The sequence below is a fragment of the Rhinolophus sinicus genome, linkage group LG03 (assembly GCF_036562045.2).
Source record: "Rhinolophus sinicus isolate RSC01 linkage group LG03, ASM3656204v1, whole genome shotgun sequence".
NCBI classification, from domain to species: Eukaryota; Metazoa; Chordata; class Mammalia; order Chiroptera; family Rhinolophidae; genus Rhinolophus; species Rhinolophus sinicus.
In genome coordinates this window covers 64454085-64526173 of record NC_133753.1, presented here as the reverse complement: position 1 = coordinate 64526173, position 72089 = coordinate 64454085, and the positions used below count along the sequence as shown (strand labels likewise).

Here is a 72089-nt window from a genome sequence, read left to right as displayed (position 1 = left end):
GACCGGGATACAAAACTCTGGGTCCGCCTGCCCCCGCACACCTACCGCAACAGCCTGCCCAGCAGCTCGCAAACGCACCGCTCAGCTCTGTCTCTATGAGCCCGGAAGAAATAGGGGGCGGAGCCTCCGAGTGACCGATCCTGGAAGTCCTCCAACCACCGCCCGACTTGGAGATGTTCTGTGCGTGGATAGGTCGACTGGAGCTCAGCTGGGTGAGGAAGTGAGGAACTGAGCGCAAGGAAGCGGTGGGCGGGCCTGTTGTTGCCGGGAAACGCATGTCTCCTGGGCCCCTACTTTTCGCTGGAGCCAGGTTGGTTCCACTTGTGTCTGTGAGTTCCAACGCGCGGACAACACCCACCATTCCCTCCTCAGATGGGAAGCCCGGTTTTCAAGGCCTTTGACTTTTCTTGGTTCCCTGAGCAAGTTCACCTCCTCAGCAGTTCTCTGGGCCGGTGTTTGTCTCCGAAAATTTCAGTCCTCGCTACCCTAGTTAGAGCACTTTTGCTAATGGGGAAGGAGGTGACTTCTTTCCCTACTGGCAGGAGACCTTTGTCCCATTCACCAAGTTATGAAGCTTTCCCTCATTCATTTAGTGAATAGACGCCAAGCTCCTGCTGTGTTCTGGGCATTGTGTTAAGCGGGAATTCAAGACAGACAGACTTGATATGAGTCCCAAGAGATCTTTACAGCTCAGTGCAGAGGGGTGCGCCATGGGGCAGACAAGTTTACAAATAACAGCAAATAGATGTAGAGGAGATGACAGAAGTGTGGCCAGAGTACATAAAGGAGAGTGGATACGGGAGGTGTGTGTCAGAAACGCTTTTTAAAGAAGATGACTTTTGATATCCTTTTAGGGGTTATCAGTTTACTGCAATGCAACCCTTCTTCACCCCTACAACCCCAATTTCCAGGTCCAATTACTCTCTCCTAAAGAAACGTGTACCGAAAGACATCAGCCAACCATCTGAAGAAGTAACTTGGCTGATGATGTGTCTCTAGATGTGTCCAAAGCCAATCAACGCGGCTATGGTAGTAACAACTACCACCATGGGAAAGGGAACTAGGAGGAACTCTGTTGCTCACATTTATAACCATTCTGAGAGAGAATACACAAACAGAAGGAAGTGGAAAGCATGGAGGTTAGAAAACAGGAGCAAATAATAGGCAAGATTTTAGCAGTGCTTATTCACAGGGAATAAATGGGGAGTGGGAGTGTAGGGGTGTGGAATCTCCCAATGAGAGATCCTCAGAGGCCTCCAGCTACCAGCCCACCAACAACAGGAATCTGACAGCATCTGATTCATAGAAACGGGCACTGTCACTGTCGCAGGTTTATAGGTGCTTCATCATTCTACTCCGTGGCCTTTCAACTCTCTATGCCCTTTTCTCTTGCTCACCCAACAAACTCTTGATTTCAAATTTGGCCTGTTAAATATCTTGATACCAGGATGAGGGTGCCTTTAACAATAGGCACCAGTAATCACTGGTATAAAAAGGAATACATTTTATAACTTAAAGTTACAATTGTAAATTAACAAATTGGCACCCTTAGTGATTCACCCGTGTCCTCTGAGTTTAATTAGTATGTGCACTGAAAAAACCAAACCAGATCCTGGACTTGCACAGCTGAAACCATAAACAGTGATGATCTCTTTTCCAATGACTGCTCATGCTGGGGAGCCACATGAGGGCAGTCAGCTTCCCTTTATTTTGCACTCTGCTTTAACAGCAGTGCTATTAGCACAAATATGTTTTTTATTTATGTCTTAGAGCAGACTATCCTTCATTGAGATCAGGAACCATGTCTTTCTTACCTGCGTATCTCCAGAGCCAAGCAATGTCCGGCAAATGTTCAAAATTTGTTGGGTGTGTGAATGTTTGAATTAGAACCCTCATGGTCAAGGACCTCACTGGCCTGGTGCTAGACCTTGTGATTCCCTCTTCACTCCCATCATAATGTTGCAACATTGTGATCCTTTTGGAATGGAGATCAAATCATGTCACACACACACACACACATACACACACACACACCAAAAACTTGTTGATTTCCCATTACTCTTAAAATACTTAAAGCCTTAACATAGTAAGTTAGTTGGAGTTCTTAGTTCAAGTTCTAGCCATTTTAAGCAGTAAGAGGAATTGATTGAAGTTGCTCTGTCCAATAGAACTTTCTATGATAATAGAAATATTCTGTATCTGAGCTGTCCAATAAGGTAGCCACTAGCTGTATGTGTCAATTGAGCCCTTAAAATGCAACTTGTGCAACTAAAGAAATGAAATTTAAATTTTATATCATTTGAATTAATTTAAATTTAAATAGCTACCTGTGGCTAGTAGCTACTCTATTGTACAGCACAGGATTAAAGGATATTAAGTAGCTCAAAGAATTTTGAGATGGCCTGTGATTTAGGCTGGGATCTATAGAGCCAGGAACAGTGTCTAATACTCACTGAGGAACTGCTCAGGGAACAACCCACTACCACTGATGCCGTGCTGAGGTCCAGCTGCCTGTCACTTGCAAAAGTTAAAAATTGAGACATGGTTGGTGGAAAGAAAAGCAGGTTTATTCAGAATGCCTGTTTATTCAGAATGAATTCTGGGAGGATGGTGAACTCCTGTCCAAAGGCCACCTCCCCATTCCTAGACTGGTCAGAAGGCTTTAGAGGTACACAAGAAGAACAAAGGAAAGTGGGAATCGGTCAGGCAGGTCCTAGGGCTGACATTCTTCCCGGGGTCTGGTCTGTTTTAAGATAATGTTATCTCTGGATTCTGGACCACCAAGGGCTGGGGTTTTTTATGTATGCCAGTGTCTGGGCGCCTGAGGATTAAGAAATTGCTCTTTTCAAGTTAGGATTTTGTTAATTAAATGGATTAATGAGGTATGTGTAATCTTGAGAAAGGGAATAAAACAGAGTTCTTCAGTTAATCAGGAAGGGCAGAAACAAAGAGGAAATAGCTGAATATCAGGGTGGATCAAACTGCAAACTAAGTCTAACTACAAGTGGCTAGAGAGAGCGATGCGGTGAGTCAAACTGCAAACTAGCTAAGTCTAATTACGTTATTTATTTACTGAATTTCACCCTTACACCACTGCACAGACACTGCAGCTGGCATTACTGACTGGGCACTGGACACAAATCAGATGCCTCCAATGCTATCTCATCAGATATGAATGCCCACTTCCTCTGTGTGTGCCTCTGAACCAAAGCTTCTGCCTGATGGACGCAGTCCAGGTGAAAGCTGATGTCCAAGCTGTAAGGGAAGCTGGGAAGGCCAGTTTCTGGCTTCTACCTCTTGAAGGCAGTACTTATTATATGGGAAATTCCCCACACAAAAGAAGAGTGTTGAGAAGATGCTGAATGTCCAAAGAGTATGACAAATGTCTACTCTGTGTGGTCTTGTGGTCTATACCAGTGCTTCTCAAACTAATATGCAGACAAACCATTTGAGGATCTTGTTAAAATGCAGGTTTTCATTGAGTAGATCCAGAGGGAAAGAGAATCAAGATTCTGTAGTTCCAACAAGTTGCCTGGTGTGGCCAACATTGCTAATCCACAGCAAGGCTTCATACAATCCCACAAGGACTCCCTCTCTCTAGACCTCTCTGATATCTCTCTCTGTGTCTGTGCTTCGGACACATTCTGAACAACATTCTTTTTTTTTTTAATGACTTTATTGAAGTATAATTCACATACCACACAGTTCACTCTTTTGACATGTGCTGGTTCTTATAGGCCCTGACTTCTCTTGATTTGGCTCGTTTTCTTAGTTGGTTTCAGTAATTTGCATTTAAGAACTGATAAATAAATCTTCTGATCTACTTGCAGTTTAATCTTAGGACAGGCGTAAATGGGAGGCAGTTGGGAGTTCTCTAATCATTCTCACTCTGTTAGGAACAAAGGCAGGTGTGAAAACATTGCTTCTGGGCTGTACTTTTAAATGCATATATAACAGCTTTATTGAGATATGTCACGCATTATAATATTCACTCTTTTAAAGTATACAACACAGTAGTTAAATATTCTTAGCATATTCAGAGGTTAGCGGTCTGTTCTGTCGTAAATAAAGTCTGTTTTAAATTTAGAGTCTGTTTTGTTTTAAATAAAGGTCCTTTCAAGATTTTCTCCAGACCCACGGAACTTGAGCATATCTACATGAAATCAACGCTTTTGGTGAGTCTTCTCACCTTTCAACTCTCCATTCAACTCAATCCCTCTCTCCTCAGTCCCCGCCCCGGCACTGGGTCTCATTGTGATTGGCTGGTGCCGAGTGACGCCATCACATCGCGACCCAGGAGCGGTGGCTGCGTGGTTATGTGTCGCGGCGGCCGCGGGTGGCTCGCGGTTCTCGTGCCGGGGTACTTCAACCTCGCGTGCCTCCGCTTTGCCAGGACTTGGAGTGGCCGTAGGGGCCCGATGGCGGAAACGCTCTCGACCGGGGCCGAGGCAGCGAGCGGGCTGAGGGCTCCGGCTCAGCAAAACGGAGACGCGGGCGGCGACGTGAGGGATGAGTGGCCCCCAGGGTGCCCAGAGCCGGCGGGCCCAGGAGTGGAGCTGGCCCCTGGGGACGGGAAGCAGACCACAGGGAACCAGGAGCCGGCCCCGGCTGCAGCGCTCGGCCCAGGCAAGCGGAAGAAGCGGCGGGGCACCACCGGGGAGCGCGTAGTGCCGCCCCCGAAGAAGCGGCGAGCAGGGGTGAGCTTCGGCGACGAACACTTTGCAGAGACCAGCTACTACTTCGAAGGAGGGCTGCGCAAAGTGCGACCCTATTACTTTGACTTCCGGACCTATTGCAAAGGCCGCTGGGTGGGCCGTAGCTTGATGCACGTCTTCAGCACCGAGTTCCGAGCCCATCCCCTGGCCTACTACGAGGCTGCGGTTCGGGCTGGGCGCCTACGCCTCAACGAGGAGCCAGTACAGGACCTCAGCATTGTGCTCAAGGTGGAGTCCTGATGGAGCCGACCTAAAGTGGCGAGGAAACGGGGAAGGGGTTTTTAGAGCTAGTAGGACATAGGTACTGGAGTAAAATCGGGGTAATTCAGAAGCTTTCTCACTTTCACTTGGAACACTCTTAGCTCCCTCCCCCACTCCATTTCTGCAAGTAGCTCCGGTGCTTCAAAACTCAGCCCATTTATCCCTTCCATCACTGCGACTTGCTTGTTTCCAAGGGACAGCAGTTGGCATTCTTATGGCTCCTCTTATGCACTGTCTTGTGGCACTGGCACTGATCACCTCCTACCTTGCGTTGTGATTCTCTGTACAAATAGTGTAATAGAGGTTATCATTTGTGTCTCCGTAGTATGTCCTAGGCACAAAGTTAAGCATTTTAAGTATTTTAACATTTAATTCTAACGACAGCCTTGTGGGATAGCTATTGCCACATCATTTTACCTGTGAGGAAACTGAATTAAGGTACACTTCACAGAATTAAGGCCAAAGTGTCACCTCCAAAGCTGATGTTCTTATAACTACTACTAAAATTATTTATCATAGAGCCTGATATAATAGAATTGTGAACTGTCAGCGATAAAGACCAGAGTTGTCTAGCCCAGTGCTTTGACCCTTCTTTAAAACTTCTTCACAGCTAAAAGGTACCAGATACCCCTGTGAGTAACACTGGCTCACCAGGTTGTGATGGGAGCCCAAGTGATTTCAGCATTTGGGGAATGGATGGTTTGAATCCCCTCTCCCATCTCAATTTTGAAAAGCATAGGTTTGGTCTAACCCTCACATTTTTACAGGTAAGGAAACAGGCCCAGAGAAGTTAAGTGACTTGCAGTGAACCTGTGGGAGGAAATCCAGGTCTACAGCCCAGATCACTGGACTTACAGCTTGGTATTGTTTGTTTAAGGTCATGAAAAAGTGATGATGATTTATTGAGGGTTTTTTTGTCCCCACCATTTAAAAAAAATTTACCTTTGAAGTATAACATTATTGTAGGAAAATACAAATAAACAAAATCCAAAAACACCTGTAATCCCTTCACCCAGAGATATCACCATTAACATTGTTGTGTATATCCTAGGTAGTTGTTTTTCAGTGCCTGCTATCTACCTCGGTATCTATTCTTACAAAGTGAGAATACACTATGCATACTGCTTTTTCTGTGTAAGGATGTACTGTGACTATTCTTCCATGTCAATAAATAACGGGAAGCTGTGTGTGAAGTTGACTGATTACAGATTGCTGGCCCCTGGGCTGACCAGTTGCCTATGTCATTGGCAGGACAATGACTTCTTGCGGAACACAGTGCACAGGCATGAGCCACCAGTCACAGCAGAGCCTGTCCGCCTGCTGGCTGAGAATGAAGAGGTGGTGGTTGTGGACAAACCTTCTTCCATTCCTGTCCACCCCTGTGGCCGCTTCCGGCACAATACAGTCATCTTCATCCTGGGCAAGGAGCACCAACTCAAGGAGCTTCACCCATTGCATAGGCTTGACCGCCTTACCTCCGGGGTCCTCATGTTTGCCAAGACAGCAGCTGTCTCGGAGAGAATTCATGAGCAGGTTCGGGACCGGCAGGTGAGCCTCGCGTTTGTATCATGCAGTTTACTTTCTGGGCTCACAAATGCTGTGTGTCAAAAGGGCATCAATTGAGTTCTGTCTGAAGTGGGTCTTCATGTTTATCTGGCCAAGCTTCCTACCTTCAGGGAGGGCAACACCTAAAGTGCCAAAGACAGATTATCTCACAAATTTCAAGAGATTTTTAGAGATGGCAGACACTGCCAGCCTCTTGGTGGTTTGCTCTTTTGAAGTTTGAAAGTGCCGATAGGCAGAACGAGGTTTTTAAGCTTGTGGGGAGAGCCTACTTGATGGAACGATTGGATGAAATTGGAAGAGGCTTGGGTAGAAGAGTTAAATGGTAGTGATTGTGGTCTTGAGACTTGTCATTCTGGATCTGATTGTGATACAATTCTGGTACTGAGTGCTTACTGTATACCAGGCTAAGTACCAAGTACGTTAGAGCCTCACTTACTGAATTTGTATAACAGCCCTGTGAGGTAAGTGCTTTCCTAATCACATGTCCTAGACAAGGTAATAGGATTTAAAGAGACTAAGTAATGTAGCCAGAATCATGCCACTGGAAAACGGTAGAGCTGGGGTTTGAATCCTCTTCTGTGTGGTACTGGGGCCTTCCTCAGGGCCTGGGCTTCCTGAGGTTGGGCTTTGTGCTGATTTCTCCCTCTTCCCTCCTGTGTAGCTGGAGAAGGAGTACGTGTGCCGGGTGGAGGGGGAGTTCCCCGCCGAGGACGTAACCTGCAAGGAACCCATCCTGGTAGTGTCTTACAAGGTAGGGGTGTGTCGTGTGGACGCTCGGGGCAAGCCCTGTGAGACAGTGTTCCAGAGACTGAGCTACAACGGCCACTCCAGTGTCGTGCGCTGCCGGCCACTCACAGGCCGCACACACCAGATCCGAGTCCACCTCCAGTTCCTGGGCCACCCCATCCTCAATGATCCCATCTACAACTCAGTAGCCTGGGGTCCCTCGCGAGGCCGGGGCGGCCACATTCCCAAGACAGATGAGGAACTGCTGCGGGACCTTGTGGCAGAGCACCAAGCCAAACAGAGCCTCGATGTGCTAAATCTGTGTGAAGATGACCTGTCCTCAGGACTCACGGCCTCCGCAGCGCCCTCCTCAGAGCTGGGCAAGGACCGCCTAGAAGACTTGGTTGCATCTGCCCCCAAAATGGATGGAGTAGCTGAGGCAGCCCCTCAGGATCTGGACACAGTGACACTGGCACCAGGGAATGTAGCGGAAACAGATGTTGAGAATCAAGAGATAGACCCCCTCTGTCCAGAGTGCCGGCTGGTGCGACAGGACCCCTCGCCCCAGGACCTTGTGATGTTTCTGCATGCCCTGCGCTATAAAGGGCCAGGCTTTGAGTACTTTTCACCCATGCCGACCTGGGCACAGGATGACTGGCAAGATGATTGACAGCTGTGGCCTGTGGAGGGATGGCTTCTTGGGTGGGGAAGAAGCCATTGGGGTAGGACCGACCTCATGGGCTGGTACTCAGGGTTTCTATAAGGAGTGAGGTTGGGCTCTTAAAGGACCGGTCACACTTGCTACCTCCTTCCTTCCTCTCCCTCCAGCTAGAGTCCGGGGACTTATTGGTTTGTAAATGTATTCCTTTTTTTTTAGGAATACATGTCTGGTTTTCCTACTGCTGCTTTTTTTGTGTTTTTCTTTACTATTGAGGTAAATTCACAACATGACAATTAACCATATTAATGTATACAGTTTAGCGGCATTTAGCATATTCAGTGTTGTGCAACCATTACCTCTTCTTTAGTTCCAAAACATTTGCATCACCCAAAAGGAAACCCGTAGCCATTAAACAGTCACTCCTCATTTCCCCTTCTTCTCAGCCCATGGTAACGATTATTCTACTTTCTGTCTTGATGGATTTGCCTATTCTAGACATTTCATATGGAATCATAAATGGAATCATACAATAAGTGACATTTTGTGTCTGTCTTCTTTTGCTTAGCATAAGGTTTTCAAGGTTCATCCAATTTACAGCATGCATCAGTACTCATTCCCTTTTTGTGGCTGAATAATATTCCATGGTATGGGTATACTACATTTGTATAGCCCTCAAATATCTTCTATTTTGTAGCTTGTCTATACATTTTATTGATAGTGTCCTGTCATTCACAAAAGTTATAATTTTTTTTTTCCCCTTCTGCTTCCTTCCTACTGTGGTTCAAGCCGCTGTTTCTCAGTCTTGTTGTGTAGGACACAGCTCCCTGGCCCTGCTGGTATTATGAGCCTTGCGCTCCCCGCCCCCATCAGCCGCTCACAGGAACACAAAGCAGCCCACAGGAGCACAATGCAGCCAAGCAGCCCAGCGGTGTCAGCTAACACCAAGCTCTGGCTGCAGAGCAGGCCAGCTCCAGGGAGAGCTGTTGTTCACAATCTTAGATGTAGAGGGCGCAGCTCACTGGCCCATGTGGGTATCGAACTGGTGACCTCTGTGTTAGGAGCACGGCGCTCCAACCACCTGGGCCACCAGGCTGGCCCTAATATTTTTTTTATTGTGGTAAGAACATGTAGCATGAGATCTACCCCTTAACAACTTTTTATGTGTACAATACAGTATTGTTAACCATACACACAATGTTGTGCAGCAGATCTCTAGAATTTAATCATGCATAACTGAAACTATACCCGTTGAATAGCAATTCCCCATTTCCCCCCGCTCCCAAAACCCTATATCACTATTCTAACTCTCTGCTATGTATTTGACTGTGTTAGATACCTGAAAAGAAAACCTTGTTTTCCTTTACTCACTACTTACAGAATACAGTTCAAATATGTGGGGGTTTCCCCACACCAAGCCAGTCTCAGACCAGCTAAGTGTCCTACAGTTTAACTCAATTCCAACACTATCTACCTGGAGATAGCATCAGATTCCACAAATAAAGGGCTCAGGCCCACAAGACTGTGCCCACCTCGGATGCCAGTCTCAAGTCCAGGTTGTCACCTGTGCTTCTGACCAACCATAAATCAGGGGTTCCTATAACTCTGTCCTCAGGTTCAATCCTTTACTAGATTGGCTCACAGAACTCAGGAAAATAGTTCACTTGCTAGATTACTGGTTTATTACAAAGGATATTAAAGGATATGAATGAACACCAGCTGAAGAGATATGTAGGATAAGGTCTAGAAGCACAGGTGCTCTGACCTCATAGAACTCGATGTGTGGATGCCTTCTTGTTCACCCACCTGGCAGCTCTCCGAACCTAGTCATTTGCATGTCTTTGGAGAAACATCTACTCAAATCCTTTGCCCATTTTCCAGTTGGGTTATTTGGATTTTTTGCTATATTTTTGAATACTATTTTCCTTGTATTTTGGAATATTAACCCCTTATCAGACATATGATATGCAGATATTTTCTTCCATAGGTTGCCTTTCACTTTGTTAATTGTTTCCTTTGCTGTGCAGAAGCTTTTTAGTTTGATGTAGTCCCACTTGTCTATTTTTGCTTCTGTTGCCTGTGCTTTTGACAAGTTTTAATTTTGATGCAGCCCAATTTATTTATTTTTTCTTTTGTTGGTTGTGCTTTTCGTATTATATCTGAGAATCCATTGGCAGACCAAGGTCATGAAGATTTACCCCTATATTTTCTTTTAAGAGTTTTATAATTTTAGCTCGTACATTTAGGTCTTTGATCCATCTTGAGTTGATTTGTGTATATGGTGTGAGAGAGGGATCCAACTTCTTTCTTTTATATGTGGATGTCCACTTTTTCTAGCACTATTTGTTGAAGAGACTATTCTTTCCCCATTGAATGACCTTGGCTCTCTTGTAGAAAATCATTTAACCATAGATGTATAGGTTTATTTCTGGACTTTTGATTCTTTTCCTCTGATCTCTAGGTCTATCCTCTACCAACACCACAGTGTTTTGATTCCATTCCTGCAAAAGAGGCTGATGGAATTTTTTTAATTTAATTTTATATTGTGTTAAAAAACAAAATTTACCATTCTAGCCATTTTTAAGTGTACAGTTCAGTAATGTTAAGTATATTCATATTGTGAAACAGATCTTGAGAATTTTTTCCTCTTGCATGACTGAAACTCTATACCCGTTAAACTACAAGTCCCCTTTCTACCCCCTCCCCCCAGGCCCTAACAACCATCATTGTACTTTCTGTTTCTATGACTTTTATTACTTTAGATACCTCATATAAATGGGATCATATACTTTTGTCTTTTTGTAATAGGCTTATTTCACTTAGCATTATGTCTTCAAGGTTCATCCATGTTGTAACTTGTGACAAAATTCCTTCCTTTTTAAGGCTGAATAATATTCCTTTGTGTGTATATACCACATTTTTATCCATCATCCATTTATGGACACAGGTTGTTTCCACATCTTGGCTATTGTGAATAGTACTACTGTGAACACGGTGTGCAAATACCTCTTTAAGTTCCTACTTTCAATTTTTTTAGTTATATCTCCATAAATGGGATTGCTGGATCATATGATAGTTCTAGTTGTCAATTTTTGAGGACCCTCCATACTGGTTTCCATAGCAGCTGCACCATTTTACAATCCTATCAACATTACACAGGGTTCTAATTTCTCCACATCTTCGTCAACACTTGTTATTTTCTGATGTTTTGATAGTAGCCATCCTAATGGGTGTGAGGTGATACCTCACTGTAGGTTTGATTCGCATTTCCTTGGTGATTCGTGACATTGAGCATCTTTTCATCTGGCTGTTTACATATCACTTAGAGAAATGTCTATTCAAGCCTTTATGCGTTTTTAAATTGGGTTATTTGACTTTTTTGTTGTTGAGTTATAGGCATTGTTAACATGTCCTGGATGTTAACCCTTATCGGAGATATGATTTGTAAATATTTCCTCCCATTCCATACGTTGTCTTTTTGTTCTGTCGATTATATCCTTTGATGCACAAAAGATTTGAAGTTTAATGTCCCATTTGTCCATTTTTGTTTTTGTTGCCTGTGAAGTTGATAGGATTTTGGTCGAGATTGCATTGAACTGTAGATTGCTTTCAGACAGTGATACCAACCTTTTTTTTTTTTTTTTTTTTTTTAGTGGTATTATCATCTTAACAGTATTAAGTCTTCCAATCCATGAAAATAGGATGTCCTTTCCATTTTTTTTAGGTCTTTTTAAATTTCATCCAGTAATGTTTGGTCATTTCCAGTGTACAAGTCTTATACTTGCTTGGTTAAATTTAAGCCTAACTATTTTATTCTTTTTGATGCTATTTTAAATGGAATTGTTTTCTTAATTTCATGTTTGGGTTGCTCATTGCTAGTATATAGAATTACTACTGATTTTTGTGTTGACTGTGTTCAACTTTGCTGAATTTATTAGCTTAATAGTCTTTTTTTGTGTGGATTCTTAAAGTGTGTGTGTTTTTTTCATATCATCGCAAATGGAGATAATTTTATTTCTTCCCCTCTAAACCCTCTGTGTACTCTTCCTTTCATTTGAAGCTTGTCCATGTTTTGAAAACTGCAACATTTTTATCAGTCATTAACTACATCAGAACAGTAAGCATTGTCTAGTAAAGTTGAACATGGACATAACCAATGATTCCATTTCTAGCTATATAACTAGAGAAACACTTGTACACGTACCCCGGAAGACAAGTATAAGAACATTCACAGCAGCAGTCTTATAATAGCAAAAAACTGGAGATGACCAAAATATCCATCCATAAGAGAATGGATACCTAACTTTATTTTCAAATAATTGTATACTAAGTAGCAGTGAAAATGAATGAATTACATGGATAAAACAATGTTGCATGAAAGAAATGGATGAATAAATATGATTCCATTTATATAAAATTCAAAAACAAAACCAAATATTTTTAGGGATATATACATGCATATTTGGTAAGAAAAGCAAGAATATGATTAACACAAAATTCAGTAAAGTAATTATCTCTGGTAGGAGAATGCCAGCAGGGAGGGGCACACAGGAAGCTTCAAAGGTGCTAGAAATGTTGTGTTCTTAAGCTGGGTCATGTGTATATGGCATTGGTTTTATTATTTTAAACTGTACATATACAATGTATTACATATGTATATATTGTATCATTGTACGTATAATATCTTTCAAGACTAAAAATTTTTAATAAAAACTGTTTAAACTTTTTTTTTAACCTTTGGTTATCTCTGAAATAGTGACTCCTCTTAGTTACCCACTGCACACAACCCCTAAGGTCTGTTTGACCTCCATGCAACTGGGTTGGGTACCACACCCAAGTGCCTCCATCATGGGTCATTTTGATCAGGGATGGAAAGAGAACACCATATGTATGGTACTTTGGAGACTATAATGATAAGCAATATATAATAATTCACAAAAGTGACCAACCACTTCAATATGTCTTAGCAGATTAAAATACTGCTTCTTTATCATAAAAGAACTGAGGGATTTAAAAGTAGCTTATGGCTTTGGTAGTGTAGATCTGACATGCTCTCAGACACAGAGCCCTGTGCCTTGCGTTTTCTAACACATTACCATGGCATCTACACAGTGATTCTTGAAAATACTTCAGTAATTCAAGTAAATAGTAAATGATGCCATTTTTCAGGTTATTTTTTCTTGTAAACTTTCCAATATTCTAAATGTGGTAGTTAGGTTAAGGGTTTTTAAAGAATAGCTGTATATCTCACCCTAAATGTGAAATCATCCAGAATCAGAACTGTGGCAAATATATAAGGACTAGGAATTTTATAAGACAAGAAATGCCAAAGATTGCCAGCAAACCACCAGAAGCTAGGAAAGCGGTGTGGAACAGATTCACCTCACAGCCCTCAAAGGAACCAACCCCAGTGACACTTGATCTCAGACTTCTAGTTACCAGAACTGTGGGACCATTTCTGTTGTTTAAGCCAAAAAAAAAGTTTTTTTTTTAGTCCTACATCGTGGGCTAAAACAAACACTGCCCCTGTTACTTGCTAGGTTATATACAAAAAAAAGATTACTGACAGTCATTGAAAGGAAAATTCATTGAAAGTGATAATTTCGGTGAGTACACAAAAACCACTGTCAAGGAGCTATTTCAATTTTTCATAAGTGAATATATATATATGAATATGTGAATATATATGTATTTCAGATGCCAAATTGTCATGCAAAATTTTAAAAATCAGAATTTTAAATCCATAGCTGTATTTACAATCAACAGAAAATTGATCGTTGAAATGACTCAAACTTTTTTAATCATCTGTTTTTGTCATTCGGTATGCTGTCATAGTTCATAACAAATGCAGCCTTCATTTGTCCATCAGTAACACCTAAGCATTTACTGAAGGAATTTGATCAAGAGTTGATAAATACAAATCAAAATATTCAGATAACAATATTTAAGAAAGAATCTTTGAGAAAGCCAGAGGGAGAAAAATCCTCAACGTCAATGACCCTTTATTTAGCCCAAAGAGAAATATGAAAAATGTATGACCCCATAGTAACACAATCAAAAAAGGAATTATTGCTTCTGTTTCTAACTCCTGGAACCATTAGTTATGTCCTCAGGTCTTGCATTCATTCATTAACTTCACCCTATTGGGGTTGGGTTCAACCCCATTTTACTTCATTCTGGGGATTCCAAATGAAAAAATTATTTTGAAATTTGAAATGTGGGGCATTGCTCCTACTCAATATGATGAGAAGGAATGGTGTTGCTGGTTGTTGCTTGCTAACCGTCCATAGCTATCTCAGCGGAAGATACAAAGCATGGGGATATCACAAATATTATTCCCCATTTCCCCTAGCCTGTTGGTGTTTATTCACTTTGTCTTTCCTAAGTAAGTTTACTATAAACTAGATTTTCGTTTTTGCTCTACTGATCTTCAATATGAAAAACTCATTTCATTTTCAGCTCAGTACACTCCCAAAAACTGTCATATTGGGTTGGTGCAAAAGTAATTGTGGTTTTTGCAATTATTTTTAACCTGTTAAACCACAATTACTGTTGCATCAACCTAATAGGCTGTTTTCAGCTATTACAGCTCAGCTAATACAGCTCAGGGAATGATTTGAGCCAAGAAAAGTGTTTCTTGTTGGCCTTGCACACTCAGAGAAGAATGCCTGGGTTCATTCTTGAACATCCCCAGGCCTTGTCATGACTGTCTTCCCAGAGATGGTTCTTCAGTGGGAACACACTACCGAATGGTGAGACACAGAAGTCACTTCTGTTGTTGCCTGCCTCTCAAAATCAATGTTTGCAAATCTTGCAGCCTGGGTTCTGGGTTTTTCTTGCAAGAGTTAAGAAACAAACTGTAGGCAAACCAACAAGTGTTCATTGATTTCAATTCTTCATTCAGAGCTATTTTATGTAAGAGCTGCTGTCACATAAGCACCGCTGCAAACCATCACCAACTAAGTACTGGACAGTTCTTCCCTGAGCACCTCATCTCCAGACAAAATGGGTCTTCCCGAAGCTGAACTTGGAGAATGAAAAACTATTCCCTGGCACTTAAGCTGTAAGCGAGCTGGAATAGCTTGATACCACATTTGACTGTGCAATGGTTCTTTCTCGCATGGCCTTCTAGAATTTGTAGGGTCCTGCAGTAGTTCAGGGTAGGACTTATGAAGAGGAACCCTGGTATTGGTGGAGAATGGTTTCCTTGAGCTGTGGTTTGTTGACAGATTTCACGGAGTAATGGGGATCTTTCCAAACGTAGCAGCCATTCAGGCAGAACTATGTTGTCCTTGCACTTGCAGCTGCTCCAGTAGATGGCATCTCTAACTCTTTTACTGCCTTAATTACTAAATTTCTCTTTTTTCCTTATTTTCTTATTAGCTTCAGGTGTACAAAACAATGTAATAGGTATTTATACCCCTCACAAAGTGATAACCCCCTCCCCAATCTACTACCCCTCTGACATTGTATACAGCTGTTACGTTTCCACTGTCTCCATTCCTTATGCTGTACTCCGCTTCTTGTAAATATATATATATATATATATATATATATATAAAATTGTAGTTGACATTCATTATTATTCAGCTTCAGGTGTACACTGTACAGAGGCAACTACACCATCCATGAATTGGTCTAATAAGTTAGATAACTAATCCAAGTATTTCCCTCCTCCCCACCCCCGGGTTTTTAAATAATCTGGCATTTCATTGATCTTTCTCTTAGAAAAAGGTTAAAACAATTCTCACACAAATCGATCAAGAGATCATAGATGTGCAAAAAATAGACTGTCTTAGCAAGTCTTACTGCAATTTCATATGAAAGAAACCACAAATGAACTAAGCATGCAAACAGGTACAGAACTGAGGAATTAAAAAGTGAGCCTCCACTCAAAATCTCCTATTTTTTCTCTAGACACTTCTAGTGCTTTGTGTATTTTCAGAACTTCTATTGCTGAAGATTTTCCTTTGAGAAGAGAATCCACTCAATTTTATTTGTAGACTGGACACATTGATAGACCTTATTAATTTTCCATAGGAAGTCATCACTGCAAGAAGCAGGCAAAACTCAGAAAAAGGATGCAGCCTTACTAGTCTTTAGAGAGGTTGCAGCACTCATGGGCAATTTAAATACTGTCTGGCAAGTGCTGGGGGACACCCAGGGAGCTACAGGAGCATCTAGGAGGGCTGCAAAGCTCCTAAAGCGAGAGAGAACACAGGGACTAGTTGAAAGAAATCTAAGGAGCTGCAGGTTGCAGGGCTGGGGGCGGGCCTGTTGATGGGGATGACGTATGAGCTGAGAGCTGAAGGAGGAGCAGGAGCCAGCCAGGCAGGGGTAGATGGGAAAGAGGTTTGGGGGAATGGGTGCCTGTTCCAGGGAGAGGCGTAGGGACAGCATCTGCAAAGGTCTTGGGGGAGAGAGCAAGACCTAGTCCAAGGAAAGCTTATGATCAGTGTCTTGAGGGTGCTTTATAAAAGTCCCTCAGGGGCTCTTAACTTTTTTGTGACATAGACCCCTTTGGCAGGCGGGTAAAGCCTATGGGTCCCTTCTCAGAATATTGTTTTAAAATGCATAAAATTAAATTTGTTGGACCACAAAGGCAACCAATTATGTTAGAATACAGTTATCAAAATATTTTTAAATGTTTGATATAATAATGCATGTACTTCTTTATGGATGCATAACATTACAAGATGTAATGGGCAGGTCTACCAATAACTACCATTATTTTGAACTAGTGATGAGCATAAAGCAATAACAGTAATGAGATACAAAATATCCATGATTTCTATTGGTGACAAAATCACAGATAAGGTTAATATTACGGTACTTTGTTGTTTACCTTTATTGAAGGAAGCACTTTCAATTCGAGATTAATGAAAATAAAGATGCAATTTTTTTCCCCAAATAACCAATTGAATTTTATCCATGGTCTTTTGGGAGTGTGTGGAATTCAGACAGAAACCCTCCCCAGCAGCAGGATGGTGAATGGATTAGAAAGCAGGGCTGAAAACAGATGCTAGGGTGACCCTCAGCCCAAGAAGTATCAATATTCCCAAAATCAATGTTCTTGGATTTAAGAGGAAGGAGCCAGGGGAGCTGGCTGAGCAGATGCTACTGCCTTCCACTCTCAGTGTCCCAAACCTTGCTGAAGCACCTGCCACGTGCCAGGTTTCAGGGTACCATGCGGTGCAGAGAGAATGTGTAAACCATTTATTTCCGCAAGGGACTGATGAGCCCTTTGTACTAATCTCCAGCACGGTATAAGATGGTGGTTAAGAGCCACCAGCGTTCCATAGACTTGGGTTACACTGCCCTTTTTGCAATTATATAAGCTGTCTAACCTTGGGCAAGTTTATCTTCCAGTGTCCTCATCTGTAAAATGGAGTAATAAAAATATCTATCGTGATCACAGGGTTATGGTGAGTGATGTAATTCATTGTGGTGCCTGTAGCTAAATACTGGATAAATAAAGGTTGTTAAATGTGAGTCGAATGCATTTGCCTGATGACCTTTCAAGATTGGAATTTCTGTTTTCTGCTTCTATGCCTCCCTCTCCGCTTAAATCCGAGAAAGGACTTCTCTGGGAAGGTAGCCACATTTCAGGTTTTTAGTCTCTGGCTTCTGGATAACGTACAACCAAGGTTCCACATGTTGTCAACATCTTTTTAGTTTCCCACTGTATTTTATTCTTGAGCACCTGCAGCCTGCTGGGGACTGGAAGAAAATCCGGAACACTGTCTCGCGGTAGCTTCTAAAGTGAAACCTGATATTTTATAGCAAGGACAATTATTAAAAACTCTGGGGTAAAATTCCACAATAATTGAAGCCCCTCAATCAGGAGCTAGGTTAATTAATGTGGAGCAGATCAGCATTGAAATATATGGGAATAGTAATAATACTAGAATTTTATGTATTGTTCACTTTATATAAAAAGAAATTAAATCTGTTGATGCCCAGAAAACGCTCCTTTCTTTATCTGTCAGGTCAGAATACTCCAAAAGCCGCCCGCCTTTTAAATATCTCAGATGAGATTGATGGTGCTAGAATAAATTGACTAGTAAATCATACTTAAGCTATTTCCACTTTGCAAATAAATTTACACATAATCGAAGCAAAAGTCACCTTCGACGAGGATGGGATTCGAACCCACGCGTGCAGAGCACAATGGATTAGCAGTCCATCGCCTTAACCACTCGGCCACCTCGTCCCAAAAGCCTACCCCTTCCTGGTAGCTATAGGGAGTAATACTAGGGGGATGTGACGCAATATTATGGACGCCGCCATTTTGTACGGAAGCAAAGAGCCGATCGTTTTTATAGCAAGTAATCAAGAGAAGATGGCCGCTCCCATATTATGAGGGAGATGCAATGGGGGAAACAAAGAAAATTCTGTAGAAAATGAGAAACCTTGAAGAAACTGAAATTGGCCTACACGCTGGAAAGGAAGTTTGATTACAGGAGCCTTAGCAATAGGGGTGGTCTGGCTTCTTAGGGGCGGGGCCGACGCAGAGAGTGACTTTGCGCGTGCGCATCATCTAGGCGGTTAGATTTGAATACTGCGCGGAGGCAGTCTGGGAGCTGTGAGGTGACGTCGAGAGCGGCGGCGAGCTTCCTCTCTGCGGAGCGCGGACCCCAAACAAGTCTGAGGAGAGTTTATCAAGCAGAAGGGCGCGGAGGGTAAAGACAATGACCCTTTCGTTCTGGGCTCCTGGGCGGGGGGAGGCTTTAGGTGTTGTCTGAGCACTCTAAACGTCCAGCGATGGAAAGGTGGGGGATGCTCCCTCAGTCAGGCAGCCCCCGAAAGCGCTGGGCCCAGGGTAGAAGCTTCTCCCTGGGTGCGTGGGGCTCTCTTTCCTCACCTGGGCCAGCACACTATGCTCCTTCCCTCACCGTAGCACGTTCCATCCACACCTGGGCCCCTCGGGCGGGCTCGACTCGCTGAGCCGTAGCTCTCGGCGTCCGGGGCCGCGGCGCCCCGCCCTCCTTCTGTCCTGGCTCCCGGACTCTTCTCGCATCCTTGCCGCTTTTTCCTAGGGAACTCTCGGCTGTTTGTATTTCTGACTCAATCTTTTCTTAGCTGTAAATGAAGTGACAGCACCAATAAGTGAGTTTAAACTCTCGGCTTGTCGTGGTTTATTTGCAGTGTCTTGCAGTGCTGTTACTGCAGATGTAATAACGTGAGTAAAGAAGGCAGTATGAGAACGCCACAAATAAGTTTTTAAAAATCTTCCTTTGCCCGTCATTAGCTCAGAGTTAAAACCCCTTTTCTTGCTGTTTATCTCAATGCTGGAGTTTAAGAAAACAAAGTTTTTTAATTGCCGATTGGAATTTTAAAGGTACATTTATAGAGATGTGACAGAAGACTAAAGCAGAACTTACTCTAGATATTAAGATTGACGTTTTCACTTCAACTGAATTGGATCAATCGAATTGCTCAGCTATTTATTGCGTTCCTTCTTGCGCTAGGGCTGGGAGCGGATGATGCAGAGTCCCTACTCTAAAAGAGCTTGCAGTCTAGAAAGGGAAATAATTAATATACGCAACTATAATACGAGACAATGTGCAGGATTATAGGACATTCTAAAGTGGTATGGGAACACGCAGAAGGGAGAGCTTATTTGGTACCTTTAACAATGGAGACCAAAGGAGGCTTCGTGGAGAAAGTGGCGTTTGAGGCGTTGAAGGCAAGAATGATTTACGGAGATAAGCTTAATGTATCCGAAGATTTTGCTAATTAAAGGTTAAGTTCAGAAGGAGAACTGACTCTGGGTGGTGAACACACAATGGGATTTATAGATGATGTAATACAGAATTGTACACCTGACATCTATGTAATTTTACTAACAATTGTCACCCCAATAAATTTTTTTTAAAAAAAGGTTAAGTTCAAAGCAGTATTCTTCCTGACTAAGTGGATGACTGGAAATGTTTACAAGATGATAAATGGATGAAAACTGAGTAAAAATGTTTGGAGTGTTAGTATTAATGATGTTTGATGCTAAATAAGAGACTGGAGAAGATTCTCTAACTATTGATAGGATGGCTATCCAATAAAACTTTCAGTGATAGTGGTTATGTTTTATACATGCACTGTCCAACTCGGCGCCCATTAGTCACATGTGACTGTTGAGCCCCTGAAATGTGGCTATTGTGGCTGAAAAACTGAATTTTAAATTTTGTCTTATTTTAATTAATTTACATTTAAATAGCTACTGTATTGTACAGCACAGGTCTACAGCCTGCAGGAGTGAACAAAGACCCAAAAAGTAAATATTTCAGGCTTTTCAGCCAAATGGTCACTGGCATGGTCTCTGTCACATTCTTTTTTATTTGTTTTTTGTTTTGTTTTCTACAACCCATTCAAAATGTAAGAAACAACCACTATTAAGGGCCCATTTGGCCCAGTAGCCATAGCTTGCAGACCTCTGGGTTATTTAGACTAATAAGTAGTTCCCAAAACTTTCTTGGCTCATGGTGCCCTTAGGTCAAAAGAAATACCTAACAGTTCCATTTATGAAGTAGTTAGGTCCAAACCACTTAAAAAGTTGTTACATAAATTTATGTCCTGACCACATAGTAGCCATTTGAAAAAAGATACTATGCATAAATTGAAGGAAAAGATAATATCTTTATTAACAATCACAATTATTTACTAATTGGATATGCGTGCCTGTTGAACACTGCACAACTTCTCAAATCTTGGAATCAGATTGGACTCTGCCGCCCTCATTTCCTGTACCACACTGATTAAAGTAACAGCTTTATATCATCTGCCAAAGATCCAGCTTTGCAATAGTATGTTATTAACACTAATGTGATGTGAATGGGTACTATTTTGAGCTAGTAGTTCACACAGTACCTGAGAGATATTGAAAATTGCTGTTTCTCTCAACATTTAAAATATCCCAGGACACCTCTGGGAGTATGCTGTAGCACCCCTGGGTTCCAGGTGCAGTTTTGGAACCAATCAATAATCAACTAGTGTGGCAGAGATCAAGAGTTCAACCACAACAGCATTTTATAAATGAGGCTTAACATTGGGGATCTGGAGTCTCCTATTTCTGTTGAAGGTGGAACTTACGTTATGTAATAAATAGAATATTTTTAAAAAGGAGACTTTAATAATTTTTAAACCTCATCAATTAAGTGTCAACTCGTCTGTAGGTTAGACAGGAATGATTCTCAATGACTTTCTAACAGTGAAGGTGTATAGGTGGTCCTAATTTGATAATATTTAATATCTTTATCTGTGAATTTTGAATATGTCACTGAATTTGAAAATATTCCCATATGTGGAAATGATCATAAAGGTAACTTTAAAGAATTTCTTAATTACTGATTCAGCAAATGTTTTTGAGCTTTACAAAGCGTTGTGCTAGGTTCTCAGAATATAACAGTGAACATAAGAAACACCAGCCCTGTTCTCGTAGAGTTTACTGTTGGGGCAAGGGTAGTTTGGGACATAACAGGAATAATTAATTTACATAACAGACTTAAATTACAGTGCAGAAATGTTACAAAAGAGACATACACAGTGCTACAAAGACTGCTTTTCTTGCCTTTCTTGCCAAGAGAGAATATCAAATATAAATGCAGTGACTCAGGAAAGCATTGTGTGTGCAGGAATAGAAATGCTAGTGTGGCTAGCGTAGTGAATGAAGAAGACAGTGGTATGAGATGAAGTCTGAAGTCTGAGAGGCAAACAGGGACCAAAGCTTGTCGAGCTTTGTAGGTCCTGGTGAAGAGTTTACACTGAAACGGGACTGTCTTAAATGTGATTTATGTTTCAGAAAATAAGTGCCTAGTATGTTGAGGAAGGACTATAGAGGAGATAAGTGAAAGCAGGGAGGCCAGTGAGGCAGGTATTGCAGTATTCTACGTGAGAGAGAAGGGTAGCTTGACCTATGGTGTAGCACTGAAGATAGAAGTGAATGGATTTGGGATATATAGTGGAAATAGAACTACTAAGAGTTGATGATGGATTGGATAGAAGTGGAAATAGCTATCATACTTGTTTGATCTCAGGGAAAGTTTTCAAAGTTTCACGATTAAGTTGATGTTTGCTATTGTTTTTTAAATCCATACTATTTGTTAGATTAAGGAATTTACTTTCTATTTGTAGTTTGCTAAGTTTGTCTTTTTTTTAAAAACGTGAAAGGATGTTAAAGTTCATCACATTTTTTAAAAAAAACCTGTTGAGATGATCATATGATTTTTCCCTTTTAATCCGTTAGTATGATAAATTGTAAAATTAGTTTTCTAATAAACCAATTTTGCATTTCTGGAATAAAAGCAACATAACTATGATATATATCCTTTTTACAAATTGCTGGCTCCTTTTGCTATTTATTTAGGATTTTTATATTTATAGTAGTAAAATTGTCGTGTAATCTTTTATTGTACAGTATTTAGCTGGGTGGAAGGGCTGGATGTTTGTGTATGTGAGATGGAGGTGGTTACAAGGAAAGAGCTTTCTTTAAATACAAAATAATTAGTTTAAAGTAGTGTAAGTGGTTGCTTTTGTGAAGGAGGAAATTGACGCTGTTTTAAAAAACCAGTCTTGTAACATCAACTTCTTATACTGTATGCAAAAGCTAAAATTTTAAAATATGATTTTAAGTAGATATGGGTGTTACCTGTGAACAGGAGGTAAGTGAAACCAGAAGAATGGAAAAGCAGACTGAGAAAATGATGGAGGACAAAAGGAAGAGGGTTAGAGATCAAATCCTAGAAGATGCCTGTCATCCTGTCTATATTGGTAGCTAGTTGAATAAATTGATACTAAAAAATAAGCAGACTTTTATTTCACTTTGAATTTCAGGTTCATTATAAAGAATCATTCCTTAATTTACCTTTTGTTATGTATGATGAAAGCATGTAAAATAAGATATCTGGGTGTGTGTTTTTTGTTTGTTTTTTGTTTTTCAGTTATTGGTAAAAATCACATTGATTCTAACAGTTTAAGAATACGGTACTAATTTAGTGTTGTGGTAGACATGCTGATATTGTTGAGTCAAATCTCTAAATGTTCTTTTTTTGAAATCTTTTTTTATTGAAATGGGATTTTTTTCTTACCCAGGGTTAAGGGTCTAAAGTTAAGGCATAAAGTAAAACTCAGTACAGTTATGGGTAGGTAGGAATTAAGACCAGTCAAAGAAACATTAGGTTATGCCTCTTTCACATTTTTTCCAAGACAAACACTCATTGAGTGGAATTGTAAGTGTAATTAGCTGCACTGTTTAAAATGTTATTTTTGTATCTTAAAATATTTGAGTACTTATAGTTGAATTTTCATTAGATAAATATACATGTTATGCAAATCCACTGTATTTTGATACTTAATTGACTTCATTTTGGGATTGAATTATTATTATGTAATCCATAAACTCTTCTTATAAACTAGGGCAAACTTTTATTTTAACCCCTAAAGTTCGTATCATCCCATTCAGTTAGTCACTGATTTTATTTTAAATATGAGGATTTTCCAGGTGTTTTGATTATAACAGTGCGTAGCTAAACTCAAAATTTTTCATGTCTTATAGCCCCATAGGGTACCTTTTCCTTCCTTTTTTTCTCTTGTCTTCCCCCAGAAAGTAATACTGAAATCACAACTCTGCTCTTAATCTCTTCAGATTGTAGTTTCTCTTCCTTTTTTCTCACCTTTTCTAATACTGTGTTTGTTACAGAAAAGGTTTTCTTCAAAAATGGATGGGATGTCTTCAGAGATTACTGAAGAAAAGTAAGTTCATGCAATGCAGCTAAAAATGTTAAACTCTTTATCAGAGAAGGATAATTTTTCAACTAAGATCTATTGATAACTTCTGAAATGTTTCCATTCTCTTCTAGAGAAAAGAAGTAAAATGTTACAAAGTCTTAGCCCTTCTTGCCACAGCTTAATATAAACTCATCTAGAGTCAAAACTGTGAGAAACTTTAGAGACCACCTCCCATCTCTGCAATTTAAGGATGAGAAAATTGAGGCCCAAAGAAATGAAATGATTTGTCTAATGTTGGTATCACAAACTGGTGGCCCGTTTACAGTCAGAGACATAATTTCTTTTCCTAGACAATGTTTTTTAATGTTTAGTTAGTTGCTAAATTTCAAAATCTCAAGATTTCATATAAAACTTAGATTTGCAGCTTCTCTTGAAAAATCAGCTGTGGCAACATTGGGTTATATTCTTGCTTGACAACAACTAGCCTGAGTAATGGCTATGACCTTTAGGCCAGGCAGGAACTCTTCATTATAGTCTCTACCTCACCTATTTTTTTTTTTTTTACTTACTAAATTATGTGTTTATACTCCATAGGTATTTGGAATTTTCAAAACCTTGTCTAAAAATCACACAGTAGTAAAACCAGAGCTAGAATCTCTTGATTTATAGCCCATTTATTAATTGTACCTCTGTAAATATGCTAAATTATGTTGTACTGATTGTGTTTCGAGAGGTAGTCTTGTGTATAATATGTATTTTAAAACACTGACTTCCTAAATATTTAATTTAAAGTGTTATAATATAAATCTTGCTAAGTGAAAGTGATGCCGAGTGTTAAGTGAAAGTGATGACCAATTTAAAAGCATGTAAGGGATGCTATGATGGCTTTTGAAAATTCAGTCTTTTAACAATGTGTATATAAAATTTGTTTTCCTCTTTCAGGGACAATATAGAGAGACCTGTTAGAAGACGACATTCCTCAGTAAGAAACACTTGTTTATGTTAATTGTTAACCTTTTTTGAATGATGACTCTATACCACAGTAATTTTTACTGTGGCATCACCATTCCACCCCCTATTGCTCTCTAGATAAAGACTCAAATATTTAAACTGGTTACACAATTCTATAAATATACTAAAATTTGTATTTTATTAATTTCATGAACTGTATGCTATATAAATTGTACTTCTATAAAGCTATTTAAAAATATATTTAAACTGGTGTAAACACTGTAGCAAGACACAAAAATCCAACTTAAACTTATTTAACCACAGAATTTATTGGGTTACAAACTTGAAAAATCCAAAGATAGGAATCACTTTAGGCATGACTTAGTGACCAGGGGTTCTAGTAATATCATCCGTACAAGGATTTCCTTTCACTTTTTCTGCTCTTGACTGCTTCCTCTGAGTAATCTCCATTATTAGACAGGCTCTCTGTGCTTACTACAGTATATCTAGCCCTCTCAACTTTCAGGTTCAAATCTACAGGAAAAATAGTGTCTTATTTCTTCAAGATAAAAAAACCAAACAACTCTAATATTGTGATAGTGTGGTATGGTGTCAGAGGGTTGCTAGACTTATGGTGATCACTTCTTTAGGTGTATAAATGTTGAATAACTATGGTGTACCCCTGAAACTAATATAATATTTTATGTTAGCTATATTTTTAAGTAAAAATCTTAAAAACAAAAAACAAAAAAAAATCCTCAGGATTAAATCATCTTGGCTTGATTATCTTGATATGGGTCAAGTCCTCATTCCTGAACCAATCACTATTGCTGAGAGAATATCATGTGCAGATTTTTCTAGACCAGGGCTACATGTTTTACCCTAGGTTGGGATGCAGCTTCATCCAGACCACATGGGATGAGAGTTGGCAAAATAATAGGAAAGGTGGGCATGGAGGGAAGGGAATAGATACCAAATATTTAAACAAGCCACAAAATATAGCTCTGTACAATATGAATTTGAGGAGTTTAGAGGTTTTTACACGAATTTTAGCATCTCTAACTTTCTACTCTTGGTATAACTTGAAATAAACTGATAATAAATATGCCATATTTTCTTGAATAATTCTCTTCTAGATTTTGAAACCCCCAAGGAGCCCTCTTCAGGACCTCAAAAATGGGAATGAAATAGTTCAGGTAAGGGTTTAGTGCAAATATTTTCTAGATCACTATTTTCAGTGATATCTTTAATAGGAACTTTATTAGACATATGAAGAGAGAACATCTTAAATGATTCTCAGTTGAATATGTGCTAGTTAGCATCCCGTGGTCTTCAGGTTGAAATCCAAACACGAATAAGCTGACACTCATGATTTTTAACCCCTGTTTACTTTCCAGCCCTCTTTCTTGCCACTCTCATACATGTATCTCACCATTTGGAATTGCTTACTATTCCCTAAACAAAACATGAACTGTCAAGCCTCGATGGCTAGTCCTTCATTCTTTTTTCTTCTACCATTTTATTAAAAAATTTTTTCAAACATGAAAAGTAGAAAGAAATTTATAGTGAATGCTCATAAAGTAATCACCTAGATTCTACGATTAATATTTTATCATACTTTATCATAAACCTGTATCCCTCTTTATTTAGTAATTCCTATTTATCTTTCAAGAGTCAGCTTTGGAATCACTTGTCTCAAAAAATCATTTCTCAATACATTCTATTGTAATTATTTACTAATGTAAGACCATATAATTCTGAGTGCTTTACTTTGGCTTCTCTTTCTATTTCTCAAATACATCAAGCTTTTTCCTGTGTAAGGGCCTCTGCACACATTCGCCTAGAATGTTTCCCTCTACCCAACTCTTTATCTGACTACTAACCAGTCCTTCAGGTTTCAACTTAAATGTACTTCCTCAAAGAAATCTTTCCTGATTCTCAGGCTAAATCAGTTTTTTGTATAATTTTCCTTCATACCACTCATCATACTTTGAGTTTTATATTTGTATGGATTTTTTGTTTTAGTATCTGTCTCACCATTAATCCCCAGTAGAGTAGGGACTGTATTTTTTTTAACCACTATTTTTCCATCACTCAGCCCAAGAGCTGGTGTGTGCATATTTTTAAAAAACTTTTAATGAAATTTGAATGATTTACATGACAGATTCATAGACTCAAAGGACTTTAAAATGAACAGTAATCTGGAATCTAGCTTCTTCACTTTATAGATGAGAAATATGAGGTCCAAAGAGGTTAAATGTTTGTCTAAGCCCACACAGCTAGATAGTGGCAGACTTCCAACTGGAGCTCGAATTTCCTAATTTCTAGCTCAGCGCTCTTTTCCATATACCACACAAATTTGTTTTTCTTTTTTTAGTAATAAATATACTAATATTTGGATCTGAGGATACTGTTGAAGAGCAGTAGAAAGCCCCAGCCATTGAAGACTTGAAATATTCTAGCAACTTCCCTTCCTATCTCTTCTGACAGAACTAGTCAAAATTAGTTTACAAAGACTGCTGTAGGTCAAGAAAGAAGTGGATATAAGTACCTTTGGAGGAATGCAGACCTAGTGTGTGGAAGGCCACACTGTCTAGATCTACCATGACTTCCAGAATATTGAGGAGAGTGGAGTTTGCATTTTGAAGATCAGTTCTGAGGGAACTGACGTAGCTGAAAAGTTGCTTGTCACACATGCCTTTTTATCTTTCATGCTGAATACTTCACTTTAGATCTTCAGAGACTTATGTAAAGAAGACTTTTCTAGAATAAAAGGCATTGCATTAAAATTGTTAAAAAGAAATATGTTACTCTCTTTTAGTCCCAGTATTTACTATGTCAGTGTTAGGGTCTTAACAGAGTAGATGAACATTCCTGATTCTTTGTTATAATTAGAATTATGTTCAGGTATTCAGAATTGACACAGTAAAATTCTTTGGATTTTGCTTGTTTCTCTGTCTTGCTTTTTGTGTTTGGTGTCTATGTGAGTAAAAATGTTTGTTCTTGTTACAGGTATGAGGGAAAATAAAAATAGTGTATTATAATGAAAGATGCTCAACACCACTAATCATTAGGGAAATGCAAATCAAAACCACAATAAGATGTCACTTCATACCCATTAGAATGACTACTATCAAACAAACAGAAAATAACAAATGTTGGCTAGGATATGGAGTAACTGGAACCTTTGTGCACTGTTGTGGGAATGTGAAATGGTGCAGCTGCTATGGAAAACGGTATGGTGGTTCCTCAAAAAATTAAAATAGAATTACCATATGATCCTGCAATTCCATTTCTGGGTATGTACCCAAAAGATTGAAAACAGGGTCTTGAAGAGATGAACACCTCTGTTCATAGCAGCATTATTTACAGTAGTCAAATGGCAGAAGCAACCCAGTGTCCATTGACTGATGAATGGAGAAACAAAATTTATCAATGGAATATTATTCAGCCTTAAAAAAAAAAGGAAATTATGGCACATATCACAGCACGGATGAACCTTAAGGTCATTATGCAGGTGAAATAAACCAGGCACAAAAAGACAAATACTTTATGATTCCACTTATGAAGTACATAGACTAGTCAAATTCATAGAGACAGAAAATAGAATGGTGGTTACAGAAAGGTTAAGGGGGAATGGGGAGTTGTTTAGTGGATACAGAGTTCAACTTTGCGAGATGAAAAACAATTTTGGAGATTGGTTGCATAACAAAGTAGATATACTTAACACTACAGAACTGCACCTTTAAAAATGGTAGCAATATTTTAGTACTTTAGGCTAAGTGAAATAAGCCAATTACAGAACGACAAATACTGCATAATTCCACTTATATGAGGTATTTAAAATAGTCAAACAGATTTAAGCAGCGAGCAGAAGAGTAGCAGTTGCCAGGGGCCGAGAGGAGGGGGCAAATGGAGAGTTGCTAGTCAATGGGTATTTGCTACGCAAGATGAATATGTTCTAGGTATCTGTACAACACTGTGCCTACAGTTAATAATATTGTATTATACCTTTAAAAAATCTGTTAAGAGGGTAGATCTCTTGTAAAGTGTTCTTACCACAAGAAAATAAAAATAAAACATTTTAAAAATGGTTAAGATGGTAAATTTTATTTATGTTTATTTTGCTACAATTACAATTTTTTTAAAATCTTAAAAATAGTAGTAAGATTACCATAACAGGCACTTGCTTTGTCCCAGTCTTTCATCTTAATAGCAAAATAACCATTCATTTAAAACAGAAAAGGTAAGGGGCAATACGTAATCACCTTCCTTAAGTATATGTTGTTTGTGTCAGTATACTTATTATCACTTGCATTGAAAATTATATTCATGTTAAGTGCTTCTACATTGATATATTTTGGAGAATCAAAATAATAATCAAAATAATAATATCAAATTAATTCAGAATAAGACTTGGTCTGTCTATGGTACTCTGGAAACCTAATTTGCAGTGGTTTCATTAAGAATCATACCATATATTCTTTGCCCTTAGGAGCCCAATGCTTTGAGAAACAAGAAAAGCTCTCGTCGAGTCAGCTTTGCAGATACTATAAAGTAAGTAGAAAGGAGAAATAATTTTAAAATTACAGGTAATGCTTTTTTGTGTGTCAAACCAAATATGTTGTTACTAACAGACTCTGATAACCGGTGTTTCAATAATAAGCATTAGAGAATTGTTATTTAAAAGGTTGTTATTCAGCATTATGCTTAAAAGAGAAAGCATTTCCTCTAAAGTAAGGAACAAAACAATTAAGTTTTATCAATGTTAATTTAACTTTGTATTGAAGGTGGTAATCCACAAAAGTAAGCTAGAGAAAGAAATTGGAGTTATAAAAATTAGAAAGATGGGATTAAATCTATTATGTTTTGCAGATTGTGTATTAGGAAAATCCAAGAATATCAATTGAAATACCTCTACAGACATACAATAAGTAGCAGGACATAAAAATAACATATGGAAATCAATATTATTATATATATATGAATAATCAGAAAAAATATAAATGTCTTTTCTATGGTTTATTGCTGTAAATATGATACAAGCATATAAAGAATAAAACATTACTGAGGGATACTAAAGAATAATGTACAAATGAAGACAACTACTTCTGAATAAAAATATTCACCATCATAAAGATATCACTTCTCCCTAAGTTAATTTATTAATTTAATGTAATTCTTATATGTAGTGTTTTCATGATTATTTTCTCGATGTTCGGCAGTATATTTGTATTTCCTCATTGATTCAAGAGTTGTTTAATAGAGAATTTTAAAATAAGTGGTAAGGATGTTTTGTTGTCATTTACTTTTAGTTATATTGTAGTCAGAAAATGTTAATCTTACATTATTTTGATTTCTATTAAAGTTTTTTTGGTAATCTTACATAATCATTTTTGTATTTTTTTTTGGTAAATGACAGAATGTTTTTATTTCGTCTGAGGGTCCGTAGATATTTGAAAAGAAGACATATTTTGTATTTTAGAGTGTAGAGTTTGATACATATCAGTTATATCTGCCTTGTACCTTATGTTATTTGGGTCTTCCATACTCTTACTTAATTTTAGTCACTTTAATCTGTCATGAGGTATAAGAGAGAGGTAAATTGATACTGCATCTCACTCTATCTCTCTTTATATCTCCAATAGTTTTTCTTTATGAATGTTGATTCTGTGTTCATTAGTACATCATTGTTATATCTTTATTCAGAATTGCATTTTCTATCATTATAAAGTATTTATCTTTGTTTATTGCTTTTTGACCCAGATTCTAACTAGACAGCTATTTCGACATCTGTCTCTGCTATATTTTTGTTGTCATTTGCCTGGTATACCTTTGTGTGTTGTTTGACCATGCATAAGCAATAGTACAATTAGTTTGTTTACTCTCCCCCAACCAAATTTTAGTCAATAATATACCTTTGTACTATTAAATATGTTTAAACTTCAATGAAAACTTCATTGTTTCAAAGATGAAATATTGCCATTTGGGACAACATGGATGATTTGGAGAGTAGTATGCTAAGTGAAATGAGTCAGATGGTAAAGGACAAGAACCTTATGACTTCACTCATGTGGGATATAAAACAAATCAACAAACAAAACAAAAGCAAGCTCATAGATACAGACAACAGAATAGTCAGTTACCAGAGGGAGAAAGGGGTGAGAGGAGGATAAAAGGGTCAAATATTTGGTGCTGGAATGAGACTAGATTTCTGGTGGTGAGCACACAATAGAGTATACAGACATATCATAAAGATGTCCACCTGGAAAAAAAACTTCTTTGTTTTATATGTTATTCTTTGACAGTTATAATAGATGAGGTAATTAGCATGCTTCTGTCTCTCGTCTCTGCCCATCATTCCCTTCCCAATTTTTTTAGTTGTATCATCTCTATCTCTGTTTCTCTCAGTATTTGACATTAGGGTATAGATTGCATTTGTTTGTCTTAGTTCTGTTATATATGGTATTTATATTTACATCAGTTCCTTTGCTATAGTTGCCCTAATTATCTCCTGGTTGGCTGAAATTTGTTCTCTCATTGTTTCCCCAAGAAGGGCTCACTGAAACAATATTCCCTGAATTGTTGGGTGCTCAAAACTTTTATGTATAGCCTTTGTACTTGAAGAAGAAGGCTTACCTGGATAGAGAACCTTCAGTTTACATTTTCTTTCCTTAAGGAACTTATTAATGTGATTCTGTTGTCTTCTGGCATTCAATGTTTCTATGAACAAGTCTAAGGAGTGCATGATTTTTCTCTCATAAAATGATTGACAGGCTGCTTAACAGATTTTTTTTGTTTCTTTATCCTTGAGGTTTATTGACTCTACTAGGATACATCTCCATTTTGACTTTTACGTCTTGAATCTTGAATTGACTTTTAAGTGTTTTTCTCTATTCCATCATTTTAGATTTCTTTAGGGACTCAATAATTTATAAACACAAATTAGGTTTATATTCATTACTTTTCTTCTGTATACATTATTTTCTTTACTAATTTCTTTTATTTTCTTTCATTTTTTTCATTTAAAAAAATTTCTCTATGTCCTTTACCATATTTTCCAGTGTTTATACACCTATATCCCTTCTAGTTTTGCCTTAATTCTGTGATTATATTTTTTATTTTATTTTCTTTAAATAATTTTATTGGGGAATATTGAGGAACAGTGTGTTTCTCCAGGGCCCATCCGCTTCAAGTCGTTGTCCGTCACTGGCCCATGTGGGAATCGAACCAGCAACCCTGTTGGTCAGAGCTCACACTCTAACCAACTGAGCCATCGTGCACTGAGTTCTTGTATTTCAGCTTTCATTTCTGTTCTTTGTAGAGATGATTGCTTTGTTATACTTTTTAAATCCATAGTCAATTGTGTGTATACAATTTTCATCTGCTCTGGAACAACATTATTCTGATGACTTTTTCTTATGTTAGTAAATTGTTATGCTTTTCCTGCTTTTAATCTTATGGTGTCTTTATAGATTCTGTGCTTTTTACTCATCATTGAATGGGTCACGTTTTCCTCAACCAGTTATATTCACGACATTTCTGTAAAGGGTGGAAGGGGTATGGTGGTTTTCCAAGGTGGCTGTTTTTCTGTAAACAAAGGCTCTCTTTTTCAGCTATCATAAAGACAGTCTACTTAATATTAGTTTCTTCAAGTTTTATTTTCTGTGTACTTCAGACTCCTTCAACTTGGCTTTTTGTGAGGTGAGCTCCTAGATCAATTTAACCTTGAATTTAAGTATTTTAGGATGAAACCTTATTAATAGGCACAGAGTAGCCTGTGGCAGCACACAGCAGCCCACAGCCCACGGCAGCTTATGCCAACCACCGACTGCTCACGGCAGCCTAGCTCCAGGGAGAGCTGTTCACATGCGCCCATGTGGGAATTGAACCTGCGACCTCGGGCTTTAGGAGCTCGGCCCTCCAACCACCTGAGCCACTGGGCCAGTCCATTTGTCTTTTATTTATAAATCGATTAATGTCTCTTGGCCAAACAAGAGTTGTCAATATTTCATGTGTTGAATTTTGGGGAAAAAAAAAAAAAAGATGCATGATGAGATTTGGTATAATCAGGGAAGATTAGCTATTGCCTGCCTGTAGACTTTTCTAGGTGGTGTATTCCTTGGTAAAATTGCCACTCTCTTCCTCAGTCTTGCCCTTGGTCTTGCAGACTACGTGTTGTTTTTGTCTACCAAAAATCAGTCTCTCTCTCAGAGGTGGGCTTCTACTGAACAGATTCATTAGACATGTGTATATAAATAAGTAGAATGCTACTACTAAAGATACCATGAGAAATGAATCAGAATACTTATTTAAGTAGATTATTCCTTATAGGCATTCTACCTAAGAAAGTAAATTATAGTGTAATTATGGCTTGCTGATAATGGAATTGAAACTATTAGTTATTAGAATGATTTAGAATGTTTAATGGCACCAAGCTATGAAACCTAATGAATTCATCTCCACAGTAGATACTTACACACCTATCACAAAGCCTTGAATGCTTCTGTCTGTATACTCCTTTAATAAGCTTGGCCAAGTTTTGATTTAATAACTCATTTTTTTCCCGTTTGTTTCAGATTGACTATTCTTTCACATGTTTCCTATAGGTATATTTATATTAATGTAAAAATAAGCATTTTTAACTTTCTATTGGGCATCTGATTGTTCCTTGTGCTAAATTGGTTTTGTGTAAATTAGCCTTTATTTTTTTAAGTTGCTTCCTTGCGATTATATTTTGCAAAGTGGAATTGCTAGATTTAAAGGGAGAGGCAGTTGTGTAGCCATTTATTATATTTTTTGTTATTGATTTTATAACCACTAGTAATGTACTTTTTTTTTACCAATACACTATAAACATTAGACTTTAGCACTTATTTTTAGCTAATTTAATTGATTATATTTCTCTTGCTTATTTTAATTTGTATTGTATTTGCCATTACTATTTTTTCTATATTTCATTCATGCTTTTTTTTCTCATTTTGAAATGTTTCATTTTTTATTTCCTCAGCTACTTAGCCAATATTGAAGAAAATATTTTGAGGGTTTTGTGTGATATTTTAATAAATTTTGTGTTTATTAAAGCATGTGTCTTCTGGTACATAAATAATTTTTGTAGATTATACCTTTGAAAGCTTTCCTTATATCATAAATACTATGTAGGTGTGAGAGAGAGAGAGAGAGAGAGAGAGAAAGGAATGACCATAATTAAGACAAATATATAGAAAAATAGAGGAAAGAATTATTTTGCCCTTTTGGTTAGGTCTTTCCATATGCTTGCTAAATACAAGGTGTGATAAAAAAGATCAGTGAATGTTTAAAGTTAAAAAATATATTACAGTAAAAGACACATTCCATTAATCCCCCTCAAAATATTCCCTCACTTTGAACACACTTATACCATCGTTCTTCCCACTTTCTGAAGCAGTTCTGGAAGTCCTCTTTCAGGAGTGTCTTTAGTTGCACTGTTGTGGCTGCCTCGATGTCCTGAATCAATTCAAAATGTTTACCTTTCATGGTCATTTTGACTTTAGGGAAGAGCCAGATGTCTCATGGTGCCAGATCTGGTGAATAAGGTGGATGAGGACACACCATAATGCTTTTATTTGACAGAAATTGCTTTAGCAGAAGCGATGTGTGACGTGGAGCCTTTCTGTTGTGATCACAAAATACCGTGAATACTGCTGCCAAGTGCTATCCAGTGGAAAGGCAGTGATCTTCAATACAGGAAGTGGCGAGTTGAACCTTAGTGACATTGTGTGACAAGTTTCAACTTGTTCAGTGCAGTCAGTCGGGTGTGAGCTGTGGTTGAGAGAAGGTGTGTTTTAAACTGTGCCATAAATCATCCTCCATCATGACAACTTTCCGTGTCACACATCGCTTCTGGTATACGGCAATTTCTGTCAAATGAGAACATTTCATTGTGTCCTCATCGACCTTATTCACTGAACTGGCACCGTGTGACTTCTGACTCTTCCCCAAAGTCAAAATGATTCAGGACATCGAGGCAGCGCAACTAAAGACACTCCCGAAAGAGTACTTCCAGAACTGCTTCAGAAAGTGGCAAGAACAATGGGATAAGTTGTTCGAAGTGAGGGGGAATATTTTGAGGGGGATTAATGGCTACGTGTCTTTCACTGTAATAAATTTTTTTTTTAATTTAAAACATTCACTGTAGTGTTTGATCACACCTTGTAGTTCCCTTTCCCCTCCCACTGAATTAGTGTCTGTGACTCCCAGGTATATTTCATTAGTTATATCTTTAAAAGATACAAAAATATTTTTAAATAACATATTAACAATGCTAATATCACATCTTTTTAAAAGCGAACGTAAATTCCATGATACAAAAAATCTGGTCAATGTTCACATTTCTTTGGTTGTCTCAATATTCCTCCCGAGATGATTTGTGTGACTTAGTATCCAAACAAAGTTAGCACATTCCATTGGATTGATACCTCTCACAAATCTCTTGATTCTCCCTCTATTTATTTATTTATTTACTTACTTACTTATTTATTTGCTTACTTACTTACTTGGTTGTTTGTCCTATAGAGTATCCCACATTCTGGATTTTGCTAATCATATCCCCATGGGATAATGTTGTTTAATATGTTCCTCTACTCTAGATTTCCTTTCAATTGGTTGTTAGTGCTGGAAGGCTTGATTTGACTTAAAGCTGATGTTTTGGACAAAAATATTTTATAGTTAATGTTCTATGTTTTGTATGATAGAATGTTAAAATTAGAGGATATAGTCCAAACTTTTCTTTTTTTAAGGTGAGAAGATTAAAGCCAGCAAGGTGATAGGACTTTCACAGGATAATACAGGTTAATGACAGAGCCACAATTATAATATAGGTCTCCTGATTGCTAGTCTACTGCTTTTTTACACTGGTCCTGACTACCTTTCCCAAATACCGTTAAACCTACGCCACCTTTTCCTTTCCTTAGAAATAATCTATTCACTATACTTACTTTTCTAAAATGGCTCTGGAATATCAAAAGGAATTTCAGATTCAAAACCATAAAAAAGACCTGGAACAAGTTCTGGCTTGTTACTAAATAGCCCCTCGTTCAAGTCTTTTGACTTACCAGAGCATCAGTTTTCTCTTCTTTTAGGATGGAAATAATAGTCTTTACATATCTCATAGTGTCATTGCATGGCCAGGATAAGATAGTGTGTGTTATCACAGAAAGTATCAGTTTGAGTAATATTAAACAATGTATATAAGTAGTGTTTCAAAAAAATATTCTTTGTTCAAATAGACTAATTGAAAAACAATCAGGGTGGGGGAGGTTGAAGAAGGTAAAGGGGGTCAATTCTGTGGTGATGGAAGGAGACTAGACTTTGGGTGACGAGCACGCAATGCAATATAGAGATGATGTACTCGTATTGTAATATTGTACATTTGAAACAATCTTATTCACCAGTGTCACCCCAATAGATTTAATTTAAAAAAAGAAAAAGCCACAGGTTTCTAGATATAGAAACAAGTACAGTAAAATAGAGAAAACAAGTATAGTAAGAGCTATCTTAAAATTCCACCTAACGGAATCATTAGAATAACCTATATTTTCCATTCCCTGTGTAAAGTGTACTGATACTTACAGTACACTGAATACTGTCATGTCCATAAATTTCATATCCTGAGAGTTGATTGGTTGACTTACCAAGGTGTGTTTATCTTGTTTATATAGTTGAAGTTGTAATTAAATAATCTAATATTACATAAATGGATGAAAATGAGCTCAAAGACAAAGATAGTTGTTTCTATGAAAATTGTATTGAATGGCTAGGGAAAAGTTTATAAAAGTGAATTTATTTTAAAAAATGCTTTCAAATTTGGTATGAGTGAGACAACATAGAAGATAGGGAAATCACTAATAAAAATTAAGAAGGATTCTGTTGCTTTAAAGTTTCTCTATAAACTTTATAAATACACTAAAATTATACCAGTAGATCCACACTCAGAGTAAAGACAGATTAATATTAGGAGATTTGCAAATTAAAATCCAATTTAAAAAGTGGTTAAGGTATGTATGGATCATATATGATTTCTTACTTTAAAATGTATTTTTTTCATTAATTGACCAACTACTGATCCTGCTCATATTGGATAAAAAGGCTTCTATTGTTCTATTGTAAATCATTTGAAGAAAAGTTATTTTAAGTACAGCTTTGAAGTTATAAGCTCAGATTTTGAAGGCAGACATATTTGGGTTTGCATTTGGCTCTGCCACTTGTCAGTTTTATGATCTTGATAGTTACTTAGCCCTTATGACTCTCAATATCTATATCATCTGTAAAATAACATGATAATTGTTATAATTATTAAAAATGCACATAAAGAACATAGCACAGCTTTTTCACAACAGGTTTCCTCCAGAACACAGGTGCAGTGAAAACCACCGCTGAATCTAACCCAAAATGGGAAAGGAAAAGACACACATCAACATTGTTCTCATTGGACACGCAGTTTCCGGCCAGTCTACCAGTACTGGGCATCTGACCTACAAATGTGGTGGGATCGACAAAAGAATCATTGAAAAATTTGAGAGGGAGGCTGCTGACATGGAAAAGGGCCCCTTCAAGTATGCCCTGGGTCTTGGATAAACTGAAAGCTGAACGTGAGTGTGGTATCACCACTGATAGCTCCCTGTGGAAATTCTAGATCAGCAAATATGTGACCATCATTGATGCCCCAGGACAGAGACTTTATCAAAAACATGATTACAGGCACATCTCAGGCTGACTTGCTGTCCGATTGTTGCTGCTGGTGCTGGTGAATGTGAAGCAGGTGTCTCCAAGAATGGGCAGACCCGTGAGCATGCCCTTCTGGCTTCCACACTGGGTGTGAAACAACTAATTGTTGGTGTTAACAAAATGGATTCCACTGAGCCTCCTTACAGCCAGAAGAGATACAAGGAAATCGTTAAGGAAGTCAGCACCTACATTAAGAAAATTGGCTGCAACCCTGACACAGAAGCATTTGTGCCAATTTCTGGTTGGAATGGTGGCAACATGTGAGAGCTAAGTGCTAACATGCCTTGGTTCAAGGGATGGAAAGTCACCCGTAAACATGGCAGTGCCAGTGGAACCATGCTGCTTGAAGCTCTGGATTGCATCCTGCCACCAACTCGTCCAACTGACAAAACTTAGCATCTGCCCCTCCAGGACGTCTGCAAAATTGGTGGTATCGGTACTGTCCCTGTGGCCCAAGTGGAGACTGATGTTCTCAAACCCGGCATCCTGGTCACCTTTGCTGCAGTCAGCGTTACAACTGAAGTGTGTTGAAATGAACCATGAAGCTTTGAGTGAAGCTCTTCCGGGGGAACAATGTGGGCTTCAATGTCAAGAATGTGTCAAAGATGTTTGTCGCGGCAGTGTGGCTGGTGACAGGAAAAATGACCCACCAATGGAAGAGGCCGGCTTCATAGCTCCAGTGATTCTTCTGAACCATCCAGGCCAAATCAGTGCCGGAAACGCACCTGTGCTAGATTGTCACACAGCTCACATTGCTTGCAGATTTGTGGAGCTGGAGTAGAAGATTGATCATTGTTCAGAGAAAGAGCTGGAAGATGGCCCCAAGTTTTAGAAATCTGGTGATGCCGCCATGGTTGACGTGATTCCTGGCAACCCCTGTGTGTTGAGAGCTTCTCTGACTACCCTCCTCTGGGCCATTTTGCTGTTCATGACATGAGAGACAAACAGTTGCTGTGGGTGTCATCAAAGCAGTTGGACAAAAGACAGGTGGAGCTGGCAAGGTCACCAGGTCTGCCCAGAAAGCTCAGAAGGCTAAATGAATATTATCCCCAATACCTGCCACCCCAGTCTTAATCAGTGGTGGAAGAACGGTCTCAGAACTGTTTGTCTCAATTGGCCATTTAAATTTAATAGCAAAAGACTGGTTAATGATTACAGTGCATCGTAAAACCTTCAGAGGGAAAGGAGAATGTTTTGTGGACCATTTGGTTTTTTTGTGTGGCAGTTTTAAAGTTATTAGTTTTTAAAATCAGTAGTTTTTAATGGAAACAACTTGACCCAAAATCTGTCACAGACTTTTTTTTTTAAAGATTTAATTGGGGAATATTGGGGATCAGTGTGTTTCTCCAGGGCCCGTCAACTCCAAGTTGTCCTTCAATCTAGTTGTGGAGGGTGCAGCTCAGCTTCAAGTCCAGTCGCCGTTTTCAATCTTTAGTTGCAGGGGGCGCAGCCCACCATCCCATGCGGGAATTGATCTGGCAATTGTTGTTGAGAGCTCATGCTCTAACCAACTGAACTATTCTCAATGGCAGCTTGTCTTCAATCTAGTTGTGGAGGGCGCAGCTCACTGGCCCATGTGGGAATAGAACTGCAGCCCTGTTGTTCAGAGCTCATGCTCTAACCAACTGAGCCATCCAGCTGCCCCTGTCACAGAATTTTGAGACCCATTAAAACAAAGTTTAATGAGAAAAAAAACATAGCACAGTGCTTGGCACACAGTATGCATGCAAATTTTCACTGCTTTGTTGTAACTGAAATAAAATTCTTTTAAGAACTTCTATATAATGAGTAATGCTTAATATTAGCAGAATGAAAATGAATTGGTTAAATTCTTGAAGGCAGATATTAAATGCTACTTCTTCATGAAGCTTATTCTTAATCATCCCAATGAAAAGAGATCCCTTGCTCTGGAGTCCATGCCACCTTATCTGGACTGTTAATAACAAAATTCAGTGAAGTAAGGTTTATAATCACTGTTCCAGTGCTCTCTCTATATGAAAGCACCTTGAGGTCAAGGATCATGTGTCAGACTCTAGTGTATAGCACCGGGTATATAGTGAGTGCTTAATAAATGTTTGTTAAATAACATTAATATTTTAGGTTACTGAGAGTGATAAAATAATTATTTGGTCAGAGCTCATTAAAAAACCATAACAGATTTTAATGTGGTAAACTAATTTTGGCATTTGAAATATTATTAGTACGTGATGAGAAAGCTGAAATCAAAGTATAATAGCTACCTGTCTCAAAACAGAGTATAAGTTAATCCCATAGTGTTCTAATTAAAAGTTACAGATTTTCATTAATCTTTATTTTCTCTTCTAGGGTATTCCAGACAGAATCTCATGTGAAAATAGTGAAAGAGTCAGAAATTGCAGGTAAATATGTTAATGCAATCCCTGATAAACCTGTTTTCTATGAAATTTTACTATAGCTATGTAGTACTATAACCAGATAATTCATAAAACTTATTGGCTATCTTATTGCTTAAAAAGTATAACTTGAATCATGGGGGATAGAAAGATGGGTAGTTAATAATTTTTTTGTTGTTAATGTCCTTATGCAATTTTTCTAATGCTTTGTCAGTTATCCTTGAACACATTTTATTTTATTTTTAGAAACAGAAGCAAGAGAAAATGTTCTGTTTATACAGTAAGTAAGGAAAATGTGATTCGAATTATATTTTAAAAGTTGTATATTAAATGAAGTGCTTTCTAAATTAATATCCTTTTTGTTTTTGACTTTTGTGTCTCTTCTGGAATACTTAGTATTAATTCACAAAAAGTCTGCAGAATTTAATATACTGCTATATTTGATAAGTATGTGTATTGTGTACAGCTTATTCTTTTAATAGAGTGATGAAATACTCTTTCATATATAAATCCTTAAATATATCAGCTAGTATAAAACAAATACCAAGCCTTCAAATTTTTTTCATTAAATTAGTTTTTATGATATTAATACAGGTAACTCGATTGTTAGGTTCCCAAAAAAATACCATGTTATGCAAATCCATATTATACGAAACAAACAACTAGTACAAAAAAGGGAGTTAGATTCCAAAAATTTAAAAAACGTACTATTATATTTGTACAATGAAGAGAAATATCTTCATTAAAGCAATTTTCATCAAAAATGTAACATATTAATATGTATTAAATAGTGTTTTCTTCATCATCACTACTGAGCTTTTATTACATTCCCTGTTGTTCGGGGATTTCCCTAATTTTGAATGAGATATTTTTTGCTCTTAAAAGCTCTTATTACACTCCGTGTTGTTCAGGGATTTCTGTAATTCTCAAACCGTGTTAGAGTGAAACCGTGTTCTAGGATGCCGTGTTGTACAAGGGTTTCCCCCAGTTCTTGAACTGTGTTAGAGCAAAACCGTGTTATAGAAGTGCTGTGTTATACGGGGGTTACCTGTACACAGAAAAGTAAATACCAGTAGCTCTTGAACAAATGAAAAGATGCTTATCTTCGTAAGAGAAATACAAACTTAGACTATATTGAGATAATTTTTTATCTAATTAGTTAAGAATATAGGTAAAAAGTCACTTACTGCTTGTGGGTATGAACTGTAGAAGGCAGTTGGCCATATCGTTTAAAATTTTAAATGCACATGCCCTTTGACTCAGCAGTTTCATGTCTGGGAATTTAACTCACCAATATACTTATAAATGTTTGAAATGATGAATATATAAGATCATTCACTATAGCCTGTATTGTAATAGCAGATGTGAAAGATCCTATGGGTCCCTTAATGAGGGACTGGTTAAATAAATTACAAATTTTCTGTGTAATTGACTCTAGTTAAAAGGGAAAAAAACTTCCCTTTATATGCTAATACAGAAAAATCTCTAAGCCTTATTACTTAGGTTCCTTGAAGATAACCACTGTTGATAATTTTTGGTGTCCTTGCAGAAATTTTATATGTATATCCAAGTCCATGTTTATCTTTAGCTTTATTTTTTTAAGCAAGACAAAAAAATGGAATCACTTAATGATGTCTTATAGCACTTCTCATGTTGTTACATATAGATCTACCTCAGCACTTTCTATGCTGTTATATATAGATCTACCTCATAAGCTGTTGCATGTCTATGCCAACATTTAACCAGCTCCCTATTGAGGGACCTTTGGGTTGTTTCCATTTATTTTTTAATTTATTTATTTTTAAGGCTCAATTTCTAGAAAACGAATTGCTCTATACGTCATTCTTTTTTAAATAAAATAAGCAGTATGTATTAAGCATGTTTTTGTAGTATTCTAAAAATTAAAAGACCATTAAGACAAATTTGAAAAGGGTCCTTCAATTGCTTTGTATTTTTTCTGCCTGTATTAGATGAGTCTTTTTTTAAAGACGTCTTTGTATTTTCCTGCCTGTCACACTATGAAAACTTTTCACCTTCCCTGCTTTTCAGCTGTTGTGATTCTTGGTCATTGTTCGGGTACAGATTTTTAAAACACTTTTTAAATTTTAGGAATAAGAATCCAGAAGATAATTACTGTGAGATTACTGGTGAGTATGATCAGAATACTTATCATATACCTTTCTCTTCATCTAGATTTCTTGATAAGTAATATCTAAAAGAATCATGAAAAATAAAATGTGACAAGAGCTCTATTAACACAAAATCTTCAATTTAAAATTTCACAAATTTTCTTTATTTCTCACAAACCTGCTGTTCCTCTTGATTTCTCGGTCTTGGACTTCCACACACTCATTCATTCACTCAAGTCAGGAATTGAGTCATTTTTTAACTTTTGCATCATTTCATGTATCTATTTGGCCTTACTCTCTCTCTATTCTGTCTCCTAAACATCTTGCACATCTGTTACCTATTATCTATTCCTTTTGCCACTGTTTGAATTCAAGTTCTCATTCTTTCTTGGGTTATTGTATTTAGTTTCTTATCCTTCTAATCCGTTCTATATATTTCTTAATCTGATCATATTACTTCCCAGCTTAAAATTGTTCAATGACACTTTTTTGCTTACAGGATAAAACCCACACTCCTTAGCACCAATGTAGAAAACCCCTTTATGATTTGGCTTATCTTCTTCAACTTTATTCCCTTTCCTTTATAAAGGCATCCTGTGCTCTAGTCTATGAAGAACTATTTGCATATGGACTTTTTTCCTCCTGTGTATCCATTGGTACATGCTGTTTCCTCTACCTAAAGTTCTCTTCTTACTCCAATTTGCTTAGCAGTCTTCTCATTTTTCACTCAACTTAGCTTAACTTCAGTGCTATTCAAAGTATCCAGTCCACAAACTGTTACAGTCCATGAAAGAAGAGGAACTTGCACTAAAATGTAAATCAGCTATGGCAGTAAACTACCTTTTGTTTAGCTGGCCTTTTTTCCTTAGCAAAGCTTTCTTGATGAAGGAAATATTACATAGTTTACATTGCCTACTTCTTCTATCATGAATTGATAACAAGCGGTTCACAGACTGGCACTATACCTTAAGTACTACTGGCTTACATTGAGCTTCCTCTGGCAAAACCAGGAAGTTAGAGTTACTTTGTCCTGTGCTCTCAGAACACTTCCCTTTTATTTCTCAGTCTTTTGTAGAATTTACCACATTGTATTTTAGGTGTTTATTGGCTCCTTGTCAAACTGGAAACTCTTTGAGTGCAGAAATTTTGTCTTGTTCTTTGTATTTCAGTAAATAGTTAAGCTTTGGGGCCCATAATAGGTTTCTGAATTGGTATTTGTTGAATAAATGAGTGGAAATATGATAAACAAATAAGGCTTCTAATAAAAACCCTGTAATTACTTCATCATGTTTAGTTGGTTGAGGTTGCTATAAACTCTTTAAACTGTTCTAAAGATTTGCCTTTAAACTGAAGTATTTTTAAATGTATTTCCTTTTTTATTATAGCATCTTCAATCCTTTCCTTATTTCTAAAGTCCAGTATATTACCCAAATAATTATATTTTAATTCTAAAATATCTTCAGTCTAATCCCTTATTTCCATTCTCATTGTCTCTTGCCTTAACAAACTCATTATGTTGTATCTGAACTATTATAGTAGCTTTTTTATTGGTTCATCCTCTCTTGAATCTTTCTTCTCCTTCTCTGGAATTATTTTTATAAAATTTCATAATAGAAATGTCTAGATTCCTTAACATAGACTAAAATTTAAACACTTTAAAATCTTACCCTAACATTTCAGTCTCATCATTTGGTACCCTTTACCATGTAACCTCTGCTATCCAGGAAATAAAAATAGAGAAGTGAAGGAGGAAAAAAGTAGTCCAAACTTTCCACCTTTAAAATCTGTACCACATTCTTAAAATATTTCTGTCACACAAGAGAATACAATAATCACTGTTCTCTCTGTCCCTAAAATGAGAATTAAAAGTCAATAAAATTTAATATATAAGTTCTTACAAAGGGCTTAGTAACTAATAAATACAGTAGTCACCCCATATCCATGGGAAATATGTTCTAGGAACCTCAGCGGATACCTTGAAAACACAGATAGTACCAAATGCTGTATATACTATGTTTCTTTCCTATACATACATACCTATGGTAAAGTTCATAAATTACATAATTTCACAAATATAAAATTTGTTCTTATTGTAGATTTTAGCAACCTCAACATAGAGATTTTTTCTTTCCTTATTAAGTGGAGAACTTTAACCTTTTCACTTAAAGGAAGCATATTTGAATTGCCAGCGTCACTACTCTTGTACTTTGGGGCCATTGCTAAGTAAAATAAGAGTGACATGGACACAAGCACTGCAATACCATGACAACAGTTCTGATAACCGAGATGTCTGCTAGGTGACTGATGGACAGGTAACGTATATAGCGTGCATGTGCTGGGCAAAGCGATGATTCATGTCCTAAGCAGGCTGGAGCAGAATGGCTCAAGATTTCATCATGCTACTCAGACTAGCATGCAATTTAAAACTTATGAATTATTTCTGGAAATTTCCATTTTATAATTTTGGATCATGGTTGACCATGGGTAAGTGAGACTGCAAAAAACAAAACCGCTGATAAGTGGCTACTCTACTCATAACTGATAAAGAACTTAAGAAAAGGAAAATCGGGCTCTTGGTGATAGATGTATGTTTTTGTCATTGGCTAGTTTTTTCTTTTTTCTCAATAGGGATGAACACGTTACTCTGTGCTCCCATTCAGACCCAGATGCAACAGAGAGAGGTATGAGTTCACGCAAGTGCCTTCATATTTTAATCTCCCTTGACAGTTAACACTTTTTAAAAACTCAAAATTTAAGCATAATGGCATGATTTAGGGGTTACTTACCAAAATGGACCCACAGACTGGAAAAACTTTCTATCCTTTGAGTTAATTAAGGATAATCAAATCACTGCCATTTAAATAATAGAGAAATATATTAGTTATATTAGGACTTCTCAAACTTTAATGGGCATATGAATCATCTCAGGATTTTGATAACACATAGATTCTTATCCAGTAGATCTGGCGTGTGCCCTGAGATTCTATACTTTTAGGAATCTCCTGGGTGATACTAGTGCATGAGTCCATAGACCATACTTTTAGTAACAAGGAGTTTGACCATGTCCTGACAAATAAAACCATTGCATTAAGATTCAAAGAGAACCCAACTCCCAAGAGTACAGTGTATGCTATAAATTAGCCATCATGCACTTATCCCTTTCTAAGTCTTTTTATTTAGAATGAGAATGACCTATCTAATACAGAATCAGAATTTTCATTATAGTTGCATTTGGTATTGTCAGTCCTTTTTATTTTTTAGTCATTCTAATGGGTGTATAATTAACCTTGAACTTTTAATTTGTCCCAAAATACTAAAAATATTCAGACTTTAGGAAAAATTTTAATAACAAATTACATACTACATACCACACCATTGATTCAAGATACCACCATTGATGGTCTCTTGTAGCCATCATTGAGGATTATTTATATAGTACTCTATATATAATACATGTTGTAAAATACCTTTTTAAAAGTTTACATTTTAGTTGAGTTTTTTAATATTTTGCTTTCATTATAGATATCGATTACAGAACACAACCATGAAAAGAAACATGCAAATGACGAGACAGTCATCTTTTCAGATGAAAACCAGATGGACCTGACGGCAAGTCACACTGTGATGATTACCAAAGGCCTTGCAGGTTATACCAAAAGTGAAAAGTCCGCCAAGATAGATACTACATCGTTTCTAGCTAACTTAAAGCTCTGCACTGAGGATTCAAGAATGCAGGAAGAATTAAGTTTTTCCATGGATCGAAGCACTTCTTCAGAAAAGAAAATAAATTTCAATGACTTCATAAAAAGATTGAAAACAGGAAAATCTAATATTTCTACAGGACCTGATAAAGAAAATGCTGAAATATTTTTTCATTCCAAAGAATCAAATAGGGCCTCTTCTATAGATCAAATGCATGTATCTCTTAATGTAGATGAAAATGACAGTAATATGACTAGAATCTTTAGAGAACAAGATGATGGGATGAATTTTACTCAGTGTCATACAGCCAACATTCAGAGTTTGGTTCCCACATCCACTGAGGCCAGCTTAAGGGAATTTAAAAGTGATGATACTACAGTTTATGGCAGTGCCTTGATGGACTTGACAATGAACCACACTGTACAAATTTTACCCTCAGCAGACAATTTATCTGAAATAGAAAATCAAGCTCAGACTGTCATGATGGATGTTACAACAGGTTATAAAACTAAAGCTCCAGAAAAGAAAACTGTCTTTAAGAGTAAAATGAATACTGCTCTTCAAGACCCTTCATTAAACCCAAAAGGTGAAGTACATATTACTAGAAGTCATATTACAGGGACAGAAACTCACACCGTCACACAGACTTCTAATCAAGATGCCAAGACATCGGCCGTAATCCCAGAATCTATATGTTCTAGTCCAGCTATTCAAGATTATAAGACATTTTTATATTCTAGCTGTAATGATGCTATGGAACTGACCAAGTGTCTCTCAAGTATGAGACAAGAAAATAATTTGCTAAAGCATAGCAGTAATTGTTCCAAAATGTATCCCAATCCAGATGCTGCCTCTCTTATAGAGAAAACTATTTATTCAGGAGAGGATAATATGGACATTACCAAAAGTCACACAGTTGCAATAGATAATCAAATTTTTAAACATGATCAGACAAATGTACAGATAGCAGCCATACCAGTATCTGAAAAAGAAATGATGCTCCAAAATCACATAACTGTGTCAAAGGATGAGGAAATGAATGTAAATTGTAGGTCAGTTCCTCATGTATCGAAGGAGGGATTACAACAGGGCCTGGCAAATCCTCTATCTATTCCATTGTCTGACAGAAAGACTGTAATGTTCACAGGTGAAGATAAGGATTTGACTAAAAGCCATACAGCTAACATAGGAAGTCAAGTTCCTCTTGCATTTTATAATCTAGCATCTGAGAATACGAATAAATCTCACTCTGACAACAAAAACTCTTTAGATGAACGGGAAGAAATGACCAAAAGTCATACTGAACCATCCCGACAACCAAATATAATATCTAAAAATATCCTAACTGACACCTGTGGCAAAGAAAAAGATGAAGTTTTAAAGATTTCACCCATTCTTGATAAAGATTTTCCACAGTCAGCCAATATTAACCAGGATAAAGCAACAAGCCATAATGTAGTATACTCTGGTAGAGATCTTAATAAACAAGTAGCACTGGGAAATAATAGAAATACAATGTCATGTGAGCAATCTTTGTGTCCTACCACAAAACTGTTTTTATCAGAAGGACAATCTGCCATGAAAAATTGTAATACTGCTGTTAACAGTCATACAGTAAAATCTGTACCAGGACAAAATGCTAAACTGCCTGAGCCACTGAGGAAAAGTTTAGGCAATCTCACCCTTGACTCTGCTCATGACAAGACAATTACTTGTTCAGAAGAGGAGCAAAATATGGATCTAACCAAGAGTCACACTGTTGTCATTGGATTTGGTCCTTCTGAAATACAAGAACTTGGTAAGACTAATTCGGAAAACACAAACAGCCAACTTACAGTAAACAGACAAGTAGCTATAAAAGTTGAAAAATGTAATAAAACTCCTATAGAAAAAGCTGGAGTATTTATTTCTAATGATATGGATGTGTTGGAGGACACAAGTGTACAGAAACCTGGATTTCTGAATGAAAAGCAAGATGTCAAAATTTGTGGAAGGAAAAGTGTTGGCAGACTAAAAATTGATAGGACTGTTATATTTCCAGAGGGTGATTTAAATGCTATGGATATCACCAAGAGTTACACAGTGGAAATAAATCATAGACCTTTATTAGATGAACATGATTCCCATTTGGTGCCTTTGGCAGGAACTTCTAAAACTGTTTTGTATACACGTGGGCAGGATGACATGGAGATCACTAGAAGTCAAACAACTGCCATAGAATGTGAAACTGTCTCACCAGAAGAAATAATTACTAGGCCTGTGGACAAAACTGTAGTGTTTATAGATAATCATGATGAACTAGAAATGACAAAGTCTCACACTGTTTTCATTGACTACCAAGCAAAGGAAAGAACTGTGCTTCCGGACAGGCCTGACTATGAACTATCCAAAAGGAAAAGCCTAGTCAAACCAAAAGTGACTTCTGCTGAGAATATTTTCTTTCCACAGAAAGGTGAAAGTGACCATTCAGCAAAAGACAGCCATCAAACACTGTTGGGGGAACAGTCTAATAGTGGTCGTATAGACAGAGCTGTACCATTTGTAGCTGATGATAACATGGAAATGTCTACATCAACCAGTTGGAAAAATGACAAAGATGTGCAAAAGCTTGGATTTCTGAATGAACCTCTGTCGTGCAAAAGTCAAAGAAGGAAAAGCCTTAGACTCAAAAACGACAAACCTATTTCATTTTCAAATAATGATAAAAATGATACAGATGTCATCCAGGGTTGTACAATGGAAATAAATAACGAAAGTGCCCTGGAAGCCAGAGCGGACTCACATTTGGTGTCTTTGGCAGGAACTTCCAAAACTATTTTGTATACATGTGGGCAGGATGACATGGAGATCACTAAAAGTTACACAACTGCCTTAGAATGTAAAACTATCTCACCCGATAAAGTAACCACTAGGCCTGTGGACAAAACTGTAATGTATGTAGATAATCACAGTGATCTGGAAGTCACCAAGTCCCATACTGTTTTCATTGATTGTCGAGCTGAGAAGAAAACACTTCAAGAGTGCCCTAAATTTGGAATAGCAAAAGGAAAAACCGTGAATGTTTCTTTTCCTACGGATAGCAGCTCGGATCAAGAAATCATTAAAAAACAGGCACAGGCTGCAGAAAACAAAATTGTTCTTCACACCAAGCAAAAGCATCATGTGGTACCCTGTCCTGCTAATACATTGTCAGGGGGTCAAGGTGAGATAGAAATCATCAAATTCCATAGCACTGCTGTGGATGAAAAGGTCAGGCGGAAAGTTGTAGACCAGGCCCATACATTGGAAAAAGCCAAATTTGAAGGCTGCCACTTAAATAGCACAGACAGAAGCAATGTGCATTTTATAAATAGTCAGGCAATTGCTAAGTTTGGATCCAGCAATAATTATTATTCCTGTTTACCAAATGTCATTTCCTGTTTTGATAATTTGGAGGGGACTGTGATGTCCTCATGTGACAAAGATGAGAAAGCCAGTAATTGCCCAGTACAAAATGATGTTGCTAATGCAAACGTTTTAGCCAGTGAATATGACTTGAAATCTGAGGGACTGCCTCTCTCTGCTCCTTGTTCTTTGTTAGAGAAGGAAAAAGTTATTCAAACCAATACCCAAGGACAGTTAGACTATATCAAAACAGTGTTCAAAGATCAAGATCTGATTAAGGAGCCCCAAAATCTATTAGCTAATCAAACTTTAGTATATGGTGAAGATTTGGGGGACATAACGAAACTTGATACAAAGCAAGTATCTTTGAAGCTTCCAGAGGATCCAATGCAGGCTTTTGTTGATGTTTGTGTTCCTCCTCAGCCTCAGCTCTCAACCCAGCTATCTTTATTACCTCAACAAGGACATATTATTATTAATAAAGATGAAAAAACATTGTCTAAACTTGGAAATAAGAATTTAAATATTACAGAAAATTCCTCTATACCCACATGTGGGAACGAGTCCAAAATGCTCAGTAATGAGAAACAGGTTACTGTAGCATGTGAAAAAGAACTGAAGAAAGATAGTCAAGCAGCTGAATGTAGTACAGCTATAGATTTCCACAGTAACTCAGACTTGACTAAGCAAGTTATTCAAACTCATGCCAATCTTAAAGAAATGTCAGATCCTGTATTTGCATCTAATGCTGCAAATTTTAGTAGTGTCAAACCAAATCTGAACAATATGTGTGAGAAAACTGAAGAATTTTTAGATTTCCAAACTGTCCATATTCCACCTTCTCCAGAACCATTACTTAAATTAGTAAGTAAGGCAGACAATGATATAAGTATAGTGCAAGCCACGGAAATACATAATATTAACACAGCGTCCAGCAATGTTAAAGATAATAGAGATGAAGAAAATAAAATTTCTCATAGTGGAGCTGAAACCAACGCTGTACCATTAATGACAGCTGTAGCAGATAAAGTGAGGAGATGTTCTTTGGGAATATTTTTGCCCAGGCTACCAAAGAAGAGAAATTGTAGTGTGACTGGTATTGATGACCTGGAGCCGATTCTGTCAGACACAACTGATTTAAATCACTTCGAAACTCAGCCGGTCTCCAGTAAGGATTCAGGCATTGGATTTATTGCAGCTAAAATGAACTTAAGTCCATCTCAATATATAAATGAGGAAAATCTTCCTACATATCCTGGTGAGATTAATTCTTCAGACTCTATTAGCATAGAAACTGAGGAAAAGGCTTTGATCGAGACATACCCAGAAGAGATTTCACCATCTGAAAATAAAATGGAAGAAACCTGCAATAGCCAGAAAAGAACCTGGGTGCAAGAAGAAGATGATGATATTCAGAATGAGAAAAAAATCAGAAAAAGTGAGATTATGTTTAGTGATACTACACAAGATCAAAAGGTGAGCTCTCTTGAATGAAGGAATGTTCTTGATTTTTTTTAAAGTTAATGAGTACTCTTGAATTTTCATTTTAGTCTTGGGTAGGCAGGAATTTATTATTCTCAATTATAGGGCTGGAGAAATATTTCTATGTAGAATCTTAAGGAATTAATTGACTAACAGACTTAAAAACAATTTGAAGTGACAATCACAAAAAACGAAATGGAAAGTAGTGCAAAAATTAATGTTGAAATTGTATAATTTTAAATATTCTGTCACCTCTAGTGGTTTGTCATTGTGATTTTGCATATGAAAATCTCTAGGCAGGGTATATGTAGTTTGAAAGGTCATCTTCAGTCATCTTATAAATGTTTGGAGGATAAAAGCCTTTTTATTATGCAGACTGCATAAAGAAAAGCTTGACTGAATTTTCTTGACTAATGAGGATATGTAGAAGCTGAGAGTCCATTTCTTTAGTAGATGGGAAAATTCCTAGGTCAAGCCCATTGTCTGAAAGTGAAGTGAGATGTTTGTATTTATGAAAGAGGTTATAGATATTAAAGTTAAAGGAACACTGAATTGGATAACTTGGGAGAATAAAAGCTGTCACTCAAACTGTTTTATAGGTGGAGAAATAAAGATTAGAAAGAATCAGAGGTTCATAGAAAACAAAATTTAAACTGTTAAGAAATATTTAAGTAAGCTTAGAAGATGATTTCAATGGTTCTTTAAGATGAGGTCCTGAGGAAATGGTTTGTCTATGAAGGTTTGAGAAAGTTAACAGTAATACTATAATGTGTATAACTGAATAGATTCTATGAAAGTTAGTATTTGTTCAGTAAATATTGAGTATCTGCTATGCCCTAGGCACTGTTCAGGCACTGGGAATGCTTCAGTGGGAATTTATAGACGAAAATCTGCTCTTTATACCATTATAATCTGCTTGCATTGTACCATTTAGACAAAGAATATAATGTCCTCAAAAACATATGTGAATAGGTAGATGAAAATGGTGTTTAAGGCTATAAAGTCAAATGGTTAAAATGGTAAAAGCAGGATCACTTGTCTTATTTGCCTTCAACCAAAAGAGTCTTGGTCACCAGGTGAAGGAAGTGCTAAAGCTTGGAAATAAGTTTCCTTTCTATACTTTAGCCAGGGCCACCTTGTACAGCCAATATTCTATTCTGGTTTTCTGCAGTGTCGTAGTCCTGACCCTGGTAGCTAGTAGTTGAATAGTTGGATAGGTCGACATTTGATAGCTCATAGGATCTGTCTATAACTTAGATACATCTGAGAAATAATTTGCTTATACAGTATAATGCAGTTATTTCTATATATTTTTAAAATAAAATTACTTTTAACTCTAAAGGCCTCAGTTGCCTGTTACTTATTCTAATTGTTTGCTAAAGTATTTTGTATGGGTTACAGATTTTATGTTAGTAGTTCCGTTAGTCAACATTTAGTCATTGTAAGTATACAGTGTCATAACTTTATCCTGATGATGTTCCTTAATTGATAATTTCAGATTTTTGATCACCGTGCTGAAGGGGATATAGATAAAAATGCTAACAGTGTATTGATAAAAAGCCCAAGCAGGACCCCATCTAGTTGCAGCAGTTCTCTGGATTCAATCAAGGCTGATGGGACCTCTTTGGACTTCAGCAGTAAGATTCATGAATCTAATTAATAGAAGTGATCTACTTACTTGACATTTAATAATAAGTATATTATAAATGTATATTCAGTTCAGGAGATATTTGAAATTTGTGTAAGTTTTTTTGGAGTTATAAGTAGTTGATAAGTAAAAGAATATTTAGTTTATTTTTAATTCTTAGTTATTTTAATAAATTGAGATGTGATATATTATACTACAAGGGATAGAGTGATTTCCTTACGAGGCTTATAATCAGTAGGGAAACGTTGAATGGAGCCTTAAAACTAACATACTTTGCCCTGTAAATGACAGTCTTCCCAAAAGGATCCTAGTGGATAGCTTCAGGAGTATGAACCACATATAAACCTGAATGATAACTAAAATTAAGTTTACAACTTAATTTTGATTTCTTCACCTGAATCTGCCTTACTTCTAGCATACCGCAACAGTCAAATGGAGTCACAGTTTCTCACAGACACTATTTGTGAAGAGAGCTTGAAGGAGGTATGTTAAAGCATTTCTCATTTCTAATGCAACTAAATTCCTTGTTTTATTTTTTCTTCTTTTAATTTTTAAAAAATTGTGAAATATTTTAAATATGCAGAAGACAAGTTTTGTTTTCTTTGTTAAGGACCCGACCTAGCAGTTAATTATATGGAGTAAAAATCATGATTAGAAGACCTATGTTTTGTTGTTTCTTCCCAAGTCTACTGTTAATGAATAATCTTAAGAAATAAATATTAGATAAAATAGGTATAGCCTACAAATATCTGGATTGTATTTCCACAAATACATGCAAAGTGCTTTAAGCTATTTAGAAACAAATGAAATGGTTATAATCAAAATGAGCTCCCCTTGAATGGTCATGCAAACTTTTTTTTTTCTTTTCCTCAGAAACTCATAGATGGGAGAATAACAATAAAGGAGTTCCTTATACTTCTTCAGGTCCACATTTTGATACAGAAACCCCGACAGAGCACTCTTCCAGCCAAAGTAAGTGCAATTTCTTGGCAAAATAGTTGCCTCAGTTAAAATACGAGTATATTGTACTTATTTACTAAACTGCATCAATGCAAGCATTTATTCAGAAACATAAAAAGAATCTAAGGAAGCAAATTTTCTGACAATTTTCCTATAATATTTATGTTTGTGGTTAGCATAAAAATTGATATTTTTTTGTATCCTGGATTTTGATAAGGTGACAAATTTTTTCTCCTTGCAATATTGGGGAACAGTGTGTTTCTCCAGGGCCCATCAGCTCCAAGTCGTTGTCCTTCAATCTAGTTGTGGAGGGCACAGCTCACTGGCCCATGTGGGAATTGAACTGGCAACCCTGTTGTTCAGAGCTCATGCTGTAACCAACTGAGCCATCCGGCTGCCCCCAATCTATTTTGTTTTTGATACTGTTTCCTGAACATAGGCTCTTTCCTACTATTATAAAAATCCAAGTTTCGCAGTTTTAATAAACATTTTTCTTTTTTTAGTAAATATTTTTCAAAAAAAAATTTAAGATCATGGAATATTTGAATAAGACAAACTCAATTTAAAAGATTAACAGAAAAACTTAGAACACTTTCATAGGGATATTTTTTCCCTTAAGTCTGTTGAATATTTACAAAAATTAGTTATGTCTTTCGCCACAAAGAAAACATTAACAAATTGAAAAAAAATGGAGATTTTATGGACCACGTCATTTGATCTTAATCCAATAAAATTAGGACTGATAGAAGGACTGAAATATTCTTAACTTCTTGGAGATTATGCACCATACTTCTAGATCACTCCTACATCAAAGAGGAAATCAAAACTATTTAGTAGAAAGCAAAATAAAGGAGAACATAAAATACCAAATCTATGGGACATATAGGAAAAATGTTTGACAGGAAATTAAAAGCCTCACATATCATTGTTACAGAAGAGTGTTACAGAAGAGAATTATTAATACTTTAAGAAATTGGGGGCCAGCCCAGTGGCTCAGGTGGTTGGAGTGCCAAGTGCTCCTAACGCCAAGGTCGCTGCTTTGTTTCCCACATGGGCCAGTGAGCTGCACCCTTTACAGCTAAGACTGAACAACGGCTCTCCCTGGGGCTGGGCTGCCATGAGCTGCTACGGGCTGCTGAGTGCTGCCGCGGGCTACCATGTTGGTAGCCAGAGTGAGTGGTCGGCAGCCATCATGAATGGCTGGCAGCCGGTGAGAGCTGCTGTGAGCTGTGAGCTGCTGCTGTGAGCCAACGACTGACTGCTTCAGCTGGGCGGGGCGCAAGGCTCTTAATACCAGCGTGGGCCAGGGAGCTGTGTCCTACACATCTAAACTGAGAAACAACGGCTTGCACTGGAGTGGGAGGGGGAGGAGGAAGAAGGGAAAAAAACAAATTAAAAAATCGGAACAATAAAATAGCATCCTTTAAAAAAGTCAGGGAGACAGAATTAATGCAGGTAAATGGTAAAGGTAATGAATTTTTGGATATCAATTTACTTAAAATAATGTATAGCCGTTTTTTCCCCCAAGCTTTATTATGGTATAATTGACAAATAGTACATAGCCATTTTCAAATCACTTTCAATCCAATGTGAGTGGAACATCTACAGTTTCCCTAAACATCTGTGGAAAAAGGACTTTGATGTCAGAAGCTTGAATTTAAATCTCAACTTGTAGCTTTATTAGGTATAAGAATTTTAATGGAGTATTCAAATTTTTCGTTGTAGAACTTTTAAAAATAGGCACTCTGAAACTTCAAACAATACTTGAACATGATTTGTCCTGAAAATACCAGTTTTGAGGGACTGATTTGTTTGTTTGTTGTTGTTGTTTTTTTCAGTTTACTGTGAACACACAACCTACTCTGGAAGACCTGATGTTAAGTCAGTATGTTTACCGACCCAAGATACAGATTTATAGAGAAGATTGTGAGGCTCTTCGCCAAAAGATTGAAGAGTACGAAAGTTTCGTTCTGTTTGTTTGTTTGTTTGTTGGATGGGTTAATAATCTGTGTGGTAAGATTTTAATTCAAGTAACACCAAAAAAGTTGGTGGCATTAATTGGCAGTGTGCTACAGTATGTTTATAGAAAGAGTTTCAGCTTTATAGTCAGACAGACTGAAGCTCAATCCTGACTACAACACTAGTAGCTGAGTAACCTTATGTAAGTTAAGTCATTTAACCTTTATTTCCACATCCATAAATTGGGGATAGTCATACCTACTCACCGGGTAGAAATAGTGTATATAAAATGTTTTCATGCCATTCTTAGCAAGTATGGCCTCAATAAACAATAATTATTAGATTATATTGTAAATTGTTTGCAAATGAACATCTTCAAAAGAGGATAGTACTCTTTAGAGATTTATTTATATAGTGCCTAAAATCAAGAATGCCTTTGGGTTTATAATTTTATCACATTTGCCCTTCATTTGCATGTATAAAAGAACATAGTGGGGCAGATGGGTGGCTAAGTTGGTTAGAGCGCGAGCTCTGGGCAACAGGGCTGCCAGTTTGATTCCCACATGGGCTAGCGAGCTGCGCCCTCCGCAACTGGAATAAAGTCAATGAGCTGACGCTCAGTTCCTGGGTGGCCAGATGGCTCAGTTGGTTGGAGCGCGGGCTCTCAACCACAAGGTTGCTGGTTCAACTCCTGCAAGGGATGGTGGGCTGCGCCCCCTGCAACTAACAACAACTGGACCTGGAGCTGAGCTGCGCCCTCCACAACTAAGATTGAAAGGACAACAACTTAACTTGGAAAAGTCCCAGAAGCACACACTGTTCCCCAATATCCCCTTCCCCCGACCCAAAAAAAAACCCACAAAAAACATGGTTTTACTCAGACTATAGCTTAGTGCTTAGGTATACATAGGTGTTGCAGACAAATATACAAAAGCATAGTATATCTGGATTCCTGAACGTGCAGGATTTGCAAACCAAAATAATGTTTTTTTCATTCTTATCTAGAACTGTCCAACTAAATTTGAACCAATATAATAAACAGAAAAGAAATAAAATAATCTTTTAAGAAGTATGTAATTTTAAAAGTAGAAACTTAAGATGCTGTTAAATTATAGTAGTGCAGATTTGCCTGATTCTGGTTTGTTCACTCAAACAATTTATATATTGAGCACCTGTTATGTGCTAGGTACTGTACTAAGTACTGGGGTTCTTCACTGAACAAGACAGACAAGTTTCTTCTTGTTAAAAGAGTTGAGTATCTCAGGATTTGTCAAACTACTTTCTTTTGAATGAAATAAGATCTTGCATACAATGAACAATCTGTTCAAATGTACTCTACTGCTTGATTTTGCACTTCTGTGCCTGTATATAATATCTTCTAACTCTGATATAAATTTATTTTTTCTGCTTATTAACGAAAGATTAATATATAACTTTGCTGCTTTTATAAATGGTATTCTTTAAAAGTGAGCTAAGACTTTGAAGTGAATTAGGAACTTTTATTTAAAATAATAGCTACAACTTCACAACAATTATGCATTACCAACCCGAGGATTCTTTATAAGCATCATGTTTTCATGTTGGATAAAGTGATACATTGAGATGAGAATCTATTTGTGAGGGAAGTTTTTTTGATTCATAACATTCTTGAACATTCTATAGGTGTTGAAATAATAAGGCTGGCTATTGTTCATGAGTGAATTCCCCTCTTTTTATGTAGAAAAGAATTAGGAAAAATTAAATTAAGTATGCCTGTGGATCTGAGTTGATTGATTCAAGCTGATTTCTGAACCCATATGCTAATTAACTTTTCTATATTTTAGACTAAAGCTTTCTGCATTGAACCAAGATAAACTGTTGACTGATGTAAATAGGAACCTATGGGAAAAAATGAGACACTGCTCTGATGAGGAGGTACTTTTGTGTCATTTTTTGAATGGGAATCAGTATAGACATTTTGAACAGTTTTTATTGTGAAACAGGGAACTGTTACTTGGTGTAATTAGTGATAAGTTCTTTAACTTCTCAGGTGTAATATGTTACCAAGGTTTTATTTAATTATACGAGTAATTGTGAATATACAATCTTTTCAAACTTGAAATGATCAATTTAATATATAAAATATAGTTGAAATTTACTTAGAATTCTCACCTTCTTGTTTGCTTTTCACGTAGATTAGATGAGGAAAAGATTTAGTTGATTAAATAATAAGTAACTTATTTTATATATGCCTAATATGTTAAAAGAGTTTTATTAACTAAGAGGCTGTCATGTTCTAATATGTAATATTAGTAAGTGAATTAAAACCCAGGATCAAAATTCAAATCTTTGGTTCTATTCTTAGTCTATTAAATGGAATTAAATTTGCAAATGAGAAGTGCCCTACCTTAGGAATCAGCATGTGCAAAGCTTAGCACATATCATCTGAATCAGCCTTCTTAGACCATTTGCCTTTTCTAACTCATTTGTTTTAGTGCAATATAGCCTTTGACTTTTTCTTACAGCTGAAGGCCTTTGGAATTTACCTGAACAAAATAAAATCCCATTTTACCAAGATGACTAAAGTCTTCACTCACCAAGGAAAAGTGGCTCTCTACAGCAAGCTGGTGCAGTCAGCTCAGGTACTTTGAAACAATTAATAGCATAGAATGAAAGATCTATTAGAATTACTTTATTGTAGTACTGGATTATGAAGAATGTTTCTTAGACATGTGAATGAGACTTGGGCAAAAACTTAGAATTATTCATAAGAGGTGGGGTTCAATGTATCAAAAGTGGCAAATCCTGTCATCTTGAGTAATTCTAGAATATATTTACTAATATGGGCCTATTTCTCATCTCAAATTTGTTATCCATTTTACTTATTGTAATAAAACAATATAGGATTCTGATCTTTCATTACTAAGGATTATACTATAGTATTATCTTCCTCATAATCCATACCCAGCTGTATATGTTTGTGATCAGTTTAAAGTAGTATTTCCCAAAATGACCATCCTTTAAGAAAGGTTCTATATTTAAAAACTTTCTATTAGCAATAAGTTTGGGAAATATTATATGCAATATCCTCCTTTTGGAGAAATATAATAGCATACTAATGTCTAAAGTCAGAAATCTTCTCTTTAAAAAAGTCTGAAAAGAAAACAGGCTATAATTCTATTTGACCAGTGTTTCCCATATTTATTTGACCAAAGCATAGTTTTTAAGGAACTCTCTTTTTTTAAGTAGTATGTTAATATGTTATGTGGAAATGCTAGAATAAAGGGAAAGTACAAAAATGAATTACTAGAGTTTATATTAGACTGAAAACTTTGACCTTCATTTTAAGATCTGCCTGTTCATGATTTAGACATAGCAGTTATGTCAGCTATTTGGAACATTTATAATGTTGTAAAGTTTTGTTTGGAACTTTAACTTGACAGTCTATAATGTTGTATGTTTAGAATGAGAGGAAGAAACTTCAGATAAGGGTAGATGAGATGGACAGCATACTTAAGAAGATCACTAACTGTCTCACTGAGGTGGAAACAGGTAAAGTATTTTGAATTCTCTTCCAAAAGAAAATTTAATTTTATTTAAATGCTTCCTTGCACAGAGGAGCTAAAAGAAACAACCAGGAGAAAAGACTAGGGTCATGGTAGTACAATATCATAGAGGTTCAGGGAGATCCAAGTTTCAGGAAGAAAAGAATAATCAGCATTGTCAAATGCTGAAAGAGGTCACGACGGTTAAGGACTGAGAGCTACCATATCTGATGATTATGTAAATTCTGCGATCCTTGAGAACACAGTTTCAGGACAACAATACTAAACAAGTTGGGATTATAAAAGGACAAACTTGAAAGGCTAATTTTCAAATGGAGATAAATTCATCTATTTAAAAAAGAGATTATGGTCTAGGTCATGAAGAGGTTTCCAAAGAGATTTATTATCTTGGGCATCTCTTGTTGATTGTGTAATGGAGGACCATAGTAAAGGAGCTTTAATTTGCTCTAATTTAATGTTTCAAACTGCTTATGCAAGGCTTCAGCATAGTGATATCGGCAATCTGTACTTCCTTCCTCTCTTTATCCTCTGGTGTAGAGATTTAGATTTTTATTTTTATTTTTTATTAAGGAGGGCGCAGCTCAGAGTGGCTCATGCAGGGATTGAACCAGCAACCTTGGTGTTATTAGCACCGTGCTCTAACCAACCGAGCTAACCGGCCGCCAAGGATTTAGATTTTATCATCCACTCGTTTGTATATTCTCTCCCCTAATGCTTTCTTCTGCCTTAACAATTATGTTTATATGAGTGATTCCCAAATTCAGTTAAATTCATCAGGTATTTTTTGAGTACCTACTGCATGCCAAAACTGTGCTTAGCATCAGAAAAATAATACATGTAAGACACAGATTTTGTCATGTAGCCTGTCATCATGTTGGGTGAGGGCATCTTTAGCCTCTTCATCTTGAGTTCCTGACTTAACATTTCTAGCTTCCTGCTGAACCTCTCTGCAAACATGTCCTTAAGCACCTTAAATTCTGTGTGAATAAATGGAATTTATTGTCTTCTCCAATTTCCAAAATAAAATCTGGAAACTTGTTCTCCCTGATGTTTCTTGTCTCTATTAATATTATCACCATTCTTATATATTGCCAAAGGCTCGAAACTTTCATTTTCTTTGATTCTCTCTTACTAAATTCCGTCATATCTGCTTCTTTATCTCATATTCTTTCCCATTCCCATTAAAGCTATCTTTAATTTTGAAATATGCTATTTTAAGTCTTCTAACTTGAAATTTTTCTACACTCTTCCTTCTATCTCATTCTAGTTCAACCTTCACATTGCTGCCAGATTAATAATTCTGGACAGTTTTCCTTACTCCCCTGAAAAACTTTTCTGTCTTTTTATTTATTACAGAATAAAGTCCAAACTCCTGACCTTGACATATAACATTCTCTGCAGTCATTTTTAGATCTTTCTTTCTTACATGGTTTACTATGATTACTCCCTTATACATTCTAAATTCCAACCAAATCTTGTCATTTCTATGCAGTCCTACCACTTTGTCTATGCTAATGTACTCTGCTGTTTTCTGCCAAAAGAAGTAGTCTCTATCTCCCTTGAGCTCCCAAGGCTATTTTGTTAGAACTTCTTATAATACCTATCACATCTACTTGTGATTAGAGTTAGTTTTGTATAATTTATCTTCCTAACTAAATTGTGAGCTGTGTGGGAGCAAAAATCAGCTTTTATTTTTCTCCGTATCCTTCAGAATTCTTAGCACTGCTTTCCACAGAATGTGTCTAGTACATGTTTTCTGCATTGAATTGATGATAAGTATATGAATTCCATAGTCTTAGACTTCCCTACCCCTTTATCATTACCTTACTTTCTACTTCATGGAAAAAAATAGCAGCCATTAGGCCGAACTTCTAAACTTCCTGCTACCAAAGAAACCAGTTTTATATATCTGCGTATCCATTCTGTCGTCCTTTCTTTTCCCTAAGACCAATTTTTCCACCTAAATTTAAATTCCATCTGCTGTTCTCAGCTCAGGAATTATATATCACTGATTTTCCCTTTTCTCTTGTATATTCAACCTCTCTACCTCCTCTACTGGATACATTCAGCTCTCTCTCAGCTTTAAAAATACCAACAACCATACTTCTTTTTCTAGGTACCACTACTGAATGGCTCCCTATTTCTTTCTTGTTCAGTCATTATTCCTTGAGCAAATATACTGAGTACTTACTAAAGGCCATGTACAATGCTCAGTGCTAAGAATACTATGGTGATTAAAAACAAAAACTTTATGGCCTTTGGAGCTTTTAGTCTAGAAGAGAATATAAGAATTAAGTAATGTTATGGGAAATGCTCTGGAGGAGAGGTTGCATGGTGCTATAAGGTCCTGAAACGGATTTCTGACCTAGTTCAGTCAGGAGAGGCTTCCCTCTGAGGAAGTGACATTTAAACTAAGATCTGAAGAATGAGTAGGAGTTAAAGTGAGAAGTGAGGGGAGAAAAGACTATTCAATATGAGTAACACATGCAGAAGCCCTTCAGTGGGAAAGAATGTACCAAGTAGAAGGGTCTGAAATAAGGCCAACCTGTCTGGAATAGAGAGAGCGCAAAGAAACATTGTCTGAAATAAAGCTGGAGATGTTACTAGGGGCCAGGCCAAGGAGGGCCTCTTAAGGAGTTTTGACTTTTTCTAAGAACAGTGAACAGCCATTTAAAGAGTGTTAAGCACTGGCTGCGTGTAGAAATTGGACTTAAATAGATCAAGAGTAAATATAAGAAGTTTATTAATTATTGGACTGGTATGGTTAAGAAAAACAGTAGCTTATATTAAGGGAGGCTGGTGGTGATGAAGAAAAAATGTAGATTCAAAAAAAATATATAGTTTTTAGTTTATTGGGGTGACAATGGTTAGTAAAGTCACATAGGTTTCAAGTGTTGTCCTGTAATACATCATTTATATATCACATTGTGTGTTCACCACCCAGAGTCCGTTCTCCTTCCATCACCATATATTAGATCCCCTTTACCCTCTTTCAAGAAATATTTTTGAGGTAAGAATCTAAATTTGGTTTGGGAAGAGACTGGAATTTTAAGGATGATTCCAAGGTTTTAAAAACAAATTAAATAAAAATGTTTAAATGTGTGTGCATCCATTTATGTATGTGTATCTGTTCCTGCTTAGTCCATGGGGTTGCCTAATAATAACTTTGATATATGCAAATTTATATAAATAATTTCGACTCAAAGTGGCCACTGAGAAGCTGCTACTTGAGATCATTGCCATATGGCTCAAAGTTCAGTTGTCTGACTCTAGAAGCAAGTTTTTGTATGAAATTATAATTATAGCTCAGTGCCTTATTGGGAAGGAAAAGTGCGGGAAAGAATAGTATTTGTGAATTATTCTTCATTTGGGGACCGTCTAATCTTTTCACCTCCAGTTGTTTAATTATTATTATTATTTTTGTTTAATTATTTTTGACTGAGTTATTCTAATACACATTGTCTACTTAGAAACTAAGAATTTGGAGGATGAAGAGAAAGACAATCCTATGGAAGAATGGGATTCTGAAATGAGAGCTGCAGAGAAAGGTAACTGGATTAATTAAGGAGATAAATGGGGAAAAAACTGTTCTGAGTTTATTTATTTAAGTAAAGTTAAGTGAGATAGAATTTTCAATAAAACAGATGATTTTTGTAGCAACATTTCAATGTTTCCATTCTGATAGATTTGTTTTTATTTTTCTTTTCAAAGAACTAGAACAGCTGAAAACTGAAGAAGAAGAACTTCAAAGGTCAGCCTTGAGTGTTAAAAAATATGCTGAACTTCACAAAGCTAAATGACTTTTTCACCTCCAGAAACTGACAAGATTGGGGACGAGTATTCACTAAGGCTGCTGACTCAGGGGTTCTGCTCTACTTGACCCTAGAGGCCATCTTAGTCCACAGTATTTTCTAAGCACTGTTGATTACAGGGCATTAATCCAAGGCAGTATTTCTCGAGTTTGAATATCAGGATCCTTTTAAAGAAAATAAACTTAGCATTAAACTGTTTTTATATTGTACTATTATATTATACTTAAGTATAAATAAGTATAAAATGAGATGTATATTTCTTACGCTCATGGCTCTTATTTAACTATAACACTAAAAGAAATCAAATATAATGACAAAACCGGTAAAATTCCAGTTGACAACATTAATTTGATAGGTGATAATATTTGGCTGAAATTAAATTGATGCTAGCAAAATGACTAACAAAGCATAAGTTCTATTTAGATCCAATAAACTAAACAAGACCAAATTCCGGCACCAAAATTATGCCATGTCTCAGTTTTTAGGTGGGCTTTCTCATTTTCTGCATTATTCTTATATTTTTATCATGAAAATGAAAACGTAAATTTTAATAATCATAAGGAACATGGAACCCCCAAGGATATCTTTATGGATCCTAATTTCAGAGCCATTGATTTAGGCCTTTCTTAATTAGACCCACACTTGTAGATTAATGTTCATTTTTTTAAAAAATATCCGAGAATGCAAAAATGGATGCCATTCAACTCATTGGGGAGCCATTTAGCATGTGACTTCTTGTCATAAACCTTACATTTTAATGGAGTCCGAATTCTCTAACAACAGACTTACCTTTCTGTGACTATCTGGTTTGACTTGCAGAAATCTCTTAGAACTGGAGGTACAGAAAGAGCACACCCTTGTTCAAATAGATTTTGTGCAAAAACAAACAAACAGAACTAAAGAGCTACTGGATCAGCTAAGGTAAGGAAAAGCAGGTGTCAGTTTGTGTTTCATCCTGTGCCTCTGTGGTTGTCCAAACCGACTTGAGCAGTTGACATGCGTTTGTAGTATGTATCACTGTTTTTAACCAACGTAGCCTGAAAAAGAGTCAGTGTACTCAACACTAAGCTGAAAGTACACAAGGTGGGAGAGCTGTGGAATTATAATTTTGAAGTATTGAACACTTTTATATTGCTTAGACTTGGTTTTTCTCTGATATATAGATCGATTGAGTGAATTATTTATTTCAAAAACATAAGTTTATACATTCACAATATTTGAATTAAAGTATTAATTGTCTCCTAATCCAGTAGGAAAACTCCAGCAGGTGCTGCTAGTACTGATTGGGTAGGTAGTATCCGAAGTTAACCCTCTTGTTTTATCTCAAAAAAATGTTTATTCTGTCTTGTTTTCTCTCGCTCCAGCTTGTCTGAGTGGGATGTCATTGAGTGGAGTGATGATCAAGCTGTATTCACCTTTCTTTATGACACAATAGAACTCACCATCACCTTTGGAAAGCCAGTAGGTGAGAAGCAAAAGATTAACTCCTCTGTAGAAAAATATGTGGCTAAACTTAAATCTTTATTTTAATACAATAGTGACTATTGACATAATGAAAGCACTGCTGAAAATCTTAGAAGAGGCAATCACATTAATTAGTGAGAATAGAATTTTATTTTTATTTTATTAGAGTAAAACAAAAATTCAGTTAATGAAAGTTGTCTTTTGTTGCATTACATTAGACAGTAGAAATTTTGCCTATCCAAATAATGGATCAACATATTCATATCTATTTAGTCTAAGTTCCTTTTTTCGGCCACAGTGGATTTCTTTTATTTCCTTAAAATACATGGTCTCTTGTGATAGAGGATTTACTCTAATGGCTTGTGACTCTTGACTGTTTTTTTTGTGTGTTTTTTTGTTTAATTGTTAAACTTCAATTAACCTAAAAAGTTAATTGGAAATTCTGTGTGTATTGGTGGGCTTACCAAAGTAGGTAGACTATATGGTGACTGGAAAGAGTCCTAGCTGTTTCGTTGGAGTTGCCTGTCAGTCTCTTTAGGTCTTTTCTCTTGAAACATTTAGCTTCATCGTAGCCAACCGTGGGTAAACATGGCCAAATTGGAACTTAGGATCTTTACAATTGCCAGCCTCCAAACATGTTTCTCCTTAAAAGTTCCTTTTCTTGGAGGGCTGGTTGGCTCAGTTCGTTAGAGCGCAGCGCTCATAGTTCTTAACACTAGCATCGCTGGTTTGATTCCCACATGGGCCAGTGAGCTGCACCCTCCACAACTGGATTGACAACGACTTGATTTGGAGCTGATGGGTCCTGGAAAACCAGACTGTTCCCCAATAAAATTTTTTTTTAAAGTTCTTTTTATCAATGAATACCATCATCTTCCATCCAGGTTCAAAATTAAAACTTTGGAATCATTCTATACCTCTTTCTCCCTTACCACACATGTCATCAATAAGACTTACTGATTTTAGTTTAATATTCATCCACTTTGCTTCACCTCTTCTGTCAGTTGTCATCTCTAACCTACCTGACTACAATAACATTCCAGCTGGTCTTTTGGATCTTCTCTTTTTCTTCTCCAATTCATTCTCCTTCCTATTGCTATAGTGACTGTTGAAAATCGGATCATGTACCTATGCCTACTCTTAGACTAATGATTAAAATATTTGAGATAGCCTGTAAAGCCCTGCATGAATTAAATTTTTCCTCCTTTTCCCACCTCATCGTACACTGTTCTCTTCATGTGGGCCACAGTGGATTTCTTTCACTTCCTTAAAATATTATGGTCTTTCACTCTCAGCTCTCTTTCATTTCATTCTCCCTCAGGACCTTCATATTGATGTTTCTTATACCTGAAAGCTCTTTCCTTGTCTTGTCCATTTAGGCTGCTATAACAAAAATACCATAAATTGAGTAACTTATAACAACAGTTTTAGAGGCTAGAAGTTGGAGATAGCAAACCATCATGGTCAGGTGAGGGCCCTCTTCCAGATTACAGGATTCTCATTGTATCCTCACATGACGGAAAACCAAGCTAGCTCTCTGGAATGTCTTTTATAAGAGGTCTCTACCCTCATGACCTAAGCACCTCCCAGAGGTTCCACTTCCTAATACCATCACATTGGACATTAGGAGTTCAACATATGACTTTAGAGGAGACACAAATATTCAGACCATAGCACCCCCTCTTCACAAAATAAATTTCTACTAATAATCCTTAAGAACTCAGTTCAATTATCACTTTCTTGGGAAAGTTTTCCCTGACTCTTATTTTACCTATTCTCTCTGCTACTTGCCTTCCTGTTATATATTCTCATTGCTTCCTATAGTTTTCCTTAATAGTGTTTACCACAATTTGTAGTTCTTGATGTGTTTATTAAGTGCAATTATCTGTGTTCCTCTGAGCTGTAAGCTTCTTGAGAGTACAGATTGATCATGTCTGTGTCTCACTATGGTATCCAAAGTGAAAAGAATCAGTTTAAGAGATTAGGAGATGACTCTAGAGTCTGAAGGAACTAGCAGCTATCCTGGCTATCTAAAACTCACTATTATCCTGCTAAAAACATAAAGCAGTTTTACTGTATTTGTACAAAGATAGTAGGTGTGAAAGGTCATAGCCATTTTCTTTATATGATTCCTGAAAATAATATCTTTGCACAGAAGTTAAGGGTCAAAGAGGAGGCCTTGATAAATATACTATAACTGTACTACACCTTAAATTTCCTTCAAAGGCTTGCTAGTCAATATAGTTTTTAGCAGTCTCAGGGGAGCCTTTAACATATAGAGGGAATAATATGATTCAAGGATAAACCTTTAAATAACTCTGGAAAAACCCTGCTACCCAGAAAGAGTAGGACTTTAAAGTACTAAGTTGTATGTGGCTTAAAATCAAATAAAAAAAAAATACTGTTCTTATTCTTGTTCTTCCTAGTTGGTCTCCCTTTCCTGGGCAAGGCTTATAGGAAGATTGTTGACCTGAATTTTCATTCTCTGTTAGATGGTAAGTTCAAAACATTTGGGCAACTAAAATTTTTTTTGGCAATTTACCAAGTGTAAATTGCTCTGAGAACTCTCACATACTAAGTTAAATATAAACAATAATAATAGTAGTAATAATTTGTTGGGCCGGCCCAGTGGCTCAGGTGGTTGGAGTGCCATGCTCCTAACGCAGAGGTTGCTGGTTCGATTCCCACATGGGCCAGTGAGCCGCGCCCTCTGCTTCTAAGATTGAGAACAACATCTCTCCCTGGAACTGGGCTGCCATGAGCAGCCGGAGGTTGGTGTGGGCTGCTGTGTGTTTCCATGGGCTACCATGTGCTGCCATGAGTGGCCGGTGGCCAGCATGAGTGGCTGGCAGCAGGCGAGAGCTGCCATGAGATGCTGTGAGCGGCCGACAGGAGACTACCAGCATGGGCCAGGGAGCTGTGTCCTCCACAACTAGAATGAGAAACAACAGCCTGAACCGGATGTGGGGGAGGTGGAAGAAGGGGAAAAATATTTTTTAAATAAAAAATAAAAAAATAATTTGTCCTTAGAAATGTGTATTAGACATAAAACTGGGTAATGTTCCAAATATTGGGTAGGTCTTAAAAGAAAATGTTTTTTTATTATTACTAGATCTTGAGCAATGATTAATGATAGCTATTTCCATAATTTAAAAATTACCATTATGAATACATCTGTTTCAGGCATGTGTATTACTCACATTAACACTATGAGGTGTAGATATTATTCTGCATTTTACAAATTAGGGGTCTACACCTCAAAAAAGTAAATGTGCTTAGGATCATTCAGGTAGTAAGGAAAGCCAGGATTTAAACTCAGGTTAAACCCATGCTCTTAACCAAGTTCTATTCTGTATGTGATAAACACTTGAGTTTGTATAAGATTGTTTTATGTTCACCATATATGTTGATTTATGTGTTTGAAAATAAAATGGAGAGGATATTTATTTATTTTATTAGTTTCAGGTGTACAAAACAATGTACTAGTTAGACGTTTATCATTTAGATCCCTCACACAGTGATAACCCCCCTCCCTGGAGAGGATATTTAGACATATAGTAGTTTGGAGGTATGTCTAGTTTATATAATATTTCACATATATATATGTGTGATATATGAAATATATTTGAATAATAAGTAGTAACCTGCTGTTGTGTGTTTTTTCCCTTCCTCAGAGAATAAAGCTCCTCCTTCCTCCCTTTTAGTTCATAAGCTTATTTTCCAGTACATTGAGGAGCAGGAATCCTGGAAGAAGAAATGTACAACACAGCATCAGGTACCCAAGGTAAATTCTGATTGAAATACCGTGTTTCCTCGAAAATAAGACCTAGCCGGACAATCAACTCTAATGCGTCTTTTGGAGCAAAAATTAATATAAGACCTGGTCTTATAAGACCAGGTATAATATAATATTCATATAACATAACATTCTATATCAGGTCTCATATTAATTTTTGCTCCAAAAGACGCATTAGAGCTGATTGCCTGGCTAGGTCTTATTTTCGAGGAAACAGGGTATATAAATAAAAATTATGTTATCTGTCCCAAAAAGCAGAATTGAGATTTTATAAATGTAATAGTGGATCCTGAAATGATAAATATATTATATTGTTTAACTTTTGGGGTTTCTTTATAAAAGAGCCATTAAACACTGAGATGTTTTTATAATTTCATTTCTTCTATTTTTCCCAGATGCTTCAAGATATCTCATTGGTAGTGAGCCATTGCAGACTTCTTGGAGAGGAGATTGAGTTTTTAAAGAGATGGGGACCAAATTATAACCTAATGAACATAGATGTGAATAATACTGAGTAAGTATACAGTTCCGTAGGGCTGCCATAACAAAGTATACTACAAACTGGGTGGCTTAAACAGTAGAAATTTATTGTCTCACAGTTCTGGAAGCTAGAAGTCTGAGAGCAAGGTGTCAGGATTGATTCCTTCTGAAGCCTGTAAAAGAGAATCTATTCCATGGCTCTCTTAACTTCTGGTTATTTATTGGCAATCTTTGACATTCTTTGGCTTGTAAATACATGACCCCAATATCTGCTTTCATCTTCACATGACATGCTTCCTGTATATTTGTGTCCAAATGTCCCTTTTTTATAAGGATACCAGTTATTTTGGATTAGGGGCCCACCATACTCTAGTAGGAGCTGATCTTAAGTAATTATATCTGCAGTGACCCTACTTCCAAATAAGGAGATAGGTACTGGGGGTTAAGGCTTCAACGTATAAATTTTGAGGAGACACAGTTCAACCATAATAGTAATTAGTGAAAAACATATTAAAATAATTAATTTTATTAATGAATTTCATGACTCGTGATAAAAAAACAACCATAATAATACTTTGTTCCAGATGATTCACCCTTTGTCTTATTTGATCAGGTCTAGAAATAATGTATACCTAAGTTTTCATTTGCCGGTGTAAAAGAAAGATATATTTGTGTTTCATTCTATTTTTGTTTTGTATTTTTAATTGAGGATCTTGTCTTTTACAGATTGAGGCTTTTATTCTCCAGCTCTGCAGCATTTGCAAAATTTGAAATAACTCTGTCTCTCTCAGCCCATTATCCATCTATCCCGTTACCCTTCTCCATTCAAAATCACCTTGGAATCATTGGGTGAGTGAAAGCCAGCAGAATAGGGCTTCCAACTACTTTTTTACCTTTGTTACATTATTTGAATGCTCCCTCAAAGTGGTCAGTAAATGGATAGACCATAGTGAGACCCAAATGTCACTTCTCTCTGACTTCATTTTGAAGAATTTGTTCCTTTAAAGTCAGTGACCTTCATTGCTCTCTCCAGGGGATGCTGATGCTTTCTGAACACTCTTACCTAAAACAGGAATCAAGAAGGAAAAAATCCTTCATAAGTTTTGCCCAAGTCATAATATGAATAACTTTTATGGCCTTAAGTACAGAATAATTATTTTAAAAGCCATACAGTCACAATACTCTTCTCAATTAGTCTGTGGAATAAGACCTAAAAATATTTAATTCCTACTATGTATTTTGAGACTTTTTAGACACACTGCTAACAGATTGTAAGATAGCAGAGTTTAGAATGTGCCTATCTCAGATCCATTAGTAAACATCAATAGTTTAGATTTTTGTAGCCAGAGAAAGCAACTAGGTCAAGATACTTCACAACTACATACAGAATTGGTTCTTAGGCCTTGTTTTCAGAATCTTAATTCAAACTGGATAGTCTAATTATTTCCAGAAATGCCTATGTGTGCTTCCTGGGAGATTCAGAAACTGTACCCCAAAACGAATTCCACTGAAATGGAGATAAGTCTGTTTCCAGAAAAATTAAATAATCTTTTGTTCTTTCTAGCCGAGATGAAATTGCCGCTCTTCTATCTAAAGTGCCACTGGGGGACAACTACCTAAAGAATGTAGTCAAACAAATTTACAGAGATCTGCTTCAGGACTGCCGTTTCTACCAGTAGACCCATGGACCACAGCTGTAACAACCAAGCACACTTAATAATGGATACTATGTCAGAGTCTCCATTGCTGTTTAATCTTCATCTTTAGGTCCTAGAAAGAAGCCTAGTAAAATACCTTCTGATGATGTTATAGTTAATTTGTCGGGTTAGTTTTTAAATCTCTACCGTCAGGAATAATAAAAGGCCTCAAATAGCCAGCTATCAACTTGCTCATCTTTCTACTAAAGGTTTAAGTAGTAGAACACATAGGGAAAATATCTCCTAATTAAAGTGGTGCTCTCTGCGTTAGTACAAGTCCTAAGGAGTAACTTTTAAGTATAAGTGTCACCACTGACAAAAACATAAACATTTCCCCATATATAGAGCTGTGATTTTTATCTGCATAGCAGATATTTCTGGAATTAGACATGTTTGTCTACAAACTACTCATCCTCCTTTTTCCCCCCATTCCAGAAATGTTATTTGGAGAAAGCAATAGCACTCAACTATTGGATTGGTTGCCATCTTTTCTTGAGGGCCTTGTTTCCTTTTATTATATAATATCTAGCAGTGTTTTTTTAATAAGTATATTTTGTAGGGAAAGTTCATTCATTTTGGTCCAGTGCATATATGTAAATATACTGATTTTGTGTTTGTGATGTAGTAAGGAAATGTATATAGAAATACACAGATGCATAGAGAGATACCCTTCTGCCTGGGCAGTTTCCATATTTCTGAAGGATGCTTTACGGAAATGTTCTCAATTTCTTTTATTAAATAATTACACTTCAAACAATATCATACCCAAAACACCAGTTTTGTCAAATTCTGGCAGTAGTAATAAGCTTAATATAAGTATTGGTTTCTGAAGCCATACCCGTCATATACAAAAAATGAAAATATCCATTCATAGTGAATGATCAATATCATCTGTGAGATAGATAAATATGAAAAAACTTTTACCCAAACTTTAGTCAAATTCTAATCATGATAATTTTTGTTTATTTTATATTTAATTCTAAGCTAAAATATATTTACATTTTAAATTAATTCATCTTAAAATTTTGCTTAATACTTTAAGATCAGGTTAAAGTCCTATGGGTCTCATGAATGTTACCTTCCCTCTTGGTTTGCTTTGACTTCTGAGTTATTAGTCAAAAGGTTCCATGGTCTTTTAAGCTTCAAAAGTCAAGACACAACTCATTTGCCATAAAAATCAAGATGTGGATGTTCCCTATTTCTATGAGCTCCTTGAAAAACTTTTAAAGTCAACAATATGGTCTGTTTCCAATGAAACTAAATTACTTTTCTTACTGGAGTTGTTTTATTTCTTTTCTGTAAGCCTAAAAAGTAGAAGTTTTGTTTTATGCATTTTGGTAACCTGGAATGATCAATTCCAAGAATGAATTGGCTTGTAATGATGGTCTCTGTTTTCTTGGGTTTGGAGTACATAATTATAATATTAACTTAGTTATTTGATTTTGTTCAAAGTGTTGGCTATTTTGGAAGTTTTTTCTTCATTAGTTGGAAGCAGATTATTTTTTGCACTATTAAAATAAGTTTATTATATGAAATCTTTGTTAAGCAGTGTCTCTTTATGAAGTGAAGACTTTTTACCATGTATCCAATAGACCTTTGAAGATATGCCAAAGAAAGTTCCCTTTAGGAACACGCACCTATTTGAAAACTGAGACAAGATTAAAATAATGTCATGACCTAAATATAAGAACCAGGTACAAACCACAGTTTTCCCTATAAAAGAAAACCACAGTAATAAATAAATAAAACTATTTTGAAGTTTCTCAAAAAAATTATCATTTCTATGAGCTAATGGAGTGATTCTCAAAGTATAGTTTCTAGATTGGTAGCATCAGCCTCACCCCAAACCTGCTGAATCAGAAACCCTAAGTCCAGCAATCTGTGTTGTTGATTTTTTTAAACAATTTTATTGAAATACAATTCACATATCATATGATTCACCATTTAAAGTGAACAATTGAATGGTTGTTAGTATATTCACAGGTATGTGCAACTGTCACCACAGTCAATTTTAGAGCATTCTCATCACCTCAAAAAACCCCACTTTTCAACAAATGATTCTGAGAAAATTAGACATCCACATACAAAAGAATAAAGTTGGACCATTGCCTTATATGTAAAAATTAACTCAAAATGGATCAAAGACCTAAATGTTAGAGCTTAAACTATAAAACTTTGAGCAGAAAACAGGTAAATCTTCATGACGTCATGACATATGTAGCAGTGGAATTTTAGAACGTCAAAAGCAAAAGCAACAACAATAAAAAATAGACTTCATCAAAATTAAAAACATGTGC

At 36.8% G+C, this 72089-nt stretch overlaps 3 protein-coding genes, 1 non-coding gene and 1 pseudogene across 6 annotated transcripts in view; 3 read left to right on the top strand and 2 right to left on the bottom strand.

Annotated features, from left to right (window-relative positions):
• CCDC32 (coiled-coil domain containing 32) overlaps positions 1 to 178 on the bottom strand; it is an 8255-nt gene extending 8077 nt beyond the window's left edge. Inside the window, exon 1 of one of the 2 annotated variants that reach the window (XM_019725482.2) lies at positions 46 to 178. The gene's annotated coding sequence lies outside the window, so the exon portion shown is untranslated. The remainder of the gene's footprint in view (positions 1 to 45) is intronic. The other variant, XM_019725483.2, reaches the window with a different exon arrangement.
• A 3945-nt stretch (positions 179 to 4123) lies between these two features.
• On the top strand, positions 4124 to 8466 carry RPUSD2 (RNA pseudouridine synthase domain containing 2). Of its 2 annotated transcripts, none has more exons than XM_019725481.2 (3): positions 4124 to 4697; positions 6228 to 6524; positions 7204 to 8466. In XM_019725481.2, the coding sequence occupies exons 1-3, from the start codon at positions 4158 to 4160 to the stop codon at positions 7936 to 7938; spliced, it is 1572 nt and encodes a 523-aa protein (XP_019581040.2). In that variant the 5' UTR covers positions 4124 to 4157; the 3' UTR covers positions 7939 to 8466. The 2 variants fall into 2 exon arrangements, with proteins under 2 accessions (XP_019581040.2, XP_019581039.2); XM_019725480.2 differs by having other exon boundaries at positions 4124 to 4943.
• A 9591-nt stretch (positions 8467 to 18057) lies between these two features.
• Positions 18058 to 18139, bottom strand: TRNAS-GCU (transfer RNA serine (anticodon GCU)). The gene has a single exon. It is a non-coding gene; the product is annotated as a tRNA-Ser (tRNA).
• Positions 18140 to 18285: 146 nt separating this feature from the next.
• Positions 18286 to 69975, top strand: KNL1 (kinetochore scaffold 1). Its single transcript, XM_019725479.2, has 26 exons — positions 18286 to 18608; positions 23618 to 23670; positions 24589 to 24628; positions 25734 to 25793; positions 29093 to 29154; positions 39688 to 39740; positions 39981 to 40014; positions 41844 to 41881; positions 44492 to 44544; positions 45386 to 50425; positions 51930 to 52068; positions 52495 to 52562; positions 52953 to 53051; positions 54878 to 54993; positions 56822 to 56912; positions 57503 to 57619; positions 58442 to 58529; positions 62014 to 62091; positions 62255 to 62294; positions 63175 to 63276; positions 63720 to 63820; positions 66246 to 66314; positions 67494 to 67603; positions 68011 to 68129; positions 68822 to 68944; positions 69660 to 69975. Exons 2-26 carry the CDS (start codon positions 23636 to 23638, stop codon positions 69772 to 69774), a joined length of 6990 nt encoding a protein of 2329 aa, XP_019581038.2. The 5' UTR covers positions 18286 to 18608; positions 23618 to 23635; the 3' UTR covers positions 69775 to 69975.
• Positions 37002 to 38964, top strand: LOC141570598 (elongation factor 1-alpha 1 pseudogene; annotated as a pseudogene).
• Positions 69976 to 72089: the final 2114 nt, after the last annotated feature.

What these genes read in the sequence shown, in the direction of transcription:
- RPUSD2 (XM_019725480.2), top strand. Translation starts at nt 4,158, where the DNA reads ATGAAATCAACGCTTTTGGTGAGTCTTCTCACCTTTCAACTCTCCATT. An exon ending in ACCTCAGCATTGTGCTCAAG is followed by an intron (nt 4,944 to 6,227) that starts GTGGAGTCCTGA and finishes TGTCATTGGCAG; the next exon opens with GACAATGACTTCTTGCGGAA. An exon ending in AGCAGGTTCGGGACCGGCAG is followed by an intron (nt 6,525 to 7,203) that starts GTGAGCCTCGCG and finishes CCTCCTGTGTAG; the next exon opens with CTGGAGAAGGAGTACGTGTG.
- KNL1 (XM_019725479.2), top strand. Translation starts at nt 23,636, where the DNA reads ATGGATGGGATGTCTTCAGAGATTACTGAAGAAAA. An exon ending in TTAGAAGACGACATTCCTCA is followed by an intron (nt 24,629 to 25,733) that starts GTAAGAAACACT and finishes ATTCTCTTCTAG; the next exon opens with ATTTTGAAACCCCCAAGGAG. An exon ending in CACCTTTGGAAAGCCAGTAG is followed by an intron (nt 63,821 to 66,245) that starts GTGAGAAGCAAA and finishes TGTTCTTCCTAG; the next exon opens with TTGGTCTCCCTTTCCTGGGC.